Source organism: Eucalyptus grandis, chromosome 9, assembly GCF_016545825.1.
Source record: "Eucalyptus grandis isolate ANBG69807.140 chromosome 9, ASM1654582v1, whole genome shotgun sequence".
NCBI lineage: Eukaryota > Viridiplantae > Streptophyta > Magnoliopsida > Myrtales > Myrtaceae > Eucalyptus > Eucalyptus grandis.
In genome coordinates this window covers 7,544,417-7,616,505 of record NC_052620.1, presented here as the reverse complement: position 1 = coordinate 7,616,505, position 72,089 = coordinate 7,544,417, and the positions used below count along the sequence as shown (strand labels likewise).

General features: G+C 38.4%; 2 protein-coding genes, 2 long non-coding RNA genes, 1 other non-coding gene and 1 pseudogene across 5 annotated transcripts in view; 2 read left to right on the top strand and 4 right to left on the bottom strand.

Annotated features, from left to right (window-relative positions):
- Positions 1–19, top strand: part of LOC120288371 (F-box/kelch-repeat protein At3g23880-like) — a 1,113-nt gene extending 1,094 nt beyond the window's left edge. The window contains exon 1 of the mRNA XM_039302314.1: positions 1–19. This exon is cut by the window's left edge and continues 1,094 nt beyond it. Coding sequence (XP_039158248.1) covers positions 1–19 — 19 coding nt within the window.
- A 10,146-nt stretch (positions 20–10,165) lies between these two features.
- On the bottom strand, positions 10,166–10,272 carry LOC120288636. The gene has a single exon (XR_005546739.1). It is a non-coding gene; the product is annotated as a small nucleolar RNA R71 (small nucleolar RNA).
- A 9,591-nt stretch (positions 10,273–19,863) lies between these two features.
- LOC104428658 lies at positions 19,864–20,760 on the bottom strand. Its single transcript, XR_005546701.1, has 2 exons — positions 20,551–20,760; positions 19,864–20,217 (listed from the first exon to the last, which is right to left on the bottom strand). It is a non-coding gene; the product is annotated as an uncharacterized LOC104428658 (long non-coding RNA).
- Positions 20,761–48,662: 27,902 nt separating this feature from the next.
- On the top strand, positions 48,663–50,297 carry LOC120288196 (annotated as a pseudogene).
- Positions 50,298–52,869: 2,572 nt separating this feature from the next.
- LOC104420116 (F-box protein At3g07870-like) lies at positions 52,870–53,961 on the bottom strand. The gene has a single exon (XM_010032012.2). It carries the CDS (start codon positions 53,959–53,961, stop codon positions 52,870–52,872), a length of 1,092 nt encoding a protein of 363 aa, XP_010030314.2.
- A 3,441-nt stretch (positions 53,962–57,402) lies between these two features.
- Positions 57,403–60,519, bottom strand: LOC120288185. Its single transcript, XR_005546483.1, has 4 exons — positions 60,374–60,519; positions 59,345–60,123; positions 58,881–58,945; positions 57,403–57,725 (listed from the first exon to the last, which is right to left on the bottom strand). It is a non-coding gene; the product is annotated as an uncharacterized LOC120288185 (long non-coding RNA).
- Between the last annotated feature and the right edge of the window lie 11,570 nt (positions 60,520–72,089).

Below are 72,089 nucleotides of genomic sequence, written 5' to 3'. Positions count from 1 at the left end.
AAGCCTTCTTTCATTTTAGAGAGACGCCTTGGCTGCTGCAGGTATGAAATTGATCCTGAAAGCCTTCTTTCATTTCATTTTAGAGAGACGCCTTGGCTGCTGCTGGCATGAAATTGATCCTGACCCATCTGGCTTTGGTGCTGCTGCTGATACGAAATTGATCCTGACCCATCTGGCTTTGGTGCTGCTGCTGGCGTGAAATTGATCCCGACCCATCTGGCTTTGGTGCTGCTGCTGGCATGAAATTGATTTGGTACTTGTTCTGGCTTTGGTACTTGTTGTTGCAAGCTTTTAGAATGCATGTGTGCACTTTTGCAGTTTGAGTCTTTCTTCATAGACTAAGCAAAGTGTGTTCTGTTTATAAAGTATGCACCCGGAAGAACTCAATTTCAGTAGCCCATATCAAAACTGTTTCACCTCACAAAAAACGAAATCTAAACTGATTTTGGCGAGAAATCCCCCGCGAATTGCGTATGCATATGCATAGCCATGAGCTTTATGTTTTCTAATCCCCTGCTGATAGTGTCTTTTTGTCAAAGGACTTCTTGAAAATGGACTATGCTTCCTTCATCTCGTTTGTTTTGGTTGTTATTCCATTGAAATGGGTCGCCCCTATGGTAAATTGTATTAGGTCTGCTTGTGATTTGGTGTAGACTATATTTCAAACTTGGACCAAACATTTTAATATAAAGAAATTTCATTAAACTCCAAACTACTAAAAGAATCATCTACGAACCTCGAACCTGTAACAAGAGGGGTACAATTTTATAGAATTTAACTAGCGAATAACATTTTTTCATCAAAGTTAAATCTGTGAAGCTTGAGAAATGGCCATATGAGTGCTTGATCAAAGCTCGGATTGGGCAGTGTGTGTGCTCGGGTATGCTTGCTGGTGCATGAGTTTTGGTCCAGAGTTCATGACTGATTTAAGCCATGTTTTGGTGCATGTTCAAATGAGTTGAATCCATGGTAAAGTAGAGTAATCCAAGGTAAGGATGTGGGCATGAAATGGTAGGAATTAGTGTCTCAAAACACTGGGCATAAGGCTCAAAACTTGAGCTAAAAAACAGAGCTTATCTGGTGTGGGCTACTTGGAGAGGTTGGTTTGATCTATATAGTTGATCATTCTGTGAGACATTTACTGCATTTGTCTTCATTTAGGTCGAGTAGATTTTGCTTGAAGTCTTTTAAGTTATTGGCTATAAAGGCATGAATTTGGGCAGTTCACAGGGGTCTAGCTGTGCTGGGTTCAAATCCAGTTTTGCAGGAACATCCAGATTTGTGGCTTCGAAGAAATGCATATCCTTTTGGATCAATAAAAATTATGTGTTTATTAAAATCTTAAAGTTAAATCTGTGAAGCTTGAGAAATGGCCATATGGTGCTTGATCAAAGGTCAGATCAGGCAGTATGTGTGCTTGGGTATGCTTGCTGGTGCATGGGTTTTGGTTCAGACTTCATGACTGATTTAAGCCATGCTTTGGTGCATCTTCAAATGAGTTAAATCCATGGATATTTAGAGTAATCCAAGGTAAGGATGTGGTCATGAAATGGTAGGAATTGGTGTGTCTTAAAACACTAGGCGTATGGCTCAAAACTTGAGCCTTAAAACTGAGCTGATTTCATGTGGGCTACTTCGAGAGGTCTGTTTGATCTATTTAGTTGATCATTCTCCAAGACGATTGTTGCATTTGACAGTATATGTTACTTATCTCCATTTAGGTCAAATGGATTTTGCTTAAAGTGTTTAAGTCATTAGATAGAAGGGCGTGAATTTCGGCAGTTCCCAGTTCTAGCTGTTCTGGGTTCAAACCCTGATTTGCAGAACATCCAGACCCGTGGCTTTGAAGGAGATTTAAGCACACGCTTTGAAGGAGATTTAAACACATTGTTATGCGCACTAAATGCTCCTCTTTCATGACTCCATGAATGCAATTAAAATTTATATTACCACTCCTTGGTTTTGATCTCCATTATTCTTAGTTTTAGTTTCCTATGAATCATGAATATTGAAAAGATAGAGAATGCAACAAAATGTCAAGTAACATTCCCAACCGGCTACTCTCCATGTTTCCCAACAAAATAACGACGACTTGAGGAGAAAGAAGAAGCACGAGAAAAAAAAGATTGATTTTAGAATTGTGAAATCTCATTCCTTGGAGATTTTTGCTAGTGTTTCTGCCTTTGAGCGTCTTAAGCACCTACTCAGGTCTGAATTTTCAATGCCTCCTATGTGGTTCGTTTATAGCCATTATTTGGCCGTGCTCGAAAAGCTTCTGGCATCGTTCGAGTACGACTATTTTGCTTCCAGCCATGTGCGGCCATCATTTTTGAATTGGGTGGAAAGTTAGGCAAAGTTCGAAGCGTATGCTGACAGTCCGCCATAAATCATGGCTTTTTTTGACTTTCTTGTCCTCCGTGGTTTCCTATGAATTGTGAATATTGAAAAGATAGAGAATGCAACAAAATGTCAAGTGACATTCCCAACCGGCTACTCACGTTTCTCCATGTTTCCCAACAAAATATCGAACACTAGAGGAGAAAGAAGAAGCAAAGAAAAAAAAAGATTGATTTTAGAATTGTGAAATCTCACCCGCTGCAGATTTTTGCCGGTGTTTCTTACTTTTTAGCATTTTAACGGCTTGCTCAGTCCGAATCTTCAACACCTCCTCTGTGGTTCATTTATTATAGCCATTTTTTGGCCATGCTCGAAAAGCTTCTGGGACCGTTCGAGTACGACTCTTTTGCTTCCAGCCATGTACGGCCATTTTTTTGAATTAGGTGGAAAGTTAGGCAACGTTTGAAGCGTATGCCGACAGTCTGCCATAAATTATGGCTTTTTTTGACTTTCTTGTCCTCCGTGGTTTGTTGATTTGATGGCCGTCACATCATCTTTCAGTGGAGTCGTTGACCCGCCAGCGGTTTCTCTGTCGAATCCGGCTAACCAACCATTCGCGGCGCGCAACCACTCCACCGTGAATCACTTTCTTGTTTTCCTTAAATCGTGTTTACTTCAGGACTTTAAGTTCAATACAAATGTTGAAAATCCAAAACTATTTTGAGAAATATAATTATATTTGGTAAAATATTTTCGTAAATAAACTTTGAGTTGAAGTAAAAAAAACTTTCGAAATAAACTTTGATGAGTATAATATATATAGAGCTAAATCCTTTACCGGAACGGTGAAGGGCTACGGCCGCCAGCCTGAGGTTGGGCGACCTCCGACAACCCTCGGTTGGGTCGCGCCACCTTCGTTGGAGGTTATCCGACCTCGGGCGACCTTAGTCGACCGACGGTCGTAGCCCTTCGCCGGTCGGTCTAGCGAAGGGCTACCTCTTTTTCAATTAAAAAAAAAAAAAATAATCAAGGGCAAAGTCAAAAATATGATGAATTAGTGAGGGTAGTTTTGGAAGGAAAAAATAATTTCAACATTCGGTGGAATGCCGAGCCCAAAGCTAGTAGACTAGCTTTGACTTTTAAAGATTTTGAAGGCAAGTTGAAAGTTGAAAGTCGACTTCAAAGTTGAATCAATGATTCAGCATTTCCCAAGGGCTTTCGGGCCCAAGTTAAATCGAATGCTGAACCAAACGCAACCTTAATCTTCCATCGTGTGCTGATTTTTATGTTTCAATGGAGATCTTCAACAGCCACGAAAATTATGGGTGCGTATGACGTTATATCACGTGAATTGACTTACCTAATTTCTCTTTTATACAAGGAGTTATACGTGCATAAATAAACAATTTCATGTGATTATTATGAGAATAATAATAATATTAGACCCATATTTATTGATAATATTTATGCAATGTTATGATTTTCATTTTGCCTTATGAGTTTTTTTTTTAATGATAATTAGTCCCGTGATTCCCTAATTTTTTCGTTTAGTCAAAAAGTTAATGTATTTATTTATTACAAGTGCTCAATGTCTCAATACAAATTATAAGAATTACGTTATCTTTTCATGTATTAATGTAAAATTTGAAGTTGTATAAAATATCATGAGATTGCAAAATATGTTCCAGTGGAAAATAGGGTTGACCTTGGAACTATATCGAAAAACATGGTGAGTCGGGTACATGGTCCAAAAAAAGTTTTTAACCTGCTATTTATAACAAGGTCATGTACAGAGTTCAAGTCTAAACCCTATCTATCCTGGACCGAATCACCCCTCGTACCAACTGCATTTCTCTTCTTTTTCTATTCTAAAAATATAAAGTTTGTATGGTTATCAAATACCTTTTTTTGCTTAGAAATTATTTTAAGGAATATAAATATAAAAAAACTATTTATGAAAAGAAATTATCCCTCAAAACAAAAATGTTGTCAAACACGTCCTATGTTGAGAGATGTTTCTTTTAATTTATAGTACATTTTGATTTTTATATGTGGCTGCATAATGGTTGTGGATTGACTTAAATACCAAAAATGACATTTTTGTTTGAGTTAAACACGATTTCAAAATGAATAACGTAGGAGATGGCGTGCCGGACTGATCAAGCCTCTCGGGTAGTGGAGAGGAGAGAGTATGGGCGGTTGATAGGATATTTTTGGCGATGGGGTACATTGAAAGCAAAATTACAATTTGATCAACTATATTTGGACGAGAGATGCAAATTGTAGAATGACAATTGTAGGTTTTAAGACGTGAGGAAAATGTTTTATTTGAGAAGTAAAAATAAAGATGATTTTTGTAATTTTCCTTTGAAAATAATTTTTCAAGTTATTACTTTTTTTTTTCTTTTGCCAATAATTCACCATCATCATTTTACGGAACATTGGCATATGAGGCAAGCAAAATTGGGATAATTATTTAAAACATTATGAACTTATTTATAACGATCAATTCAGTTATAAACTTTTGATAATTTGTCAATGTTGTCTTTGTGGCCAATTTTGGTCAGAAGATTATCAAAAGTGGACATCAACCATTTGGCGGGGTATGACTAGTGTTCGTGTGAATGATTTTTGCAATTTTACTTTATAATATTCTATATATATATATATATTTTCCTTCTATTTTTTGTTATGCTTCTTTTTTTCCCCTATTTCCCTCCACCACTTTGGAGCCTCAATACAAAATGAAGAAAATTGTAACCATCATCCAGACCTCGAACTGATTGGGAAAATAAAAAAAGAAAAAAGAAATGGGAAATAAAAAAAATTCAATTTTTTTTAAAGAAATTACAAAAATTACCCTCATCAATGCTAGGCATAGCACATAGGATAATTAGCGTCAGCGTCCGTATTAGTAATTTTAGACAAAAATTAATACATTAGCAAATCATAAAAAAATTTATGACTAAATTGACCAAAATGAAAAATTTAAAACTGAATTGGTCATTTTATAAAAAGTTTAAGATTTTTTGGATAATTTTCTCATTAAAAATACTCATATTAATTGACAAAATAACACAATATAAACTGCTTTCCTTTCCTTTGGTTCACTAAATTCACTGCTAACGTGTGCATGTTTTTGTCTCGTGGGTTCATATGGTAATGAAGAACCAATTACAGCAATCAATTCCCGCAAAAATCAGAAAATAATTTACACTCTGGGACGAATCACCAAACCAGTGACCGCGATTAATTGCAACGTGATGCATTGATTAATCCATACATTTTTATTTGCCACCTTAAATTATAATAAGTCTATTATAAGACATACAGAAATAAATCCTACAGTTTGTCAATATCACTATTGATTCTCTCCACAGGGTTGTGCAAACTGCATTGGCAATATCTTGTTTTTCACTTAATTATTTGTGTGTTAAAATCATTTGTATGCTTAAATTAACACACAAATGCCCCTTTTCATCAAAACTTTTGACTTTGGCCAAAATAAAATAAAATAAACTTTTGACCACCAATTTCTGTTTACCTTTTTTAGAAACGTATCAAGAGCAAATCAGTTAGTCTCAATGCTAGACAATCAAAGAGAAAGAAAGTCCAATTACTCTAAGCATGCCTAAGTACTTCCAAACAAAAATTTGCGGTCTTGCAATTTAACACAATATGCAAATCAGAAAACTAGTGTTAAAATAGTGCTAAATGTACTGAAACCAATGTACAAAATTGTCTACCAACAGATACAGCAAATTGTAAGATAATAAGTATTTGAAAAGGGGTGATACAGCAAATTGTAAGAGACCACATGAATTCTATAGGAGCGACGGAGCTATGATTGAGGTTAAAGGGCATGAAATTTATTGACAAAATGTGTTCAAAAAATTTTTGCACAAGAAATCTGGATGAAATCACACACAACAAAGGGTATTAGTCATTAACAAGTTACGACAAAATCTCAATTTGAAAATTTGCAAATTTTGTGAAGGAACGTTTCTATATGAACCAAAATAAGTATTTGTACAAGAAAAAATTTCTTTTTTCTTGATGACTGTATATCATAATTTTGTATAATTTATTATTTATGTATTATGAGATGTTTTTCATGAAATAAGAAGATTGCCATAGTTACGAAGGCTTATATATAACGTCAATAAATAATCATAAAATTTCTCATAAGAAAGGGAATAAAATTGTCAATACCCATAAAGTAAGATCTACGGGACTATAAGGTTAGGTGGTTACTTTACGAGTGATTGAACAAAGGACTCATCGACCCAAAAAAAAAAAAAAAAAAAAACAAAGGAGGACTCTGGCCATGATTTCACCAGAAGAAAGGGAGGGAGGAGCAACGCAGGATCCAAGAAGGGAAAATATTTTTCGTTTATTTTTTTAATAATAAAAAAATTTCAAATCATTTATATCTCACAAAACAAATATAATCTTATTAGCCATCATAACCAACAATAGGTGTAATGGATGTCCAAGACTGACCCACCATTTTCGCTTGACATTGGATTAATTCTATTCGCGTCATTAACCTTAAAGCCACAACTGTCGATCCGCCCATTAATCAAGTATACTTTATGTGACTTTTATACACCAGATGACGTCAATCTTCCAGTCAAAAGCAAGCAATCCAGTGGCAATTATGGTATTTCGCCTGTGGGGGCAATAAAAAAAGGGTAACGCACTTTTGGCATAACCAAATTATTTCCACGATTGATCAGTTTGATTATTTTATCAATTAAATATTTGATGGCTTATTTATCAATTTATCCTCAATTAATTCCAGTTCATAATTGAATGCCGATACCAATTTTTCCATGTGATAAAGTTAAGTAACAGAGGCTAGCAAAATGACCAACAAACAGTCCACAATTAACCCAAGAAATTCATTGGCATTAAGGTCATACGTATGACATTGGCAAAAGAAAAAAGAAAACGAATTTTGCTGGATGTCTTCAACGTCCGATACAGAGAACTCCTAAAAGCAGCCGTTCCATTCTCTTGAAAAGAGCTATTTTCCCTTGTCATTTCAAAATGTGTATCTGCATCGGACAGGTTGGAGTTCTTTACCTTACTTGACCAAGCCATAATTCAAATGGATAATCACTTGGAGTGCAAGAGTTCATTCAGCATCCAAGCAAAACAAGAGTGGAACGGATTCACTATACTTTGAAAGCTTGTTTTTTGGCATTATAATAGATTTGGTCGTGGCTCCTCAGCTTTCCGTTGGTAGTAGGGATGAGGGTGAAGAGGTCGAGTTCTGGACTAATCGTTGGCGGACAAACGAACATCTTCCCCTCTTGTCATTTAAGGGCGGCTAGTATGCTTTCTTTCCTTCTCATCTTTCCATCATTCAATAACCTTAGTCAGTCAGTCAAAGCGCACGCCCTCCAACTATGGGACTAAAATCCTCATGCTAAGGATAAGATAGGACTTAAAATCCTCCAAATATCCTCCAAATAGTTGAAAATCCCATCACATATTTGGTTTAATTTAGAATATGATTGAAGATCTTTAAAAATGTTGAAAAGAAATTCTTGTAACTTTTCCACCACAGCCATTTCAGCAAACGCTGTTAGAGAAGAGCATGAGAAACGTTTCCTCCATTGATAAGGACGGACAAATCAAGCAAATTGGACTTGACCCAAATTGGCTGCAATTGGTTTTTGCCTGGAGTCCGAGTCGCAGCTATTTGAAAATCCGAAAACCGAGTTGAGGAGGTTCTGCGTTTGTGCGAGGGTGGGTGTCAAAGAGAGATTGCAAAGAGGACGGCACACGTTATGCGTTTGTGTGAGAATGAGCGAAGACGCCACTCCCGATGGTCCCGACTCCCATCTCTTTGTTTGCCATTGCGGCTCTCACATCCTCATCATTACTTGTGCTTGATTTGGTATTCCCCGTACTTTGAATCTCTCAGGGAACTGAATTAAATTCGTTTGAAAGATACCTAGTCGCTAAAAACACCGAAGAGGATGGTACAAATGTTAATGAGTAAATAGACCTGGAGATTAAGCGAGAATAGACCATGAGGTCTAAGCCAAAAGGGATGATAATTCTATAAAAATAGAGTTATTTTACCTATTTTAGGCAGTAATTAATATATTATCTGTGAGAAAATATTTAGATTTTCTTCTGATTATTTGAATTTTTTTGTTTATGCAGAATAATGAGATATGGAGAGGATAAAGAAAAGAATGACAACTATCGGGAATTCAAATAAAAGTAGTAGTGGAAGATGAATATCAAATCATGAAATTCTTGATTTTGTTCTCTAATGTTATCTGCAAGCATTGGGAGATAGGTATCTTGGATATATCCTATAAATAGAGACAGAGAGAGCAGCTAGAGTTTTCTGGTTAGATCGTTTTCCATTGTTCTGAGAGTTTTTCAAGTATTTTGAAGAGAAGATAAAAGTGGTGACAGAATTCTTGTCCTTTAATTCAAGATGCTGTGTTTGATTTATATTTTTATTTTTTCTTCTATTATGTTCTAATTTTCTTTTGTTAGAGCTACGATGTAGCTTAAACATGATGATGTGAATTTCATGATTTTTATGTTTTACAATTGATTTCATTCATGTGAGTTATATATTATTGCGTTTAATGTTTTTGAGTGACTGACCACCACTTGAATGATCTGATGTGCATGTTTGAGACTGAGAGGTGATAATATGCAATTGCTCATTATAATATATAACCATGAATTAAACGTGAATAGAAATATACCGCGTCATTTGTATAGCTTTCGGTGATAAGGTGATCTAAAAGACTTATTGTAAATCGGGAATATTCATAATTTTTAATGCACTCATATTTATTTTAATTCACATAGAGATATAGTGGATTAATAAGTTGAGTAAGTTTGCTATACCTAGAGATATGATAGTAAATAGATTTGGAAATTCCGCTATCACATGTTTGATATCGTTCTTGTATTCACAACAATATGAAATTCATATCTAGTGGTTATGGTGAAATTAGATGCTCTAACATATTTATCTGATTGATTTTACTGCATTTAGTCTTCAAGTTTTGTTTTTAATTTATTCTAAATTATATTTTGATTTGTTAGATAAATTTTAGAATTAATCTATTTTAGTATTTAATTAGTTTATTAATCATCGATCTCCGTGGGACGATACTTTTTCTCATCATTATATTACTTGTTTGATACGTGCACTTGCGTTTAGAATTGTATGAACAATTTTTTGGCACCATTGCTGGGGATCGTTTGTTTAATACTAATTAATATTGATACTAGATAATTCTAAGTTTAATCTAGCTTTCGTTTTGTTTTATTTTTCAGGGTGTACATTGGTTTATGACACGTAGCCAACAAGGGAACTTGTTGAACTTGATCCAGAAATCGAGCGTACATTTAAAAGGCGACTGAGAAAACAGAGAAATCACGCTAAGATGGTAGACGGTGATAATGAAAATCCACGTAGACTTTTAAGAGATTATGCTGCGCCAACAGTTCAAGGCGCCACATCAAGTATCAGAAAACTTGCAATTCAAGCAAACAACTTTGAGATCAAACCGTCACTCATTCAGATGCTTCAACAATCAATGCAATTCAGTGGGCTACCAAGCGATGATCCTACGCTCACGTCGATACTTTTCTTGAAATCTGTGACACCATTAAATATAATGGAGTTATAGATGATGCTATTAGATTGAGATTATTTCCATTCTCTCTTAGAGATAAAGCTAAGAGTTGGCTTTCTTTTCTTCCTGTAGGATCAATTACTACATGGAATGATACGGTTCAAAAATTTCTTGGTAAGTTCTTTCCACCTGCAAAGTCTGCGAAAATGCGTAACGATATTACTATTTTTATGCAAATGGATAATGAATCATTATATGAAGCATAGGAAAGATTCAAAGAATTTCTTAGGAGATGCCCACATCACGGACTACCCGTATGGATGCAGGTACAAACTTTTTATAATGGCTCAAGTGCAAATCTTCGTTCTATGATTGATGCAGCTGTAGGGGGGGCTTTAAATAATAAAACACCAAAAGAAGCCTACAATCTATTAGAGGAGATGGCGTCCAATAGTTATCAGTGGCCTACTGAGAGATTACCAATGTGAAAAGTTAGCGGAATTCATGAAGTAGATGCTTTTGCTGCAATTGCTGCACAATTTGAAACACTCAACAAAAACCTTGATAATATGAGTGTTTCAGCCATGAAAATTCACAATTTGACATGTGATTTTTGTGGTGGAGGACATGTTAGCACAGAGTGTCAGGTATGTAATACTTTTAAACAATCTCATGAAAATTCTATTTTTGTCGGGAATTTTAACATGTCGCAGAATAATCCCTACTCCAACACATACAATGGGATGGTGCAATCATCCAAATTTTTCATGGAACAATCAGAATGTGAAGAGACCACAAGGATTCAAACAATCAGAAGAGACAAAGTCAAATTTGGAAAACATAGTCACCAAACTCATGACTTCATCAAAAGCACGGATGTGAGATTTCAAAACCAAGAGGTTTCAATCATAAATTTGGAGATGAAAGTGGGTCAGTTAGCAAGCATGATGTTAGGAAGGCAACAGGGTTCTTTGCCGAGTAACACAGAGAAAAATCCAATTGAAAACATAAAGGCTATTATCCTGAGAAGTGGTAAACAAGTGGGATAAGAAGAGATTGTCATAGACAAAGAAGATGTGATCAATAAACAATCGAAGGAGACAAGTAAGAGTAAACTTTTTCCAAATAATCCCAAGCCATATGTGCTGCCAATTCCATTCCTCGCGACTCCAGAGCACAAAATGGATAAGCAATTTTCTAAATTTCTTGATGTATTTAAAAAATTGCACATTAACATTCCTTTTGCAGATGCTTTAGCGCAAATGCCTAGTTATGCAAAATTTTTGAAAGAGATTTTGGCAAACAAAAGGAAACTTGAGGATTATGAAACTGTGAAGTTAAACGAGGAGTGTTTAGCCATCCTACAAAACAAATTGCCTCGGAAATTAAAAGTTCCAGGGAGTTTTACTATTCCTTGCACTATTGGGGATTCTTATTTTGAAAAAGTATTATGTGATTTAGGTGCAAGTATTAATCTGATGCCTTATTCAGTTTTCAAGAAATTAGGATTGGGCGAGGTAAAAGCAACCATAGTGTCACTTCAATTGGCTGATCGATCAATTAAATATCCGAGAGGTATTGTGGAAGATGTTTTTGTAAAAGTTGACAAATTTATCTTTCCTATAGATTTCATAGTTCTTGACATGGAGGAAGATTTTGAGGTACCACTTATCTTAGGTCGATCTTTTCTAACAACAGGAAGAGCTCTTATTGATGTACAACATGGGAAGTTGATCCTTAGAGTTCAAGATGATCTTATTTCATTTAATGTTTTTAAAGTAATGAAATATCCATCTGATGATAATTCTTGTTTTAGAGTTGAGACAGTTGACAAGTTGGTGAATAAGGTTTTTCAGGAAAATACTTTTGAAGATCCACTTGAAGCATGTCTGATTCGACTAAGGGACAAAGATATTCAGAATGATGAGATAAAGGAGTACGCAAATTTCATGGAGGCAATTCCACCATATTCAAGGCAAAATGCAATTAAATTTGAGGAGTTGGGACAACACATTACAAAGCCTAAACCATTAATTGAAGAGCCTCTAATTCTTGAACTCAAACCCTTACCTTCTCATTTGAAATATGCTTATTTAGATGGAGTTTCTTCTTTACCGGTAATTATATCTTCTTCTTTGACAGATTTGATGGAGGAGAAATTGCTCGAGTATTAAGAGAGCATAAAGGTGCAATTGGATGGAAAATAGCTGATATCAAGGGAATTAGTCCTTCAATTTGCATGCACAAAATTTTGATGGAGGAGCAATATAAACCCACTATCCAACCTCAGAGGCGTTTGAACTTGAAGATGCAAGAAGTAGTGAAGCTGAGGTAATTAAGCTACTTGATGCATGTATCATCTATCCTATTTCTGATAGTTCTTGGGTAAGTCCTGTACAAGTTGTGCCAAAGAAAGGTGGTATGACTGTTCAGAAAAATGACAACAATGAATTGATTCCAACTAGAACAGTTACTGGATGGCGTGTGTGTATGGATTATAGAAAATTGAATGATGCCACTAGAAAAGATCACTTTCCTTTACCATTTATTGATCAGATGTTAGAAAGACTTGCGAGGCATGAATTTTATTGCTTTATGGATAGATATTCAGGGTATAATCAGATTCCTATTGCACCAGAAGATCAAGGGAAAACTACTTTTACTTGTCCCTATGATACTTTTGCTTTTAGAAGAATGCCCTTTGGTCTTTGTAATGCACCGGCTACTTTTCAAAGATGCATAATGGCTATTTTCTCTGATATGGTTGAAAAATATATTGAGATTTTCATGGATGATTTTTTTGTTTTTGGCCTATCATTTGATTCTTGTTTAAATAATTTGGCCTTGGTCTTACAAATATGTGAGGAGACTAACCTTATTTTGAATTGGGAGAAGTATCACTTTATGGTGCAGGAAGGAATAGTGCTCGAGCATAAAATTTCTCAAAACGGAATAGAAGTCAATCGAGCCAAAGTGGAAGTCATTGCAAAATTACCTCCGCCAACATCTGTGAAACTTGTCAGAGGATTTTTGGGGCATGTAGGATTTTACAGGCGATTTATAAAAGATTTTTCAAAATTGCTAAACCTCTTTCTAATCTTTTGGAAAAAGATGCTCCTTTTAATTTTTCTGTTGAATGCATGCAGGCTTTTAACACTTTAAAGGAGAAGTTAATATCAGCACCAATCATGGCAGCACCAAATTAGGATTTACCTTTTGAACTGATGTGTGATGCTAGCGATTCTGCAGTAGGAGCTGTGTTGGGACAAATGAAGAATAAATTTTTTCAAACCATATACTATGCCAATCGAACATTGTCAGGTGCATAATTGAATTATTCAACAACATAAAAGGAACTTTTGGCAGTAGTATTTGCTTTTGATAAATTTCATTCTTATTTAATTGGCTCAAAAGTTATAGTTTATTCTAACCACTCTGCTCTTAAGTATCTGCTTGAAAAGAAAGAATCAAAACCCAAGTTGATCAGGTGGATTCTATTGCTATAATAATTTGATTTGGAAATCAAAGATAAGAAGGGGACTGAAAATCTTATTGCAGACCACTTATCAAGAATTCCAAATTCAAAGGAAGAGGGAAGACCAATTTTGGAAGAGTTCCCTGATGAGAACTTTTTTTCCATCATGTCCATAAAAATTCCCTGGTACGTTGACTTTGTAAATTATTTGGTTAGTAATGTTCTTCCTCCTAAATTATCACATCAACAGAAGAAAAAATTCTTTTCTGATGTTAAAAATTATTTTTGGGAAGAACCTTTCTTGTTTAAAGTATGTGCAGATCAGGTCATAAGAAGATGTATTCCAGATGAAGAGAAGGCAAACATTCTACATCATTGTCATGATGGAGAGGCGGGTGGCCATTTTGGTGCCACAAAAACTACAGCTAAGATTTTACAATCTAGATTTTATTGGCCTACACTTTTTAAAGATGCATACTCCTATATAGCTTCATATTATAGGTGTCAGAGAATTGGAAATATTTCAAGAAAAAATGAGATGCCTTTAAACAACATTGTTGTGTGTGAATTATTTGATGTTTGGGGTATTGATTTCATGGGACCCTTTACACCTTCTTATGGAAATTTATACATTTTAGTAGCTGTGGAGTATGTGTCTAAGTGGATAGAAGTTGTAGCATTGCCAACAAATAATGCTAAGGTTGTGGTGCAATTTTTGAAATTTTTTTTTTTTACCCGATTCGGCACTCTTAAGGCAATCATAAGTGATAGGGGGACACATTTTTACAACAAGCAATTTGAAGCACTTTTGAGTAAGTATGGAGTCATACATAAGGTTGCAACCCCTTATCATCCTCAGACTAGTGGTCAAGTAGAGATTTCAAATAGTGAATGCCTCTAGGAAAGATTGGTCAATAAAACTTGATGATGCACTTTGAGCCTATAGGACAGCATTCAAAACTCCAATTGGGATGTCTCCTTTTAGGCTAGTGTTTGGAAAGGCTTATCACTTACCAGTGGAATTAGAGCATAAAGCATATTAGGCATTGAAATTTCTGAATTTTGATATGCAGTTTGCAGGTGAAGAAAGATTATTACAACTGAATGAATTGGAGGAATTTCGCAATGAAGCCTATGAAAATTCTAAGTTGTACAAGGAGCGTACGAACAGATGGCATGACAAGCACATATTCAGAAGAGAGTTTAAAATTGGTCAAAAAGTCTTACTTTATAACTCTCGTCTTAAACTTTTTTCGGGAAAGTTGCGGTCTAGATGGTCTAGTCCTTTTACAATTACACAAGTATTCTCATATGAAACAGTTGAAGTTGCGTATGACACTGATGGTACATACAAGTATTCCCATATGGAACAATTGAAGTTGCGTATGACACTGATGGTACATACAAGTATTCCCATATGGAACAGTTGAAGTTGCGTATGACATTGATGGTACATTCAAAGTGAACGATCAACGTTTGAAGCCCTACTCCGAAGGTGGTTACAACAAGCAGAAGACCACTGTTGAACTTCATCCTCAAGAATAGCGACATCTCGAGATAGTTTGGCTAAAACTTGCTTCTTGGGAGGCAACCCAAGCATTTTAATTATGTTTTTATTTATTTTTTAAGTTTATGTTTTGCAAAAAAAAAAAAAAAGATTAACTTTTCTCTGTTTTATCCAAGTTAATTTTTAGGGAACACCTTTCAAGAGTTTAATCATCAAGGTCATCTATGGACTTATCCTACAACTAGGGGAGTTTTCTTCTTCCTATTTCTATTTTTCGCATTGAGGACATTGCTCCATTCAAGTTTGGGGGGCGACAAAATTTTTGGATAATTTTTTATTATTATTGATTTCCTGGTTGTGAATTTTTATAATTCTTAGGAAAATTTAAATTTTATTTAAACTTGCAATTGATGTGTGAGTTAATCTTAATTCTCGATTATGTTGATCCATTTACCGAGCACTAAAAGTCATTAATTTTTTAATTATTTGTAAATCTAGAGAACATTCATGTGAAATATGTGATTTTCTTAGATTTCACCCAAATCTTAAAATTTGTTTGATTTTTTCTTGAGGCGAAATCCTAAGCTAAATCTAACTGAGAAAATGATTTAGGCAGTTTTTGGATCGATTGACCCTTTCAAGCTACCCTGTTTATTTATCCCTAGTCACTTCGTTGAGCCTTAATTACTACCCAATTTTTCATTGGCACACATATATGTTGAGCCTAACCGTTATCAAATTATATCATTATCCCATGCACTATGAACTCGTTGATTTTCTTTTTGGGATAAAAAAATTATTTGAGCTTGATAGAAATTTGGGAGGAATGATGGAGTATAAAAAAAAAAAAAAAAAAAAAGAGAAGTGATTGCTATGGTTGGTTGGGGTGTATTGTCAAAAAAAAAAAAATTGCTTTTATGGTTCCCTATCCAACTTTCAATTGAGTGAGCCTTTTGGATACTCAATGGGTTGGAAATTTTTATGTTATATTAGGAGGGACTTTGGGAGAAACTCCACCATAAAGCAATTCAAAAAAAAAAAAAAAAAAAAAAGAGAGAGAGAGAAAAGGAGAAAAAAAAAGAATGATGATATATGGCGGAGAAAAATTATCTTGAAGGAGTGAAATTGGACAGTGACATTAGCTCTAATTAGATCCTAGAAATCAATGTATTGATGGGTGATTTGAGCTTAAAATTCCCGTTATCTTACCTTTAGCCCAGCCTTATATTACAACCCGAGAAAAGTCTTTTTGATTTTTGGTTGAATAATTAGCTTACATTAGTAGAGAGAGGAATGAAAAGCAAACCTATGAGATTTGGTCATAATTATTAAGAATTTTTGAGAGGTTGCATGTTAATGTGAATTTATTTGGATTGCATATAATTCGAAAAATATGAGGACTCTCACACACACACTTGGATCATATAGTTAGAATTGGTCTTAACTTATAAATTGATTTCAATGTTTGGATGAAATTTGTGTTTTTCTTTGAATTGTAAATTTGAGCAATTATGGAAAGATGTCATGGAGAAGGTTGTTAGATTGAGTATGTGTTATGTCTTACTTTTGCTCGAGAACTAGCAAAATGTTAAGTTTGGAGGTTTGATAACTCTATAAAAATAGAGTTATTTTATCTATTTTAGGCAATAATTAATGCATTATCCGTGAGAAAATATTTGGATTTCCTTCTGATTATTTAAATTTTCCTTGTTTATGCAGAATAATGAGATATGGAGAGGATAAGGAAAAGAATGGCAACTATCAGGAATTCAAATAAAAGCAGTAGTGGAAAATGGATATCAAATCAGGAAATTCTTGATTTTGTTCCCTATTGTTATCTGCAAGCGTTGGGAGATAGGTATCTTAGATATATCCTATAAATAGAGACAGAGAGAGCAATTAGGGTTTTTTGGTTAGATCGTTTTCCATTATTCTGAGAGTTTTTCAAGTATTTTGAAGAGAAGACAAAAGTAGTGATATAATTCTTGTCATTTGATTCAAGATGCTGGGTTTGATTTATATTTATATTTTTTCTTCTACTATGTTCTAATTTTCTTTTATTAGGGCTACGATATAGCCTAACCATGATGATGTGAATTTCATGATTTTTATGTTTTACAATTGATTTCATTCATGTGAGTTATATATTATTGCGTTTAATGCTTTTGAGTGATCGGCCACCACTTGAATGATCCGATGCGCATGTTTGAGAATGAGAAGTGATAATATGCAATTGCTCATTATAATATATAACCATAAATTAAACGTGGATAGAAATATACCGCGTTATTTGTGTAGCTTTCGGTGATAAGGTGATCTAAAAGACTTATTGTAAACCGGGAATATTCATAGTTTTTAATGCACTCATGTTTATTTTAATTCACATAGAGATACAGTGGATTAATAAACTGAGTATGTTTGCTATATCTAGAGATATGATAGTAAATAGATTAGGAAATTCCGCTATCACATGTTTGATATTGTTATTGTATTCATAACAATATGAAATTCATATCTAGTGGTTATGGTGAAATCGATGCTCTAACATATTTATCTCGATTAATTTTACTACCTTTAGTCTTCAAGTTTTATTTTAATTTATTCTAAATTATATTTTGATTTGTTAGATAAATTTTAGAATTAATCTATTTTAGTATTTAATTAGTTTATTGATTATCGATCTCAGTGGGGTGATATTTTTTCTCATAATTATATTACTTGTTCGATATGTGCACTTGTGCTTAGAATTGTATGAACAAGGGACAAGGAGACAATTGACAGTAAAGATGGAGAGGTCGTAAGCTATGTAGCACCGACACGCGACACGACACATCGACACGTCATTTCTAAAAAATAGAGAATTTCGACACGTTACGACACGTTGTATATTAAATGCATATTTTTATTTTTAATTAATTTAATTTAAATTCATAAATAAATAATTAATTTTAAAAAGAGCCTATAATAAATTTATACTAATAATATTAACAAATCAATTCATTTGAAATTCAAAAATATATTCATAATTAATACAAAACATTTTTTTAATTTTAACAAAAGTTATCGATGAAACTAAAAATTAATAAGAAATTAGAATCAATTTATTTATATAAATCCATAATTTTCTACAATAACCAAAATTTATCATTATTCAAAATTTAATATTTTTATTTTTCGAAATCATTTTTAATTTCATTTATTTAATTTTCCGGTTAAAAAACAATCCCAAAAATCCACTCCTTCTTTCGTTCGTCCTTTTCCCTCCACCCTCATGTTTATTTTACTTTTTTTCCTCCCACTTGACAGTGACAGGTGAGCTGTCACTTCCCCCCTCCCTCACTCACGCCATCAGACCTCCTTTCTTATTTTTTTCGGATTTCTTTATGAAAAACCCTAGCGAGCTGCCGAGCCCTCCTTTTCCTATCCTCCTTGCTGTGCCGCACGACCCCCTTCCCCGCTCTCCTCTTCCTCTCGTCGCCAATCCATTGCAATAGTGGTGGCCCTCACCTCTCTTTGGCCGTCTCTCGCCGTCGTGGTGGTCCGTTTGTGGCTTCGTCTCGCCAGCGGGAGTTTGCCTTCTCCCTTCTTTGTGTTCGGCTCTTTCTCTAGCCGTCTCTCGCCGTCACGGTGGTCCGTTCGTGGCTCCGTCTCACCAGCGCTTGCGGCCTTTACTCCGTCTCGCCGGCGCTCGTGACTTCTGTTCCCTCGCCCTCCCTCACCTCCACCCTTCATCCGGACACACGTCGACACGCGTGTCGATAAAAGTTGACCGTGTGTCGGAAAACCCGACTCGCATTGACTGCGTGTCCGAGCGTGTCGACGTGTCCGACATGCTCCGACACGTGTCGGACACGACACGGAAGCACGGACAACGTGTCCTTGCTTCATAGGTCGTAAGGGGACGATCTTGATGGGCTCGAGGAGGGCGTTCTTGAAGAGAGAGCAATGAGCAGAGTGAGTGATAGAGAGGGCGCCGGTGGAGAGGGCACCGGTGGAGGGATGCGCCTCGTGTTGATGGAACCATGGTTATTAAGTTAATTTCAACTTTTTATTATCTACTCGGAGTTTATCTCATCCCTATCCCAGATTTTTTACCTAGCATTTTATCTAGATCTATCCGGATTTATCTGGTCTAGGTCACAAAGTATCAAATAGAATAATTTATTATCTTATCTTAATATAAATCTGAATTACCAAACGTAGTTTTATAGTGTGATTAGGTCAAAACCAATAGATGTCAAAATGATATCAAGGAACACTCAACGAGTCATCGAGCTGAGTTTAAAAGCAACGTAGATGTCCTATTCAGCAGTACAAGATGTTGAAATTGGATCAATGAAAAAGGAGCCCTAACTTTGGAACACATGCGAATAGCCGTCCGACATGACCGTCGACATTTACAAATATTTACCCTTTCTTTTGTCATTTGAAAAATAAGGTTATTTTTGTCTGGATATAAGTTCGTGCACAAATGATCGTTTCCAGCAAAAGTACGTACTTTTTCTTGGATCTTCGAAAAGTATGGTCAGCTTTCTCCATGGATTATAAGTTAGTCTTATTTTGTTTTTTGACATTTGGTCTTTGGAGGACAGACTTACACTAACCGCACATCATGAGAGGCGATAGACATCGACATACGTGTAGAAGAAAGAGAAGGTATGATCATCACATTGACTTTGTAAGTTGTCCAAAACCACATGGTTTACCTTCTAATGTGGTACAATGTTGATTGAAATCGATGCCAGAGGTCATAAGAAACTGTTCAGTACAACAAAATCAGTACTCATGTTCACCCAAATCGATCTCGCAGAAGTTTCATTCACCTATCTCTAAAGCCAACCAGTGAACCGTGTCTCCAAGCACGAGAATTCAGTTAACTAGCATTAAAAACTAAGCATAGAGACAGATTTAGAGACAGATTTATCATAAATATAAATCAACTGGCCGTTGTAATTGTGGAGACAGAAGCGCGCAGCAGGGTGCACCGAAAACTGAGGATGCCTACTAAAGGTACCGTTTGAGAGTCTACAACATATTACAAACAGGAAAGAATGAAAATTGAGGATGCCTACTAAAGTTCTAGACACGTCCGTCCCACAGACACTCAGAACTAGCTCTACCACCTTTCAATAGGATCTCGACTTCGGTCGGACAGTTCAAACCGAGTTTCTGAGCACGCTCCCAGCGAGACGGTCGAGTCATTCCAAGACATGGTCCGTAAGCCATGTTCATGTCAAACTGTCTCAGCACTTCTTCTGCTTGGTCGTGATCATCTGCAAAGTCATGGGCCACCCACTTCAGTGAACAACAAGAGTGCTATACTTTCTGGGGGCAGTAAAAGAAATTGTCAAACATTAAGTTGTTTTCTCATAAGCCACCTTCAAACTGTTTTATGAGACTTCCTACCAAGCGAGTTTCAGTTTGTAAATTATCATACTTCCATCTGGATTTTCCTCAGAAAACCCAGTAGAGTACAATGTAGAGAACCAGGCACTCCACAGGACCACATGACATTATGATAAAACTAGCATTATAGATGAAATATGAGAGAGAGAGAGAGAGAGAGAGAGAGAGAGAGAGAGAGAGAGAGAGAGAAAGAGAGAGACCTTTCAGGTCAATGGAGCCATGGGATACGAGGCAGGCGGTTGAGTCACATTAGAACCAACAGTTGAGGCATTAGTTGGTGATCTTTTGGAAGAGCCCTTCTTACTGGAAGTGGATTTTGTATTCTTCTTCTGCTTGAAGAAACCTTTCATATTTGCCGATCTAGTTGCCATCCTTGAATGCTAAATTGCTGCAGAGAACAGTGAAATGATGATGATGAATTGCAAAATATGTAGTAAAAAATGCGATATTAATGCCATATGCCTGAAATCCAAGAAAGAACTACTATTACATGGCAACTTAAGGGGAAAAGAGTCAAAATTGAAGTACAGCCAGTGAAGGGTCTCTACAAAGTGGGATTTTAAGATAAAATAGTAAAATGCCAATATTAGTCAATTCTGCAGAGAAACTTCCAAATTGCATTGCACAAATTGCATCAGCTAGACAACTTAGATGAGATTGAGTTAGCATCTTTCCAAAATAGGAAATATTTTCCAGAACTAGATAAATGTTTGAAATGTAATTCTTGTAATTCTTATTTTAGCTCTACTACTTGACCTACATTAGTTCACATTTCTTCTTTTGAAAATGAGTACACCACGTTGGTGCATTAGAACCATTAAAAATAGTAGGCTCACTTTGTCAACAAGGAGTAGGCAAGAATTTCAAGGGAAGTAATACTCCTTAGCAAGTGGACTAAAAGGTGGTAGTTTCATAAAGCTCCTAGTCATAGGACTCATTAATTTCATAAGCAAATAAAAACCAACAATAGCAAGCCAAGAAAACATCTATTCTGACAGCAATCTCTAGCAGAAACACAGCATGAAGCTGAAAACCACACCAGCACCAGCATTAAAGTAGATGGTGGACATACAAGGGATAAGTTCGCAGCAATTCCAACTAGATTTACTTCAATACTCTGGAAGATTTCTCCAGAGCAAAACAAGAAAATATGCTGCCAAATTCAAGCCGAGACAGATGATGATCCTACCAAGAAAGTCAAAACTATATTGGTGGATACTCGGCATTCACAATCTGCAGAAGCCATAGGCAGGACAAACGGTCCACCATAGAGATCAACAAAACATAGAATTTGAAATCAGATGATTGGCCAACGACGAGAAAGACATAACATAATAAATTTGAACTATTTGCCAAAAGTAAACCTGCAGTAGTTGTTCATATGTAGGCATAAAGCAGCATCAAACCAAAATACCCAACAAGTGTTTGCTCTCCCACGACAGGAAAAATCATCTGACTACATAGAACTTGGCCATGCCCAATCAACCAATACCTACTTAAGGAAAACTATAGCGGAGTCGCGAAGAGCACTGCCACGCGGACCTCAAGAGGACAACCCCTGGAAAACAGACCCACACCCATGAAAATATATCATGCCAACAATCAAAGCAGACCGAACCCACTTCAGAAAATGCAACAAAAGCCAAGAGAGCCGCGTGCGATGCAGCGAATTCGAAGTATCAGGAATCAAACGACGCGCGAGGATACAAATTCTTCAAGCTGCACAACATTCTTTAACTCCATAGGCACGGAGAGAGAGAGAAAGAGAGAGAGAGGGGTTTGGCGATCGATTACCGTAAGGCTGCGTTTGGTTGTCCAGATTTCTACACGGGATAGGATTGAATTGGATAGAATAAGAAATCCATAGATTTCTTCATATCCCATCAACTGTTTGGTGAACTACGGATTTAAAATTGGATATTCTCATATCCTATATGGATTTAAAGTCGGATATCATCATATCTTATCCAATCTATCGTTTGGTGAACTACGAATTTAAACTAAGATATTTTAAAAACAATAACATTAGGCAAGTACAAATTTGCAGGTTTAATATTCACAAAATCATCAAAAACAATATATTTTTTCAAATTAACAGATTCTCATCGAATTTCTTGATTACGCATCGTAATAATCTTTTTCGTTCCATTGAAATAATCTTTTGGATACCCCCTTCAACATCGAACGTTTTTAGAATAACATCAATTTTAATATATTCACTTTGAAACATGAATTCTTTTTCTCTCTTACAAGTTTTTCAATTGTTTCCATTTTGTCACAAGTCCAATACCAAATCAAACAAATGCCCAATTAGAACAAAGCATAAAGTCCAAAGTTCATTCGCATTTTTTTTTTTTCAGTTGTCATGAGGATGCAATGACAGTTAATCGCGTTAACAAACGGTCTCTAAAAATTTAATGATAGAGACAACATAGTGCTTCAAATTTAAAATGATAAAGTCATAATTCAAACATTATATAGGAAATGTATGTCTCAATAATGACAAACCAGCACCATATTACACAGGTCTAATAGAAATGGAGAAAAAAAAATCTTATAACGCAAGTCTTGCAACAATGGAAAACAAATGATTTTTTTTTAAATAATATAAAATCATACAACTCCTCCATGTCCTCGACTTGCATTCCACTCATTAAACATTTGTACTGCCAAATTTTGCCTCCATGTTGCCCAATGATCCAACGGCTCAACAACATCAATTGTTTCCACATCTTCAATAATGGTAGCAACTTCATCTAACCGTGCCACAATTGGATCAATAGCCATTTCTCTTTTTATCAAGTTGTGCAGAAGGCAACAAACTATGATTATTCGACCTTGTGTTATAATTGGATAAAAAGATGGACTCCTAAGAATAGCCCACTGTAACTTAAGTAGACCGAAGCATCTTTCTATGACATTCTAGCTTGAGAATGCCTCAAGTTGAAGTACTCCTCAAGTGAATTTGGTGTACGACCTTCTATGCACTCGGATAGATGGTATTGAGTACCTCTTTAAGGAGCAAGAAAGCCCTCCCCATTTGTGTATCCAACATTTACAAGATAATAATTACCTAATAACAAATGATGATATTATTAATTGTCTTAGAGCCTTTAAAACCTACAATACATAGAATGCAATATATTGATAAAGGCTTATCTTACCAACGGGGATCTTTAAACCATTGGGTTTAACTATAGCATCTCGAAGCACTCTAGAATCTACTGCTGAGCCTTCCCATCCAGGTAAAACATAAAAGAATCTCATGTCACGTGAGCAAACTCCTAATACATTGGACGCAATCTCACCCTTTCTATTTCGGTACTTCGGTTTATCAACCTCTGGAACACGTACCCTTATAAATGTGCCATCTGATGCTCCTAAGCAACCCTAGAAACATAAAATTAATAAAATAACATTCTCTTTAAAGTATTAAATTAGTCCATGAAATAGCATAACAAGCATACCTTAAACCACTTCCATCTCTCGTTGGCACATTCCTCTGGAATTGGTTCAGATGTGACAAGAAGCACACTATGCATTCTTATCACCGCATTTAAAACTAAGTAAAAAACCTAATTATTGTCTCCCCAGACCTCATAAATTTGAACTTGATGATTCGATTTTTCATGTGATGAGCAAGTATATGTAGAAACATGGCCATTTGTTCTTCTATAGTTACAAGTCCATCTTCTTTTAACCCACCAATTGTACATGCCAACTCGCATAGAGTAAATGTACATCTATCCATCCTAAGTTGTTCCACACAATTGAAGTCATTGCTCTTAATGAGGCGGTCAAGGTGATCTAAACAAGCTTGGATTCTGATAAATGTTCGATCCTTCAATATATGCTTGCGATAGTGCCTTTCAGCAGCAGTGGACACTATTAGCATATACATCATACACAAAAGCAACATTTGAAGGCTCATCTCCTCTAATATAAGAATGGTGAAAATTTCCTCTCTATCATTTTGATCCATTTCTAATGAGAAAAAGAAATAACATTAGACAAGTGCAAATTAATAGATTAGATAATAGAAAAAATATTTAAAATAATATCTTTTTTCAAATCAGCAAATTTCAAGGAAGTTCTCCTTCCTCCTTGCAAAAGAAGGAGAAAATCCTTCATCTCGTGGATTTGCTTCGGCTGTTTTTCTAAGCCAAACTTTCAAGCATACCTAGTGAACATTTGGGTATATAATTCATGCATTCCCACCAGTCCCAAATCACTCCCACAACAATTGTCTCATGGTATACTATGTCATGCCCCGAACCTCGAGCACGCGCATATCCCACTGCGATCGATAGAAATGCGACTTCCCAGGACACGTCGCCAACCCCCCCCTTTTTTTATTGCACATGCGGAAGCGAAATAAATCCACTGACAACATTTAACTTGGGATAGAAAAGCAGACAATTAATCACAACCAAACAAGCCTTCTTATAAACACATAGGTTTATATACAACACTGGATTGTCTACAAAATAGGCAGGCTCAACAACTAGGGAACTATCATATGAACAACTTGTCAGACATGTTCGCCAATTCTTTGGTCTTCACCTTCACAAATGTCCATGGCTTCGAGTCCTCCACGACCGCCATCTAAGGACCTGAAAATATTATCCCACAACTAGGATGAGACAATGTATCAGTGAGTCATACCCTCTAAGACCCGATTAGGAAGAAAATACACCTCAGGGCGCTTTAGCCACACAAATAGGATAGAGGACTTACCTCGCCTTAGTCCATTCCTACACGTTAGTACATTTCAATAATCAATCGATCGATCGATCCAAACGATGATACAACCAAACCATCAATTCATTCACTCAATTAATTCACTCAGATCGAAAGCATTGATCAATCAACTAAGTCGATTACATGTCGATAAAACCACTCTCTGGTCATCCCAAGAATTCCAACTCAAATCTTACTCTCGGCTCAACGAGCCAAATCTATTCAATCCTCAGCTATAATTCTCGGTCCAAAGGACACGACCTATCTTTAGGTGAGAAATTACGGCCCAATGGGCGCGATCTTTAATAGGTGGCGGTTTACGGCCTTATTAGGTGCGACCCTTATCGGATGGAAATTTACGGCCTAACGGGCGCGACCTTTGTCAGGTGGCGAATTACGGCCCTAGTGGGCACGACCGATTCCCAATTCGGTGGTATATCACGATCCAATAGGGTACAACCGAGCTTCGATGATTTTCTAGATCCACTCATAACCTTTCACAATTAAATTCCGATTGAATACCGACACTAATCAATTTTGGGATAAATCCCCACATAAACGTCAATACACTCAATCTAATCAATCAATCGATTCAAACTGGTCCTACAAACCAAATACAGTGCCAAAAGCCGACACCGAGTATTTTCAAGTTAAATACTACAACTTCATCGATATCACTCAATGCCACACTTTTGGAATAATTAACCATAATCATCAATCACTCAATTTCTCAATTTAAATATACAATTAACACAAACCGACCGCATTGCTGCTATCAACGAAATTCTAACAACTAGCCATCCCGTCAAATTTTCGAAATTATTAAATAATTAAATTTAATTCCGAAAATTTAATAATTAAATATTATATTATATTAATATAATTTATTAAAATAATATTTATAAAATTCGAAATAAATAAATAATTAAAAATAATTAATTATGTCTTAAACTAGATTACACTAATTTAATCATACAATTAGCTATAATTAAACATTCATTAAAATAATCATACAACTAATCTAATTTACATTAAAATAATCTAATCTAACAACCTAAACCTAATTAGACTAATCTAAACACCCCTTAAGCATAATTAACTTACTAAGCAGGGATTAGAGGATAAACTCACCGAATTAACGTTCCAGCGAGTCCATGGCAAAGGTGACGCTAAGGTGGGCGATCAACCTCAAGGTGGCAACACCAACTAAGGCCAGGAAGACACCTAAAATGGGCCTCGAAGTCTCCAAAACCTTGCTGGTTGCTTTTGATCGGGCTGAATCATGAGAAGAAACCAAGAACTTCAACGGCGAAAACGGGCCGACGGAGCTTCGGCGAGCGGGTGGTTGGCAACTAGTGGCTCTTGGGGGTCTTGGTGGAGGTTGGACGGGCAAAGGAATGGTCAGAATGGGGCGAAACAGCAAGAAAACCCGAAACAGGTGTAACCGGGCGAGTCCAGACGGTCCGACGAGCGGCAGCTTCTCTCAGGATTTCGGGACGGCCGGAGAATTGTTCCGGCGAGAGGTGGGGTTCTTCGAAACGGGCTGGATGTCCTCGTCATGGAAGTGGGTGGAGCGTTTGTTGATTCATCTGGGAAGTCGACTTTTTACTCGGATCATTGGCGAAAGGTCAGCGGGAGCAGAAATTGGAACGAGGAGAAAACAGAGGAGGAAATGGAGTCCGATGGGCATGCGACAGTGGAGGGCTATTGCTACTCGGTTTCTCTGCTTTTTGCTGAGCTTCTCTCCTTCAACAACAATGGAGAAAGCCACAAATTAAGGGAGAAGAAGGCTGCTGAGCAAGGGGGTCTCCTTGAGCTCTTTAGAGCTCAACACTTGCCATTCTCTCATTGGCTTTGCCCCCACCATGACATCATATGACCTTAGCCACTCTCTCTCCTCAAGCTTCCTCCACAACCTTGCTAATAGGTGCAAAATAGCTCTCCCCCCATGGTATACGAATTTCACACATTTGTACATCAAATTCAATCAATTCTCACTCAATTCCATCCAATTAAAGCTCAATTAAATCAACCCATGTGTCCTCAGCCTTCTCATGACATTTCCCCGTCAAATGATCCAACTTGCATCCCATAGATTCGATCAAAAACGGCCCTCTGACTATCCCGAACAAAAATGGCCTTACTTTGCTTTTCCGCCAAAAATCTCGATTTATAGAAAAATCTTCTGAGGATGAGTCGACGTTCCTAAAATGAATTGTGACTTGATAGAACTTCCAATTTCTATAATTGGGTTCAATTTCACGGTTAATTTCAATCTGGCGTAACTTTAGCGCGTCTTAATCTACCAGGTAGCTTTTAGGAATTTTCAGTGCAATTGACCGTGGTTGATTATTTTCAAGCCACAAAGTGCATTTTTGACACATTGGCAACTCTCGGTTGTCGTAGAAATCTCAAGGTTTCAAATACGAACATAGGGTACCAAAACGACAGAGAAATTGATTTAGTGCCGATCAACAAGAATTGTGCAATTAGGTGGAATCACCCACACCGAATTACATGGTTTCGTTGAATCGACCTATCTCCGATCTCTAATCGGTCTGTGCCGTAATGACACTTGCAGATTAATACGATCGAGCAGTCGTTTCCTGGTCGAATTCTCAAGTCTATTGCGTTTAGATTCATTAATAGCTTCATCTGATAGACAAGTTATCTCTTGAGTGGCCAACTCCGAGAAGAGAGCTATAGACGCAAAGATGAAATGCCCGACTTATTCAATTTAAACAAGAATTGGAAAATCAGGATGTCACATACTAGATAGAGACTTTGAGCATTGAAATATGCTAGACTAGGTTTTTGATCTATTAAGAAATATTCTAAGCTTCTTCGTTTTGGGTATTTGCCCCTTTCCCGACTAGATTTCCAATCGGGATTATATCGAATTAACTAAGTAAAATGAGATGCTCCCATCTGCCTATGAAATTGGCTTAGATCCAGATATCCCTTTGGTAATAAACAAATAATAATCCTATTGCCTACATACAATATGGTCCCAACGGATCACGACCCATTAAAAATAATAACTGACTACATATACATAGGTAACAATTTGTGCTGAAAACCAAACTCACACCACATAGCATCAATCAAACTAGCATTGGTCTCCATATCACACAACAGAGGATGCCTAGCCTTAACTTACACTACTTCGACACCAATTTGCCAAGATTAGATCTAACGAACAAAGAGAAGCTGAGAAAAGATTCAGATTGCACTGATTTAGCACAATCCCGTGACAGCGAAGATGAAGCCTTTCAACCAAAATTGAACCCATAAACCAAAACCCCAGCCACTCTCCATATCGCTTAAAGAATCACGTTACTTCCATACCAAAAGACTCAATAATTCTACCACTTATTGGGACTCACTTGGGCATGGAGGGAAAAACAAGAAACAAAATCAGAACTGGTTCAAGTTGAAAAACGATTAGACTTAAGTAACAAAGACAAGTGGAGAAAAGATTCGGATTGCACTGATTTAGCACGATCCCCTGACAACAAAGATGAAACCTTTCAACTAAAATTAGACCTAGAAACCAAACCCCAACCACTCTCCACATCCCTTAAAGAATCATGCTTCTTCCATACCAAAAGACTCAATAATTCTTCCACTTGTCGGGACTCGCTTGGACATTTAGAAAAAGAGCAACAGAATCACAACAGGTCAAAATCAAGCACCGATATAAGCATAATAACACAAGCACAACTACTTTAGAAATCAACGTTAGAGAGAAAGAGAATGATTATTTACCTTTAAAAAATTCGTCACTTTCGTAAAATTTTGATGAGAATCGGAGAGCTATTGAGGAGAAGGCTTCAATGTTGATACTTTGGAAACAAAAAGTCGTTTGTGGGTGAATGACGGAGAAAGAAAAAAAAGCGTAGGGTTTTATGTTTTGAATAAAAGAACTCCTATTTGACCTTATCCCACCCCTCCTCGGATTTTTTTATCCGATCTATATCTCTTCTATATCCGACCTTATCCTAAGCTACCAAACACGGGATAGGATAAAACATATCTTATCCTGGTTTTTATCCGGTGGACCAAACACAGCCTAAGCGTTGAAGCAGAGATAACCTTTGAGAGGAGAGAGAGAGAGAGAGAGAGAGAGAGAGAGGCTTTGAGCGGAAGAAACCGGAACTCGGGAGAGCCCTAATTCAAAATTTCAAATTGCAAGGAGTGCAAAAGACAGTGTTTATGGGGTTTTCTCAATAAATATACTCTTTGCGATGATATATATATTCATTGGCCCGGTCAATCAATATATTTGGCTTTTGTAATTACTATTTCTGCCCTTCACAATCCCCATCAATTAGGAATTTAGCATTTTTAGTGTTAAGGCTAACTTTTTCTTTTTTTGTTGCTTGTTTAGATAGTTGCAATTGTTTCGAATCTATTTTATCATCATTATCTTCTATTTTTATGGGATTGATAGAATTCCTGTGATGAGTTCGCCAACTTTATATGTTCGAATCATAAGAAACAAGATTATTCTTCATTTCTTATTATTAATAAGATCACACAAATCAATCATAAAACGATATATGATAAATCTCAACACACACGATGATATGCATTTTAAATGTCATATTTACCCTCGTCACAACTATCGAGTTTTCATTTTTTTTTACAAAACACTTAATAATCATAAAAATAAACACGGATCCTTTAAAATTACATAATACTCGAGGCTATAAAACTCAAGCTGGAGTCTCATTTATGAGTTGATTATACTGAGTCAAGTTCAGGTATCTTGATTTCCTAACCGAATCGAGCCGGAGTAGGAAAACCAGCACTCGATTGAGTTCGAGTCACGGTTCGAGCACATGAGCATGCAAGCCGTGGCTCGACTTTGCTCGATTACATCTCTCCGGGCAGATCGCCATTCCATACGATGGACCGGGAGGAAGGAGGCCCGATTCGGCAGGCCGAGTCCAGCTCGACCAGGCCCATCGAGGCATCCAAACCGCGATGCATTTCGGATCCAATGTTCGGAGCTCGAGCGTTTTTGCACCTGCTGACCGATTCCAGTCAACGTTGTTGCTTCTTCTTCCACTGTGCGAGCGGAGGCAGAGTGAAAAGGTGCGCGAAGAAGCCCTCGCGAGTAGCAAGAGTGTTCAGCTAGTGGTAGGGAGATGGGGATGAAAGATGGGGCAGCGGTAGCAAGGAAAATGGAGGGGAAATGAAGAAGGTGAGGCTGGGGGAAGAAGCTGAGAAAAATGGGGCTGTTCAGCTAGTGGTAGGGAGATGCCCACATGAGGAGAAGGAGAAAGGGAAATGGGAGGGAGAAAGAGGGCTATGAAGTCAATGGTCCAACCAATCCCATGCTTAGCCAAAATATCTCTCTCATCATCACCTAGGCCCCCAAAGTCTTCATCCTCCAAAGTCAATTGGTCCTCCAATGAGAAATTAGTCCTTATTTCTCACCATCAAACCATTTTGGGTACCAAATAGACCATTTCTTCAGCCATCCGAATTTCATCTTTCCATTCTCTCCAAAAGTCAGTTTTCCACAAAATTCTGGACTCGTCAAAATTTCTCCAAAAGATGAGACGATGTCCCATAAATGAATCGTAACATACTTGAATGTCCGATTCTCGAAATTGAATTCAATTTCATGGTTAAAATCGACCAAACACAATTTTAGTACTACCTAACATATCGGGTAGTTTTTAAGGATTTAGCGTGTTTGACCCCTGGTCAATAATTTTCATTTCACGTTTGTGCATCTTCGAATTGTAGACGACCCTCGGTTGTCATAAAATCGCGAGGTTTCAATTACGTGTTTCGAGTATAATATCGATAGAATATTGGTTTACAGCCATTTGACACAAATATCGCAATCATGCGGAACCACCCGCAATTTGACTACGTGATTCCATTGAATCGACCTATATCCGTTCGCTAATCGATTTTAATGGTGTCGTATTAACCATTGCCGATTATTATGGTCGAGCGATCAATTTCTAATCAAATTCTCTAGTTTGTCACATTTATATCTCTTAACGGCCTCACCTAATAGATTAGTTAACTCGTGAGTGATCAGTTCCAATTAAAATGGCCATAGGTGCGTCGACGAAACAACCATTTCATATATCCGAATCAGGGGTCAAATTTCGAGATATCACACATGTGGTGAAAGAACCAAGCAATTCCACTCCTCCTGAGATAAGTAACAATCGAAGGTTTTATCCATATTTTAAGGTATGAAATTTGTAAAAACAAGTCTTTATAAATTGCTTGAGAAGTTTCATTAGTATTTGGTTGGTAAATTGCTTGAGAAGTTTCATTACTCTTGAAATTCAAGGAAGATTTCATGGTTGGAAGGATGAAACAACACAAAATGTATTAAATGTTGTTACATTCGATTTGAGGTTTTCTTATGTATTAGCTAGTTGGGAGTGCATAGCCCATGATTCATGTATTTTGTTTGATGCACTTTCAAAGCTGAATGGATTGAACATTTCTAGAGATAAGAAAATGGAATTTACACACATTGTTTGAATTGAGATTAGGAACTTAGTAATAAACTTAATTATAGCATGTAGGAAAATATTATATTGCTAATATTAGTTATGGAATCCAAAATAGCATCATCTCTCCTTATCGTGGTGTTAGATACCATTTAAAGGAGTTCAATGATCGCCCACCTAAAAACGAGAAGGAACTATTCAATTTGCACCGTTCATCTCTAAGAACTACTATTGAAAGAGCATTTAGAGTTCTAAATAAGCGTTTCCTAGTATTGGACTCTGAACCTTTTTGGTCATTTGGAACACAGGTCAATGTTGTCTTAACCTAAGAAGCATCGATACTCTCTGAGGGCTTTCGTGTCGTGTCGGACATTTCGACATGTGTCCGACATTCTCCGACACTCTCGACACATTCCGACATTTGGTTAACATGTGTCGGAAAATTCAACACCTGGTCAATATTTTCAACACTCGAGTCGGAATTTCGACATGCGAGTTTCCAACAGCGATTTCAACATCCGAGTTTTCGACACACAATTCCAACATGTGGGGTCAATGTTTTAAAAAATTTTGATAAATGAATGGTCAAAATATATATGTGAAAAAATAAAAATCAATAATATTTTCTTCTCTTTTCTTTTGACTGTCACTTTTTGTGTTACACAATTTACCTCAAGTTTTTTCTTTCAACACGTTTGACATGCAAGTCTAGAATGTGAATTAACTTTTTTTTTCTTTCCAAGTTTTTATGGATTTATTGAAATTGAGTTGAATTTTTCATATTGAAATAATGATTGTTATGAAATACATAAATGAATGAAATGCATGAATGAATATTCATTATATTCATTTTATCTAATGTACTTATTATGGTACATTTGTATCATATGTTATAAGTACATCTCCCTATACAATGAACGTTCATTTCCTCTATCCAATACATGTATCATTCGATACATTGATATTAATGATAAGTACATTCTTGCTCTCCTATAAATATGAGTTTACTTTTGATGTATAAAAAAACAACATAGAACAATAGTGAGATACTGGAAATAAAACTCTCTCATTTGGCTTTCTCTACTATCTTTGGTGTTCACTTGCTTTCTCTTCTCAATTTCTTCTCTATTATATATTTGTAACACAATATTTCACAACACGTTATCAGCACGAAGATCTACCGACTGAATAAGTATATTTTGCAAGGTGGGTACTCTTTTATTAATCATCTTATACTTCATCATCTTCTATCAATTCTTCATTTTTATTTTTATTGGCCCGAAGCCAATTTCAAATCTAAAAGTATCCTTATGCTTCTGAAGTGGCAGTGGATATTTGAAAATCCTTTTAATTAATAAGGATTTTATTTTACAAGGATTATGGCAAATATTGAAAAGCCCAAATTCCACATCCTGAAAGTAAATGGAAAGAATTATTTATCATGGTGTTTTGACATGGAAATGCACATTCAAGGGTAAGGTCTCGTTAATACAATTACAGAGAATGGAACCTTAAATGAAAAGGATAAAGCAAATGCGCTGATTTTTATTCGCTGTCATTTGCATGAGAGCTTGTAGACTCAATATTTATCCGTTCGAGACCCTCATATCTCGTGGATGAGGTTGAAGGATAGGTATGATTATACCAAGACTGTTATCTTCCCTCAAGCACAATATGACTGGCAAAATCTTAGACTGTAAGATTTTAAATCAGTGTCTAACTATAATTCCGCTTTATCTGATATTATTTCTCGGCTTGAGTTATGTGGTATCAAACTCGCTATTGTGGAATTGTTAGAGAAAACTTTCTCCACCTTCCATGTTTTGAATATTTTATTGCAACAGCAATACCGGCAACGTCAGTTTGCCACATATTCTGAATCAATTTCTGTGCTTCTCATTACTGAGTAAACTAATGAATTGTTATTCAAAAATCATGATCTTAAACCAAAGCATTGCCTGAAGTATATGCTAATTTTGAGAAAAATACTTGCTATTTTAAGGGTTATAAGCACAGGCAAGAACAGAATTCTAGAAGAGATGGTAAGAAATTTAACCGCCCTATGAATTCTAATTTTGACCTGAATCATGGCAAAGAAAAGAAGCCGAAAAAGGTGATTAATGAAAGTATTTGTCATTAATGTGGCATGATTGGGCATTGGTCACGTACCTGTCGTACGCCAAAGCACTTTGTTGACCTATACTAGGCATCTTTAAATAATACGGGCAAGCATGGCGAATCTCATGCCATTGAAATCAATCCTACTGCTATAACCACTGTTGGGACCAACAATATTTCCATTGGCGGGACTCCTCTTGCTCCTAAAGTAGCAAATGCATCCCTAGATGTCTTTGATTTCTTTGAGAACCTCTGATTACTTTGATGAGTATTTCCATTGGTGGGACTCCTCTTACTCCTAAAGTAGCAAATGCATCTCTAGATGTCTCTGATTTCTTTGAGGACCTCTGATTACTTTGATGAGGCATCAGATTGGTGGACGATGATTTGAATTTCGAATTTTATGATTCTAATAATTTATTTTTAGTTGTTTCTCTTTAAATGTATTACTTCTCATTGTTCTTTCATATGGTTATAAAATGCTTATGAAGTTTATATACTATTTATTTGACTCTATAACTAAGACGTAAGATTGATTAGCCCCAGAAGTGGCTATATGACTTAATTGAGGGGGAAATATTATGAATTATGTATTGTAGCATTGATATGTTGCGAGTTCATGCGATGTAAGATTGATTAGCCATAGCAGTGGCTATATATGCATTGCACTCTTTTTTCTTTTTGTCTAGTTTTTTTCCCACAGGGTATTTTTGGCTTAGAGTTTTTAACGAGACAATTAATGCATCTATAAAAGGGAGATATACATTTATGCTATGCACTCTTTTTCCCTTTTGTCTGGTTGTTGTCCCATTGGATTTTTCCGACTTAAGGTTTTTAATGAGACAATATCATTCGATGCACATTCATAATAAATACAATGAATATTCAAGAGGGAGGGTTATAAAATACATAAATGAATGAAATGCATGAATGAATATTCATTATATTCATCTTATTAAATGTACTTATTATGGTACATTTGTATCATATGTTCTAAGTACATCTCCCTATACAATGAACGTTTATCTCTCCTATCCAGTACATGTATAATTCAATATATTGATATTAATGATAAGTACATTCTTGTTCTCCTATAAATAGGATTTTAGTTTTAATGTACAAAAAAACAACACAGAACAATAGTGAGATACTGGAAATAAAACTCTCTCCTTTGGCTTTCTCTACTATCTCTAGTGTTTACTTGCTTTCTCTTCTCAATCTCTTCTCTATTATATATTGCAACGCAATATTTCACAATAGATATTAATAAATGATGGATTAATATTTTTAGTATATATTTATTATAGGATTTATTATTATTTATTTATTTGTGAATTTGAATCAGATTAATTTGATTGAAAAAATTAAAAAAATAATAATTTGTTATTTATATATAAAATATACAACATATCTTAATGTGTCAAAATAATCTATTTTTTTAGAAATAACGTGTTGGCATATCGTGTCGTGTCGTATCGCGTGTCACGTGTCAATGTCGGTGCTACCTAGGTATTAACTTGTTGTATCATTCACAATTTAATAATGGGAGTTGATCCCAATGACTCTATCATGGAAGAGCTGAATAGACAAATGAAATCTCAAAGAGAAAATCCAAAAATCCAACTTTCTGAAAATGAGGAAAATAGGATATGGGCATAAAAAAGGGATAGGATTGCACATGCAATGTGGATTAGTTATCAAAATATTAGAAAAAGCCAAAATTTTCTTTTTATTTCTTTTGAGTGTTTTATTTTGAACATGTGGTTTCCATTTCTTTAATGATAATCATCTTTTAATATTTACTATGTGTCCATTTTCATCATATTTTTTCTTATTATGCTATTTAAAATTGTCACCTAGCTAACATGATGGGTAAAAGTAAGGCAAACGATGAGAAGGTCAAGCAATTTAGATTGTCAAAGCCTATGGAACGTGTTTTATTTGAAATCTCACTAATGAAGCTAGTAAAGGAAACAAGCCTTCGAGCATATTCAAACCCTCTACAATTGCTCGAGTTATCAATACAATAAATGAGAAGTTTGGTGTTTGTTGTGAGTCTGACCATGTTGAGAATCATTGAAAGATAGTTAAAAGCAATTGGAAGACAATTCAAACTGTGCATGGCAAGAGTGGATTTAGTTGGGATGATAAGTTGAAGATGGTCATAACTGGGAAAAAACGAATTTGATCAATATGTGTTGATAATTTTTCTCATCACTTAATATGTGTCGATAATTTTTCTCATCACTTACTCAATACGTTCTTTTAGCCAATGTTTCATATAAGCAGTTCTATGTGTCTTTATATACTTACTCAATATATAAGAGATAATTTCCTAACCATTTTAGCCAAAAATTTTAAATTTTAATGCATCTCCTAACATGCTGGACTAAAGAAAAAAAGTAGAATGTTGAGTTGTCAGTCACCCCTATTTTGTTGAAGCCACAAGTTATCGTGTTGATGTTGTTTCAGTTTTTGTTACAAGTGCAATGCATAATTTAATATTAACTTTTAGACTAGTAACCTAGGGTGCGTTTGGTAACATTTCTGTTAAAAAATTATTCTAGGAAATAGAAATAGAAAAGTTATTTCTGTTCCGAGGAACAATTTTTAAATAGAAGAACGCGTCCGGTAACTCGCACAAAATTTATGTTCTTGGAATAGAAAAAAATAGAAACACGTTTCGTAAACTTGTATAATTTTTTTGTTTCTTTTATTTTTTAAATATTTTTATTTTTCTTTTTTTTTTTTTCTTCTTTTGGCTGGTCACCGATCTTGGCCATGGCCGACAACCAGCCAACAAGGGCCGGTGGCCTTGCCTAGCCATAGTGAGGCTCGTTGGCCCTTAGTGAGGCTCGAGCTCGCCTAACCACCAGCGAGGCAACCTGGCAGTGGCCCGACGAGGCCAACCTCGCGCCGGCTGGCAACGCTCCGGCGAGGTCGCCGGCCCTCGAAGGCCATGGCCAAGGCTGACAACCGACTAAAGAAGAAAGAAAAAGAAAAGAAAAAGAAAGAAAAAATAGGAGAGAAAAAAAATTGTTTCTCGAAATGTTATTGGGAACAAGAAACAAGTTTTTCTTATTTCTTGTTTTTGTTCCAAATTGTTCCCGAAATAGAAACAAGTCTTAGGAACAAAACGTACAAACACATTTCTATTCTTTTTTTGTTCCGAGGAACAAAAGAACAGAAATTGTGTTCATGACAACAAAAAAGAGCACAAACAAACAGGCCCTTATATGTCTAGAAATTTTCTGAATGTCCTTTACTACTGCGATTTTGATTTCGATTGTTGGGTATCTTTGGAATGTGATTGGGGTTGGTAAAGTTTGCTTCTTTTCTCTTTATCTTCTGCAATTTAGGTGGGGAGAGCTTGAGAGTGCACCATGCCAGAATGTCCAGAGCTTACTAAGTTAGTACTAGAGCCTAGTTGGACTCGAGGCATGTCAAATGGGCTAATTGCCCGATATCGTTTTTGGGATTGCTCGAAAATGTGATCTTGAATATGCTTTAATACATTACTTCTTGAGCCTCATTTGAAGAAATAAGTAGTAAAGAACCTAGAAAAGGTCAAGTAGTGATGACTTTCTGCCTCAATGATCAAGAAATGAATTGGAATAGTGTGTTGTCGAAGACTCTTATGCTTTCTAGTCTGTTGTTTTCTCTCAATATGTGTTGGTATCGAAAGAACATTAATGACTCTACTTCAAAACATTGTCGCATATGAATTGCTAATTCTGACATTGATATGCGTTTTCAAAGCCTCGTGCTTTAGATCTTATTAATCTTGCATCTCTTGCAAAGAAGGATTGACAATGCAATTTCTGTTCAGGCATAATTTTGAAGGGAAAATAACTAAAAGAACAAACAAAAGAAGGCCTTCAATTGTGTTTCTGTCATAGCTTGAAGCCTAAGTGTTGTCTACTTAATAGCTACTTTTCACATCTAGCCATGGAACCAAAAACTAAATGAATATTGTGCATTTACAAGTTCATCATTCTTATGAAAAATATCTGAATAAGATGATTGATATGTATGATAAGATGGCTATTATGGTTGGGAGAGACAAGGCCATCAAAAGCTTTGCCAAGCAGTTTGGAGACACCAATGCAATGGAAGTTGACTCCTCACCTATCGACTTAGGTGATGACTTCGATGAGTTGATGAAAGCCTCAAAAACATCTTCCTCTACCGTGCATTCAGAAAAGAGGTCTCACAAAAGGCAAAAATGTTCTGACAATGATGACAAGTATGTTGCACTTTCAACACAACTTGGAGAAATGGCCTCGACAATTAAGTCATTGGGTCAAAGTGACATCAATCACTCCTAAGTCTATTACTCGCAACTCTACAATGAGGTAATGAAAGAGGATGTATATGATGAAATTATCCTTGGATCAATTTTTAACCATCTAATTAAGAATGAAAAAATTGGAAAAGCATTCATGGTGAAGAGTATGAATCTTTGCAAAGTGTAGATTGACTAATTTGTAAGCAAATGAGATTATCATCAATGATATATTGTATTGAGCTTTACTGCCAAAACACTCATGTATTCTTTCTTTCCATGTTTTTATTGTCAGTACTTCAAGAGATGAAATTTGATGTAAAGTTGTTTTGTATTGGCATTTCTATGACTAGTGATCTTACCATGGACTTTGCATTTCAAATTAAAGCCCCTGCACTTTTCCCTATCCTTTTTTTAATTTACTCTACCCAGTAGTTATACATTGCTCAAGCAAAGGGCTCTATATGCTTTGCTTTTTTTCTCTTTTGTTCATTATAACACAAAAGACTGGAGGGAGAATAGGCAACTCAACTGGAAGATTCTCACGTGGGCCGTACATCCTTTGCTTCTTTTTCTCTTTTGTTCAAGATTGTAGATTTTCAAGAGAAGTTGAAAATCCATACTAACATTTTCAAGAATGGATTAGTGTTTGCCAATCGTGAGGAAACAAAGATGTTAAGCAAGTTTGCTCGGCCTTAAAGGCAAGTTTAGATTTGACGGATTTATGAGTCGGTAAGCAGTGCATGCATAGATAGTGAAGTTTAGAAAATATTTTTCTTACCGAACACCAAAAAATATTTTCTGAGAATTTTTCAGATTTCAGCTGAATACCGGAAAATATTGTCATTCTCCCGAAAAATGACTTCTAAGAAAAAATTTCTGAAAATAGCCCATCCTAAATAGAAGATGAAGAAAACTTCATGAACCTTTTTAAAACAAGTTGATGGTTGAGCTACGTGGATCCATGATTTTATGAACTAATGTCTTATATTTAACAGAAAATTTCAGTCCATTGCTTTTCTTTTATTTCAAAAAAAAGAAGAAAAGGAAAACAACTTTAATCACACAGCTATTGCTTCAATTCTTTGGTTATTTCAGTTTACCTATCCCACATAGCAATGATTTCATTAAAATATCTCCAAGTCAAATGAAACGGTTTCATTAAAATATCTACAAGTCAAATGACATTAACTTATCCCTATATCCTTTTGATTTAATTAGAAAATTTATATGCATATTCTAAGTAAAACTAGTTTTCAAAGTCGAAAAGTATCACCGACCGAAAAAAAAAAAAAAAGTCGAAAAGTATCTTTGTTTTATGCGAGAATGAATTTAATAATTGTTAATTTGCACATGATCCAAGCCTTATTAAATTGGAGGCAAAAAGTGAAAACGACAGAACGATTTAACTAAGCCGGGATAAGTCGGACCGTGATAAAGTTCTTCCCCTTTTTGGCAAATCCAAGGACATCCTCTTAAGGAAGGTGACGACGGTGAATTCAACTGATGTTTCAACATTTGTGTCCTCTGACACAAAAAGGAGAAAAAAAATCCGTGTGCTCCCATGGGTCCCTCACGTGCGTGCCATTTATTCTTCTTTTATTACCTCGTGATTATATTGCGCTCCACGTGTCCAGTCTTGTAGAAGCGGGCCCCCGCGGGGTCGAGAACTGGTGGATGCGGATTCAGGCACTGCTGACGGAAAAAGGGCAGTAAAAATCAGATTTTTAATTGTTTTACTTTTTCATGTCAATTGATATGTGTCTAATTGTGATACTTTTTTTTTTCTGTTGGGTGTAAAGCGTAAATTGCGAACAAAAAGGGACGCCACCTCAGCATGACTCAAGGTTTTCTCCTAGGGCAGAACATTCATGAAGCTCATGGATAAGGATGTCCTCGACGATGATATCATTAACCCTGAGGTAAATCCGGATCCCAAGTAGAATATCGGGCCCAAACTGGGGCTTTATAACCAAGATGCGTAGGGGATACCACTCCTTTGAAGTCGCCTCATAGTGTAGAGGTGTTAGGCCAATCCTAAATCCTTTTTGAAAGAGCGAGCATGGCTAAAACTTCTGGGATATAATTAAAGTTAACTTATATTGGATAATGAATGTGTTTATGAAAGTGTTTGTTGAGGTGTTCCTATACTATCCCTATTGTTTGATAATGGTTGGGAGATGTTTATTCTGCTTCTATTTGCATGTAATCGAAAGATAAAATCAATGGGTTGACAACGCGTTTTGCGACATTGTAAACAGATGACTTAAGTGAAAGCGATGGCACGTGTTGTCGTGAGTATAAAGCAAGTCGAGGCATGACACCCCTCCAAAAAGTTTAGGGCTAATCACGAAAATGTGATGGTCTCGAGAATATAATGATTTCTCCGTCTTCGACATTGAGTCTCGAGAATATAATTCTCCATCTTTGACATTGACTTTTTTTTTTTTTAAGGGTGGTGCTATAGAATAGAAAATCTGTCTTTTCATCGCTGGTGGTGTAGGGTTAAGCTCCCTAGAATGAATCAACAATGCAGGAGGGACCATATCAACATAGATATAGTGTACACATGAATGCCCAAATAATGTAAATTCTTATATGGACATTGATTGAAAAGATCTCATGTCAAGTATACAATCATAAAGTTATACTATCACTACAAGATATATCAAATATTGGGACAAAAGTTTTTGCTATGACGCTATTTTTGGTCATGAAAAGTGTATTCTTGTAACAAAATTTATTATGTTAAGCTCAAAAACAAATCCTTCTTTAATTGAAGGTGTCTAGCGAGCTGCCTCGATTCTGACATGGGGATAAATTAACATAAACCGAAGCTTAGTATGTTGGTGTATAGATCAAAATCATGCTCTTGCGTTGTGTCTTGTTATTGTGACATATTTGAATTATCTCATTCGATATATTGTTCGCTTTGATAGTCCCATATCTAGTCTCACAGTTTTGCCATTTGGCTACTCCCACTTGAACATGCTTAACTTTGGAATTTTAATATCAAAAAGCGCATCCATGAATTATTTCTAGTTTTCACATATATATTCCAAAATCACTCTCCTCCTGCTCAATGCATAGTTTGATTTATTCTTGCCCCCTTCACACATCCTAGAAGTATATTAAGAGCCACTCCTTGTGGAGACCCTCTGACCCTAGCGACCATTCCCCGTCCTCATCGAACCGGGTCGTGACCAAACCATTAATTTCCACACGGTTGGCCTCAAACCGCACACCTACTAGAAGGGGTATGGCTCTAACATCATATTGTGAAATCCCTAGATTAATAGTTCGTTTTGGCTAGTTCCATATCGAGCCCTACGATTTTGTCATTTAGCATACAAATGGGCACTTTGCTCTAAGGTCACCATCCTAGTATTGCTCATTGTCGCGACCCAAATTTCAGGTGCACCACCTACGGTTTAGGTTAATGGATTGTTAAGCCTAGACTTAACTCGGGCTCTCCCAAGCCCATACCAATTCGCGACTTAGGTTCAAGTTCTTAACATGCAAATGATTTTCAATTAGGAGTCGCCACTAATCTATTTTGGGTGGGTAGATTAGAAACCCAAGTAAAGTAATGGGAGAATTACTTCACTCCTACGAACCGTAGATTGTGAGTTCGGGGACTTGATTATGCTAGATTTCTCTAACGCCCTTTCGGTACCTTTTCTTTTCTTTTCTTTTTGTTCAAAAATATTTTGCAGGCAGCTTGAATTGATTTTAATTTATCCTCCTAACATGTGAGGTGATCATGCGGATGCGCAAACCACCAATTTAACACCCAAGAAAGCGATGAATAAATGCAGGACTTACCTCATAGCAACGAAAACATCTCGCATTGTTAAATCATAATTCACATCAATGACCAAGAATATGATTTCTAATTAACAGGCAATTTCCTTTTTTGGTTTTTTACTTATTTAATGAGAATCATGCAATATGCAATGCATGCTACTAATCTAACATGGAATGTCATGACAATGTGTTCTAAACTACATGACATGAGTAAAATATTCTTTTTGTGTTTTCTTAATGAACATGCAATAATTAAATATGCAAATCAAAATGACCTAATTATAATGACGGACAATTTTTAATTATATAAGCCTAATTCTACATGACGTGCACATGATATTTCTATTCCTAAAAATGCAATTTGTCCTAAAAATTGAAACTAATTTATTCTAAGACATTTTTTTGGTATTTTTCATGAAATTCGGAATTAGAAAAATGTGAAAATTATCTATCTAAATTAAAATATCATCTAATTTGTATTAGGAATGAGGTTAAGTCAAATCCTAAATTAAACTAGAATGTTATCCTAATTTAGAAATTCCTAACTAAAATGCAATCTATCTAAAAATCCTAAAATGACATGCGAAGAGTGCCAAAATTCTAATATTTTTTTTTTTTTGTTTTTGTATTAATTTCGAAATTAAAAATTGTCAAGTAATTAAACATGAAACCTAGGTTAAACAACTAGCAACCTAAATTGATTGATTTGATTTTTATTTTTTTAAAATTCGAAATGAAATTCCTATTCTAAATATGCAAACCTTAAAACAGGAAATAAACCTAATTCTAGCCTACATTTTTTATTTTTATTTTTATTTTTATTTTTATTTTATGAAAGCGAAATTAACTTAAACGGCACGACAGTAAATCAGAGCAAGATTGACGTCCAAATTGACGAACCATATCTCACGCATGAGATCGGGTTAGCTAATTTTAAATAAATCGTAAATCGAATCTCGTGCGTGAGATCGGATTGGCGATTTTCAAGCAATTGCGAGTCGGATTTCGGGCGCGAAAATCGGACTGTCAATCACAAATTTCACAAGCTATTTCATGTCGAACATTCTTAATCTTATAGTAAGGAATAATTCTACTAAAAAGGTAAAGTAACATAAAACAACAAAATAAAGTAGATAAAAAAACTACCTAATTTGCTTTTCTTTTTTTGTTTTCTTGCTTTGGCCTTCCACGGTGTTTGGCAACTGTGGTGGTTCGCCGGGGGCAGCTAGTCACCGGCGTTCGGAGCTCCGGCGAGGACCGGCGGCAGGTGGACCGGCGGCGGGCGGACCGGCGGCAGCAGCAGGTCGCGGGGGTGCGCTGCAGGCGTCGGGTCGCTGGTCGGAGCGGCACGGGCGGAGCAGCAGGCAACTTCTCGCGGAGGAGGCTCGGAGTGGATTTGCTGGGCGTCGGACGAGCAAGCAGGAACGAACAGCAGGCGAAACTCGGCTGCTGCAGGGCGTCCCTGGTGGAGCTCGGGCACTGGGTCGGCTGAAGCAGATCACCGGCGAAGGTAGGGCATCGGACGTACGTACGATGGCTCGGCGTCCGGATCTGGAGCAGTGGAAGGCGAAGAATGCAGGGGCGTCGTGTTGCAGCTGCTGGGGCGAAGATCGACGGCTGAGCAGCAGCGGTGTGAGCTCCGGTGGCGTGGGGTCGCAAGAGGGACAGAGGCGCGACAGCGAGGGAGGAGCAGCAGCTCGGCGTTCGGGACTTCTGGCGCTGCAGATCGGCGACGGCAGAGGCGGAGCAGGGACGTCGGCGTCGGGAACAGGCAGAGAGGAACGTCGTCGGGTGTTGACTCGAGCGGAGGTGGTGGGCGACGCGGGCGGAGGCGTCGTCGGGTCTACGCTCGTGCAGAGCTGGTGCAGAGGACAGCACGAGCTTGCGGGTGAGGCGGAGCTTCGGCTGCTGGTGGAACGGCAAGGGCAACGGCGACGGAGTTTCGAGCGGTCAGAGGTGCGGGGTCGTCGCGGTCACAGCAGGAGCGACGAGCGGCGGTGCGAGCTTGAGGGTGAGCCGGGTGCTGGTGGAACGACGAGGCAGCGGCGGGCGTGGAGGTGGGGCAGGTCGACTGTGGGTGTGGGCTGGAGGGTGCTCGCGTCGGGGACGGTGGCGCGCAGGAGTAGAGGGGCGGCGACGGGCTCGGAACTCGCCGGAAGGAGGAAGGTTGCTGGCGTGGTGACGGGCTGCTGCGGGCGCCGAGCGGGTTGCGACGGCGAGAGAGTTCGGGGCTCTGGCGTCCTGGGCAGCTGCAGAAGTCCCCCCCTGCGTTGCTCGAAGCCTCCCTTTAAGAAGACAACCCCTGTTCAAAAAAAAAAAAAAAAAAAAAGAAGACAACCCTTCTTTTTTTATTATTTTTCTTTCACGTTCTTTTCTCTTTCTCTGTTGCCCTCTCTGACTTCACCTTCTTTTCTCTGACAAACTCTCCATTCATCTCTTTTTTTAATATCCTCCCCTGACTTCATTTTTCTTGTCCGAAGGAGGAGCCCCTTCACAATGAATATTTTTTAGCTTTCTCTGACACTCTTCTTCCCCCTTGTCTGACCGAAGGGGAAGCCCCCCTCACAATGGAATTTTTTTCTTTCTTCGCTCCCCCTGTTCTTCAGCAAGGAAATCTTCTTGCAGGCGCCTGTAGGATTTTTACGTCCCCCATTTCGTGCGTGTATGTGCATGCATTAATGAGGAGGTTTCTTCTTGGGTGAGTTTTCATTGCGCCACCAAAGCTGACATATTATATAATATTATGAGCATATTATAATAATACAATATGGACATATTATATAATATATTATGGGCTGCTTTTGCTTCTTTGAAGATTTCTCCCAAATCCGCACGTCCACCGAATTTGTGTATGCATGTGCATGTGCATGCATTAATGAGGAATAGACAATGGAAGTGCGAGAGCTTCTTTTCTCATTTTTTTCTTATGCGTGTTCAGACCAGCGAAAGAGGGACCATCCTTTTATGCATGCAATCGACCGCGAGCCCCTGCTTCTTGTTGTCCTCTTAGTACCGATGGAAATGCGACTACATGAAATGCAATTTTATTATTTTTTTAAAGGAGTTAAAGATTAATCCCTAATTTTCTATGCAATTAAATACTACATGATTAGTCAAAATTTAGGTGTCAACACTCATACTGTAGAGTTCTACAATGAAGCTTTATCGTTACGTCAAAAAGCACCTCCGTGAATTAATTTTAATATTCATATATATATATATATATATACTCCCCTCATTTGGTACACAGTTCGATTTACTCTTACCTCTTTTGCTAAGAGCTGCTTCTTATGTAGGTTCTTTAGCCTAGACAATCACTTTCCACCCTTATCAGACTGGGTTATTATAGTTGTTCTATGTCTTGTCATAAATTTCATTTTATAGCCACCTTGGAAAAATTTACCGCATGATGTGTAATATGAAAGGGATTAACAAAAACACTAGATTTTATATTTTCTATGGCGAGATAAAGTTGTGAGGTTATGTATTTTGAATATTTGAGTATATATATTTATTTACTTTAGAATTATGTAAAAGAAAGTGAGAAACACAAAAGACAAGGAAAAATAGAATTTGAGGAAAAATAGAATGTGAAGGAAACAATGTAAGTATCACAATGGAAGCGATTATACGACTTTTCAGAGTTTTGGAAGCTCTCGTCTTCCGATCTAGATTTAGATTTATGTACTTGTTCAATCTCTCTCAATCTAGATCTAGATTTGGGAGCATGTTCAACTTGTTTTTGGTATATTTCATATGCCGATAGAGTTGTATTATTAGAGAATGAGATTATCCAATATTTAATGATTAGCCGACATTCGGTCCATTTTGTTGCTGACATTGAGACAGATATATCCGCATATATTATTGGGTGGACTCCACCTAGTGGACCGATACAGAAGTAGCATAAGGTCTTGGGATTGTAAAAGTAATCTTGGTTCTTAGGATGATTCTCTACCTTTCTATCATTATCTTTTAATCCAATAGAAGACAGCGATACTGCTAGGTTTCGACCAAAAAAACAAAAAAAGTGACACTAGGTTTCGAAGTTAATTCGTGAGGAAGATCCTGTCGCCCTTATTTAATTGGTTTTCCCGAAAGAATGAAAAGGGGTATGAGAAAGTGGGGACAAAGTCATTGGACCGCGACAAAAGTCCTTCCCCTTTTTGGTAAATTCAAGCAAGCAATATGAAGCGATCAATTGGTTGATTTCTTTTTTCTCGCTGAACGTGTGACTGCGGAATATTTTACATTTTCTCTAAAAATCGATATAAAATATAATATGAAATCCAAATCCCTCACGCCCCACGTGTCCCACCTCCTAAATTGTCATTATTATTGTATCGCGGTTGCGTCCCCACTCGCGTCGCCCCGCCCCGCCCGTGCACACGACGCGCCGTGGACCGGGTGGGATAAGCCCCTCTTTTCGGACCAAATATTTCAGTAATTTATTCCCACTTTGTCATCAGCCTACCGTTTTTATTGATATAAAATATAATATAAAATCCAAATCCCTCACCCCCGCGTGTCCCTCCTCCTAAGTTGTTATTATTTTAATTTAGAAAACCGGATGATTGTATCGCGGCTGCATCCCCACTCGCGTCGCCCCGCGTGCACACGACGCGCCGTGGACCGGGTGGGACGAGCCCCCATTTCGGAGCAAATATTCAGTAATTTATTCCCACTTTATCATCATCCTGTCGTTCATGCATTTTATTGCTTCTATCCAATCAGCAGTTGACGCAGACAAATGAAACAAATTAAAAATCCTTTATTTTCTCTCTCTTCCTCTTCTTCCTTCTAGCCCCCGCTCGGCCGCGCATATCAATTGCAGTCCCCGGTCCGCCGCAAAAACCTCCATCCACGAGCTCTTACCCCGCTGTTGTCGTCGCGCCGGCGGCGAGCTGAGTTTCCCCACCTCCACACCGCCGGAGCCCAATCACAGTCGGGATCTCGACCTCGCTTGTCGCCGCCATGGACGGGGCTCTGCTTCAGATCTGGAACTTGGCCGCCGGGAAGACGAAGCGGAAGACGAATAGAGGAAGTCGCGGGCAGATTGTGGATTTCTGGGTCACTTTAGCATTCAGAGTTTGGATTTCTGGGTTCAATTTTTTCTTCCCCTGTTCTGGCGACGAGCCGCGCTGAAAAATGGGAGGGCTCAGCGTTCAAGTTTTTGGGTTTCTTCTTTTTCTCCCCTGTTCTGGCGACGAGCGCGATGAAAAATGGGAGGGCTTCAGCATTTAAGTTTCTGGGTTTCTTCTTTTTTACCCCGGCTTCCAGAGATTTCCCAAAACTCAAGTTGTTTGCGGCCATATCTTCTACCTTTCGGCTAAAAGGACAAGCCGAGAGACCCACTGATGTTTTATCCATGTTACTCTGTAAGCCCCTTCAAATTTCAGATCTTTTGGCTAAAAGTACAGGCTATAGTCGAGTCACAATGACGGATATCAAGTTAGAAATGATCTACTGTTGGACATTATAGTCAAGTCAGAACTGCAGATATCTCGAGTTCAGTAAGTGGGAGTCAAAAAGCTCTTCGAGCATTATTAATGCCGCCACTCTGAAGTGCGCGGAGATCTAGGTTACGGTCTTGTGTTTGGTGCTTCCGATTGTGGAAGTGGTCAGCGAGCATGACGTTGATATATTGTAGATACTGGATCCTAAGGGTGTGCAAAACACCTCGGAATAGCCCGGAATCGGATCGAAACCACCCGGAATCAGCGGTTCTTGAGGAAACCGGTCCGGTTCCAATTTTTGGGAACCGATGAGAACCAGTCCGGTTCTCGGTTCCATAGGCGGATCCGCCCACTGACCGGACCGATTCATTTTTAATATTAAAAAAATTACTAAAATTGAATACAAAGCAATTGTTTTGTGGCAATTGTTTCTGTTGCAGGATGAATACAAAGCTGAATATTGGGGAATTCTCGTGCTTTTTGGTTGTTTAGTTTATTTATTAATATAATGATAAAGGTGATGTATTCAATAAAGTCTTGTTTAGTTGGACTTCCTTTGTTTTCCTGTGTTTGGATGGTGCCTCATTTCACCTCCTTTGATTTGTCTATGCGACTTGTGATATTTTGCCAAACCTGATGAGGGATATGTCTAATTCATAACTTTAAGAGAGACCCATTTTTCCTAAACACTTACTACTCTCTCCGCCTCTATATCAATTTATGTACATCCATTCTTTCATTGGTTGCATTTATAGTTGCAACAAATGAATTTTTGTTCCACGTACTTAAATTTTGTTTTTCTTTTTTTGGCTTGCTTTGATGTCACATAATCATTCTATGTTGAAAACCAAAATTGTTTCGCGTTAAGATCGATTTCATGGATCCATCCAAGAATCGGATCGGACAGGCGGTCCAATTCCTGGGTGGATCCATGCAACAAACGGGTGGATCTCGGTTCCATTTTTGAATCGGCCCAGCGGCGGTTCCCCGTTCTAAGTTGGGAACCGCCGCCCGGACCATGCACACCCCTACTGGATCCACCGACGAAACCATGGCAGGCTTGGCGCCTTCGACGTCACCGCCTTGTGCGCGATGCAAAATGTCTCGCATCGTTCGCTCCCTATCTGACTTCTTCAAGGGTATTATAGCTAGACTAGTTTTGCTTATTTTTGTCAAAAAATTTTCATTACCAATTATATTTTTACCGTTCATGAAAATTAATTATCACTGTTGAGAATAAAAATATTTTTTAATATTAATTAATTATTTCAAACAATACAATCATTATTATTATTATTATTTTATTTTTTAAAAGTGCTACCGTTGAATTGGCCAAATTAATTTTCAAATCTTTGATTTGCCTACCCTTTCTTTGCCCTTCGCTAAGCTTGCCACTCCCAAACCCAGACAAAAACCTTCGCAGCGCCAGGCAAGCGCGGCAGTCCCTCTGTGCATACTTCGAAGCTCCCAAAGTTCCATGCTCGCCCGCGTTCGCCGATGCAATCCCCTCCGCCTCCCCGCTAGTTCTCCAATCCTCTTCTCCATGCCGTCCTTGCTCTCGGCGGCCAAGCCCTCCGCCGCCGCCGCCGCCGTGCTCGACCGCGGCGGCGACCACGACCCTGTCCCCGCCGCCTCGAGCCCCGACGACCCTTTTCGTGAAGTCATTGCTGGGTCGAGGAGTTCGGGAGTGGAGGGCTTCTCGCTTCTCCTCGCTCGCTTCGGGGCCGTGGTATCGGAGTTGAATGGGTTCCAGGTCGACCGGGTGGTGGGTGCTCTGCAGGCCGAGAGCCCGGACTCGGCGGTCGCTTTCTTCGACGTTTTGAGGAACGGGTACGGGTTTCGGCATTCGAGGTTCTCTTGGTTGCTGGTCTCGCATGTCTTGGCTGGGAAGTGGGAGCTGGGGCGGTTGCGTTGGGTTCTTCATCAAATGGTGGAGGAAGAAGGTAAATTTTGAGTAACAAGGGCTTTCTCATGTTGTGGGTTTCTGTTAGGTTCTCTGAGCCGGGCGATGCTCTTGAAAGTTTTGTTTTTGGGCAAGATATATGGGCTACCAAATGCCCTTTTCTGTTTCGTGCCGACTGAGGAACCAATTTGAGATTTTGCAGATTTTGGGTGATGTTCTGTTTGTAGTTTAGCTTCCTAAGGAGCTTGAACTAGTTGTAGGTCTATAGGATTTCTCATGTCGCTGCTTTTGATTCTGTGTAGGCTCTGGCTCCGCACCTGCCCTTTGTGAGGTTTTGTCGAGTAGCTTCCGCGATTGGGAATCGAGTGGCGTTGTGTGGGATGTTCTTGCCTTTGCTTATTCAAGAGCCGGGATGGTGCATGACGCCCTCTTTGTCCTCGCCAAGATGAAGGATTTGAGATTGCGAGCTTCTACAATGGCATAAAATAGTCTATTGCATAACTTGAGGCATACTGATATCATGTGGGATGTATATAATGAGATCAAAGCGAGTGGCATCCCTCATAGTGAATACACTCATTCCATTATTTTGGATGGCCTTTGCGGGCAGTCGAGATTTCAAGATGCGGTTAAATTCTTCTGGGAGACTGATAAGATGAAATTTGGGCCCTCGGTTGTGTCGTTTAATACCCTCATGTCAAGGTTTTGTAAATTGGGTTTTCTGGATTTTGCTCAGTCATTCTTTTGTACGATGCTCAAGTTTGGTTTTCCACCTGATGCATACGCTTACAATATCCTCATCCATGGTTTATGTGTAGCAGGTTCCATGGAAGAGGCAATAGAATTTGCAAATGATATGGAGAAGAATGGATTGGGTCCTGATGTTGTGACATTCAATATTCTTGCTAAAGGATTTCATCTCCTGGGTCTAATGAGTGGGGCTGGGAACGTCCTTAAGAACATGCTGCTCAAAGGGTTGCATCCTGATCAGGTAACGTACACCATTCTTATATTCGGACATTGCCAGGCGGGCAATATAGATGAAGGCTTAAAGCTTAGGGAGGAGATGCTTTCACTGAATTTGCCATTGAATTGCATCTCATACACAGTACTGCTCAGCAACCTGTGCAAAAGTGGTCGAGTTGTGGAAGCACTCTATGAAATGGAAGCTACTGGCGTGCGACCAGACGTAGTGACATATTCTATCCTCATCCATTCGCTTTGCAAGCAAGGAGAAGTTCAAAAAGCTATTATGGTCTATCGGGACATGATATCAAAAAGGATCTTTCCAAATTCCTTTACACAAACTTCCATTCTGCCGGGAATGAGGTTATCTCTGGAAATCTTAGATGGACCCAACCATTTATGGAATCATCAATGAATGTGATCTTGGATGTTTTAAAGAACTGGGTCTTAGCCTATTTCTTAGACAACTCTGTACATCTCAGAACCCATTAAGATGAACTGAAATCTTTCACTCAATGATCAGGTAATAGACAACTGCGGCAGCCACTTGTTACAGCTTTTCCTTTAGAGCATCCAAAATCACATTCATTGATGATTCCATAAATGGTTGGGTCCATCTAAGAATTCCAGAGATAACCTCAGTCTAATTACAAATAGGGTCAGCAGTATACCATGTCAGACTAGAAGCAAATGACAACACCGAACTGCTACTTACAAAGTGGAGGGGAGAGAGGGGGGAAGAACACGAAAATGTGCTGAAGGGGACTGAAAGAACCATGAAAAAATAATACTACTGCATTCTGATGAAGAAAAAGCAGCTACACATTACAAGTCACTCCCAGTCCAAATCTCTGAGAATTCCTGAATAATTCGATGCGAAGAACCACTCAATTCAGCCAACACAAATTCTGTTCCCAATAAAAATCACGATTTATCCAATTTCTCAGGACCAAAGCAGAGCAACACCTCAACATCAGCCAAGAAAGCTATACCTGATATTTCAAAATCCGAAATTGTTACCACGCACGTGCCCAACAGAATTTCCAACGGACAAGGGTCAGTTAAGACGCCCGGCATCAGTACCTGGAGAACCGGAAGCGGCGGAGACGGAGAACCGGCGGCTGCCGCCGAAGAACGTGAAGCTCCGGCCGTGCTTGCGGCGGAACGGGAGGCGAGCGGCGCTCGGACGAGAAAGGAAAGGACGGCCGGAGAAGAGGGGCCTGGGAAGAGAGAAGGAGGAGAGGGTGCAGTGGCAAGCGAGCCGAGCTCGAGAGAGGCCGTGCGGAGACAAAACCACCATCGCCCCAACGCTCTTAAAAGGAGAATTCGATCGGTCTTCGCAGTTGCATTTGCAGCAGAGAGCAATGGGAGCGTCTGAAACCGAGGCCAGAAGAAGGGACGACCGACGAAGGAGAAGGAGAAGGAGAAGGAGAAGCGCCAACCCATGCCTTTAACGACTGCGGCCTTATCTTGCGGTGGCAACCGGAAATTATTCGGACAGCGGACTATGAAAGTTTCGATTTTTATTTGTTCTCCTTGGTACATATCAAAATAGATTCGTTGTGGAAATAAGAAGACCGTATCCATGATGCCTTGATTGAGCTATTTTATCCTCTTCCAACTTTTATCCTAGCTAAGAGTCATCTTCCTTAAATTCTACGTGCCAGATTATTAAGTCCGAATTGCATCGAAAACTCATTAAATCAAACTTCAAAAATACGACATAATAATAAGGAAATATTAAGAGCTGGGTAAATGGAATAATTGAGCTCTCTCATCTTGTTTTGACTTTTACACTACCTAAGAGTTGTTGCCCTTGAATTCTTTACGCGAGACTTTTAAGTCGAAATTGCATCGAAAACCCACAAAAGTACAACATTACTATAAGGAAACTTGATAGAGCTTGACGCATAGAATAATTACATAGAGTTCCTGACTCGGAATTTAAAACATAGCAACCCCTTTTAGAAAAAAGAAATTAGGAAGCATCTCATTTTGTCTAATCAATCAGCCAACATAATTTAAACAAGTTATACGAGCCATTTTTCGGAATTAAAGGCATTTAAAGATGTAGAGAGAGAGAGAGAGAGAGAGAGAGAGAGATCAAGGAGTCCACAAATTGAACTTATTTTGTTTAGTCTTTTGGTGTTAATTTGATGTGTTTCCAAATTGAACCTGCTCTATATCCTTCTAATTTTTTTCTATATCTTTGTCACATCAAGTTATTCGCTAAATTTCCCTTGCATATCAATTAGATTTTTGATTTGGATTGAATCATATGTAACTTTTTTCGTATGAACATTTCAAGAAGCCCTTTGATGAAAAGATGGCATTCGCTAGTTAAATTCTATAAAATAGTACCCCTCTTGTTACGGGGGTTCGTAGATGATTCTTTTAGTAGTTTGGATTTTAATGAAATTTCTTTATATTAAAATGTTTGGTCCGAGTTTGAAATATGGTCTACACCGAATCACAAGCAGACCTAATACAACTGACCATAAGGGCAACCCCTTTTCAATGGAATAACAACCACAACAACCGAGACGAAGGAAGAATAGTCCATTGCGATTTTGATTTTATGGAATAGTCCACAACAACCCCTTTTCACCTCAAGTGAAAATACATACACACTCTAAAGCTTGCAAGAAGTGCAAAAAGTAAACAGCCACCACCTCACTTCACATGTCTCTCAACTCTTCTGCAAGCAGAATCAGTCTGTCATACACATAAATGTGGCAGCAACCAAATCATCTCTAAAGTGAAACAAAGCGCTCTATCAATGTGACTAAATCGGATTCCACCTCAACCTCTAGTGGATGATCTGTGAATTGTCTAGTGGTTGGATTCCATGAAATATGTTCATCATCATCTACTACCATCAGAAGCTCACCATTCTTCATGAAGTCGTCAAATCCTGTTACTTGTCTATCAACTTGAAAAGAATGCCGCTTTTCCCAAGGCATGTGGTACTCATCCTTAACCCAAACCGAACAATCTGAACGCTGTGCCTCCTCATGAACATGCCCAACTGCTGCCTCCTCACAAACACTGCACACAGCCAGCAAGCCATTTGCTACTAACAACTTCACAACTTTAGCGTGCAAAAGCTCTTCTGGAAGAGCCATTTCTTCGAACACCTCAAAGTTGAGCAACACTATTAATCTGTTGGAAAAAAGCCAATGCATATTCCCATTCCAGCATACCGCGGAACTAGAGCTACGGAAAGCAGGAACCCTACACTCCAAACTTCTCCAGGAATCAGTATTGAGTGAATAGATATGTACTCCATGCTTTATATTGTTGCCGCTTGGATAATTATAATATAGTTGATGATGGAGAATCATCACAATCTTATAGTCATTCGACTCAGGGTGGAAGCCAAACCCTAGAACTATAGGAGAAGTTCTTACGGAAGGAATTTCACCCTCCGAACGGTATGGTTGAACCTCCTTGTACTTTGTACTGAATAAATTCCACAGATACATCCGCTGGACATAGCCATTTCGGGAACGGTTTGCGACGCAGATCAAACCATTACATGAACCAATGAGGGCACATTGGCCAATGTGGCCAGCAAATGGGATTTCCATTCTTGTTAGAGAAAGAGACTCACCGGAGAAAATATAGCACAGGCTCCGGGGAGGATCGCAGCTCAGGGGAGGATTGCCCAATTCTACACACACGAGATGCCAATTGGAGGCATGGAGGTAACGCTCCATGAAATGAGGGCTGTTGATTTTGTCTCGCCATGACTTGCAGACGCACTTGCATCGGTGCAGAGATCTCACTGGTAATCGCATTAGGATCAGCTTGACGATGTCGTCAGGGAGGTCAGCCAAGCTCATGGTAGTCATAGGTTGAGGAAGAAGAAGGGCGAAGTAGAAAAGCTGGAAAGAACTTGCTGCTGTCTGCTGGAAGAAGAGAAGGTGGGGTAAGAGTGAGACTACTCAATCACAAGAGTCGAGACTAAATCAATGAAGAAAATTATTGTATGGGTCGCTTTACCACCCAATGTACTTTAAAAAATAACAAGACTACTTAGGTTCTAATTGCTAATAACCTCCACTTAACAAGTTGCCCACCACCACATTACAAGACAGAATGATTTCAAGGTTTCTCTTTCCAAATCTGATATAGAAACACAGTCCATATCAACTTACATTTATAGATGCCGACTGCCATAGGAGAAAGATACATAATGGAACAAAAACAAGATAATTGCTCCAATAATAAGAATTTCTGTTAATTCTCATAGTTCACAGGGAAACCCATTTCGGTGGGAACACAAAAGTTCATCTCATTTGTTTTCCTATTATCTTTGTCACGAACAAGAATTACAAGCTTCACATAATACTCTCTGTGGAATAACCTATTCAACATAAACAAGCCGAAGCAAAATGGGTTCAAGAAAAAACAAGACATGGCAATAATGGCAAGAAAATCAATTTTTTCACCTTGACATTGGATTGTGAACAGGTAACAAACCAGAACGAATCAAAAGAGCAAACAGCCAGAGAGATTCAAAACCGGACTTTCATAAAATAAAAGAGGAATTCACAATGCTCACATACCCGAGCAACCATTCAGTTTAAACAGTCACTCGCGAAAATCAAGATCCTCACAAACCTACTTCATTTGGGCGATTCTGCTAATTAAGATGCTAGACTTCTAGCAGTCCAAAGCAGGGAACAACATATGAAACCTTGGAAGATCAGCCAACCACTAAATTTAGCAGAAAAATCAACTAGAAAAGGGATCAAATTTAGCAATACAGATCATATCATGGGGTAAGTAGAACTAATTAGCTGGCAGCTCATGATGAAAGCATGTAATTCTCTAAAGAGACAGTATCCATTCCTTATATTTGATTCACAAGAAGAGACGTCAGCAAATACCCATTTCTCAAAAAGCATTGCAATTAACGAACACAAAAGATATGTGATCAACAAATTCGAAACGACAAAACTCACAAAGCATAAACCCTAAACCCTCCCAGCTAAACATTCTTCAAGAATAACAGAAAGAAAGACATCATACGTGAACAGCCTCAAAGCAGTCGCCGAACCCACCTGCCCAAATGAGCACGCACACACAGAGAGAGATTCAGACACGGGCGGCGGCACTCCCACTCACGCACCCGAGAGAGAGAGAGAGACAGAGAGAGAGAGAGAGCGCGCCGGCGACGAGGGGGCGAGGACCTTCGCAGCAAGGTGGCGGCGACGAATGACCCACGAGTTCGCCGGACGACCAACGACTACCCAGATGGGCGCGGGGAGCTAAGGTGGGCGGGGGAGCCGAGCTGTGCCGAGAGGGAGAGAGTTCAACAACGAAGAAGAGGAGGAGGCATTTGCCATTGTTGGGTTGGGCGACTGTAGAGGCCCACCAGACCATGATTGAAAAAAAGAAGAAAGTGAATAAAACTTTCGTATCCTAAACACTTGGTTTAAACACTTGGCTTGGTGAACTTAATGAAAAATACTTCGTACCTTTGGGGGTACTGAATTATACGTGTGAAAATATATGGTATATTGAACTCGATAGAAATACTTTGTACTCCAATTATGAATTTATTTCATGTCTTTTTCTTTAATTATAAAATGTTAAAATCATTTACATACCCGAAATATGATTTCCTTTTTTAGGCATTGTTCGTTTCGCGGAAAATAACTTCCAGGAAAATATTTTCCGAAATTTCCGGTGTTCGGGTGGGCGGAAAATCACGGTCAAGGAAAATATTTTCCGGTCAACGAAAAAAATTCATTCTTGACATCTTGGAAAATGATTTCCTCTTTTGAAAAGAGGAAATCATTTTCCATGCCTCTCGCCTCTCGCACGAGCTCTCTTTCTTCGCGTTCTCTCTCTCTCTCTTGCTCTCCCCGCTGCGGCCGCTTCGACGACGTCCTTCTCGGGATCGGCCTCCGCCCTCCTTGGCCGCTCCCGCCCGCCTCGCTCCGACGGGCGCGCGGCGCGCCGCGCGCCGCTTCGCCCCGGGCTCGAAGCCGCACGGAGGATCCCGGCTCAAGAGGAGCACCGCGGCGGCGCCGGAGGCTCGTGGGGAGCTCGCCGTCCGTGCCGCTCGTCGTGCAGTGGCGAGCCGTGAACTCGTCGGATCGGGTGGCGGAGCTCGTGGCTCGCCCGGATCTAGCGGCGAGCTTGGGCTCCCGATCCGGGCGAGCTCGAGCTCGTCACCAGATCCGGCGAGCTCGGGTGAGATCGGCCGAGCCTCAAGCTTGCCAGATCGACGGCGGAACTCGCGGCTCGCCGGATCCAGGCGAGCTCGAGCTCGTCGCCGAGCTCGCGGCTCGTTGGATCCGACGAGCTCGGGTGAGATCAGCCGAGCCTCGAGCTCGCCGAATTTGGCCACCAGTCTTGGTCGGCCGGGCGGCCGGCCATTGTCAGCAGAAGGAGGTGGCGGCGGCGGAAGGAGGAGGAAGAAGGAGGAGGAAAAGAAAATAAATAATAAATAATATTTCGATTTTTAAAAATATAAATAATTAAAAAATCATTTAAAAATATAAATAAATTAAATAAATTTTGTGGTCAATTAAAAATATTAAAATTTAATTTGTGATAATTTTTCTAAACAATTAAATGAGCTAACAAACGGCGGAAAATATTTTCCACTCAAATTTTAGATTTTGGCCGAACACTCTGGAAAATGAGTCATTTTAGGAAAAATGACTTCAGGAAAATGTTTTCCGGAAACATAATATTTTCCGCTTAAACGAACGAAGCCTTAATTTCATATTATTTTCTTAAATAAATGCAATGCACTAATGATTTCTCAATGAAAAGTATAAATTAGTAACGAAATTCACTTATTTGAGAAGACTCTTTTATTAAATTACATAATTCAAATAGCCGTATTTGTAATATGTAGGCTTTACCTTTTTTTTTTTTTTTTTTTTTGGTCTAAATGTAGCCTTTACTTGTTTACTATACAATTGATGTAAAATTATAGTAACATCATTTTACGATTCTAATATAGCTTGCCGAACTCTTTTGACCTACTTTTAACAAAAAATCATGATATATACCAAGGTTCGTATCCCAAATAATAACCTTCTCATATATTACTAACACAGATCTTGATCGACTGATGAATAAGATACTTTGAATCTTCAGAAGATTGATATGAGATTAAGCGGTGGCCTCGAGCTCTTCGGACAAGGCTCTTAAGCTTTTGTCAAAACAGAGAACTCTTGGCGGATAGCGTCACCTCTATATTTCATCTTATACAAACGAAGCAAAAAGAAAATATCGGCTTCCGTTAATTGCACTTGGTGGAAAGTTTGTTTTCCTACGCTGAGCAAGACTAAATAAACTGTCTACCCAGTTACAGAGTAATAAACAGGAAAGAAGGGTGATATTCAAACTGCTATTATGCCTTGTTTGGCTTAGATAAGTCGTAGGCTATCTTCGCCTTGCAGGCATTTATTGGTAATGCCCATGTACTCATAAGTGCATCCTCACGTAACATATCGAAAGAAGGGCCCCAACAGATTCAAAGGAGGAGACCACGTTGCTCTCGCCGCCAGCAACAGAGACAACAGCAGAAGGGTCATTCCCCTCCCAACAATGCACCAAACTGCAACACGGGCGACGGATGCTGCAGATATATAACCCACAAATTAGCGTTGTTTAGTGATTCAAGGAATGGTGACGTCGATATCATGAGTGCCTGATGCTACATAGAATGAGCCATCTGGCAATGACAATATCTCAAGGGCGAAGATTCTGCAGCAGACAAGAGAGTGGCAATTCAGGTGAAATCATTTTCATCTCCTTTTATGTGTATCCGTCAGATAGTTTCAAAAACAAAGCAGCCAAACATCTGAAAAGTACATTAATGATTACACATGAACTTCACAGAAACTACAATGAAAACTGTACCATGGGTGCATTTGGTAATGTAGTTAAGCAGCAGAGAATTGTAATATTTAGTCATGCACAATGCCAATCTAGGGCATAAACATCTCATGTACAAAGACAAGGTTAAGGGAAAAGAGAAGTCGTCGACAACGACGAAGACCACGACGGCGACGACGAAGAGTTTGAGCATTCACCTAAGATTAGAATAAAAATAATAAAGGTGGCTAATGTAGTTTGCGAGGATAGTTGATGCACTTTTACAAAGAATTTGAGCATTCACCTAAGATTTGAATAAAAATAATAAAGGTGGCTAATGTAGTTTGCAAGGATAGTTGATGCACTTTTACAAAGAATTTGAGCATTCACCTAAGATTAGGGTCTCATTAGTCAGAATAAAAAACAATGGTTCAACAACTTTGCAATAATTGCACCTCATTATTTATCAACAACTTGGCCATAATTGCACCTCATCCAAACTGGATGAGATGAGAGAGCTGAACTAAAAATCCAAAACTGAGTTTATATTCTTAATAGCACTCCAAACAGACAACTAAACCAATTCGACTGATTTTCCAGCTAAAACTTCCTCACACTTGCATTTACATGAAGTTGAACTCGTCGTGAGTAATTACTTAAGAGTCATTTAGAAAAAGTGAGTTCCACACCAATTGACCAATAAGGAACACCAAGTCTGATCATCACAAAAATGCAGTTCAAGGAATGACCCAAGGCAGCAGAATCAACAGAACTGTATCAATGAGTTCTTCACGAACATGAAACCATGACCTAAGAATGCATGACAAGAATTAGACTGCAGAAGTTAGATTCATTCCAAGTACTAGTGCTCTAAGAAAAGACAGAGATATGATGCATGAACAGACTGAATTTGTACCTCTTACGCAAGCTTATACAAGCAAAGAGCTTCAGGGCATCAAAGATGGAGTCCCCACAATTAATCTGCAAGTAGGCCAAATTTAATCATCTTGCCCACAAGCTGCAAAACTGATTTTCAGTGGCAGTGTTCACGGTAAACATCAAGCATTGGGTCACATATTGGTTAACATGGAGGTAAGACATCATAACACTTGATAGGAAAGAAAATTTAGATTTCAGCAAGAAAGGAAGGACCTTTTTGCACAATCTATTAATTAACAGCACTATCTCATTGATATTCAGAATCCCTTCTCCACCATTTCACAGAAGAAGAAATGGCTCTTTGAAACATTGCCCTTTGCACAATGTACTTTCAATATGGTGGTGGTACCAGCAACTTTTGTCAAGTTCACATTTCCATCTTGATGAGACACTAGAAAACTACCAAAATCCCTTCAGTCACCAGACACTAAGTCCACTTACCCAAGCTCAATTATCAACCATCTATATGATTTAAATGACAGTTAGGAGCATCCTCGAATGGCGGAACTCATTGGATAACGAGCCATGGCTTTCCCAAAGGATGTCAGTTTCCCATTACTGTCAAGTGCTTCAAGAGCCTTCAGGCTGCACTCTGCTTCAAGCAAGGCTGTTGTTTCAGGCTGTGCTGCAAATGGAAAATTTGCAACCTAAATAAGCAAAGAATACAAGCAATCAATCTGAAGCCCAACTCTAAATAATGAAAGACCCAATGGTGAGGTTAAAAAAAATGACCATCATAGATGTAGCAGCTTAAGGAGCGTAGTCATGAATGAACGGTGTACTTAATAAACACAAGCATAAATAAAAAGGGGCATGCAGCAACACCTTGCGGAGGCAGTTTTATTTAGCAATGCTGCATGAGATAAAGGTCCTGCATGGACATTCACGATGCAGAGGTACAAATCATTGTACTTCATCATGAAAATCATATTATTATCTAGCAGAGCATGATTGCATAGGACCTACCTTATTGATACCCATAGATTTCATAAGAACAACAACCCCGTCAACAGGTATTTAGATATTTTAGCCAAGGAGAAGTCACAAAATATGTTTTAATAAGGACTGGAGAGGAGTGAGACAGTAGCAATGACCAGGACCAGTTCTTCCAGCTCTTCCAGCACACTGGGCAGCTGATGCTTTACTTATCCATTGTATCTTATGCATCTTTATCCCATTGGAAAAGTTGTAGCTCTTCACCTTTTCTCTTCCAATGTCAACTACATACATTATGCCAGCAATAGTTAAAGAGTACGTTCCCATAAAAGTAATAAATTGCACAGTAAGCTCAAGAATGATTTAATCATGCCTACAAATCCGAATGTGATAAAACCCACAATAGAAACCGGTTCTCAACTATTCAATCTCAACAATACACCAAACAAACAAACAACAATTTAACCTATGTTCAGGTAAAACACAATTGCATCTTAAATGTACTATACAACTAGGCATGACGTCAACTCATACCTGATGTGGACATTCAACGGAAACATTGGAATGGAGCATATTCCACACAGATTAACCAATAAGACGAACCATGTCTGATCACCAGGGAGTGCAGTTGAAGAGTTCAATGAGGGCAACCAGCTCCATTTATAAATCAGTGTTCAGAAGGAATAAAATCTGAGTTGCTGTTGGATTATAATGTCTCTGTTTTCTGCTGTTTTCCGTTTTCTTTTTACTCTGTTTTACTCTGTTTTTTTTTATTAAAAAACAGCCAAGTTCATTTGTTTACATATTTAGTGTTTTTGCTATTTTCTAGGAAGTTAATAGCACGTTTGTGTGCAGTTATGTGTTGCACGTACGTGAGCAGTTTTTCTTTGTTTAAGTTGTCCTGTACTTGACAGTTTCCTTTAGAACAAACGTATGCAAGTTTGTGTTCTGTTTCTCTGCGCTTCTCTTCCTCATATGAAAATATAGCGTTTTGATCAGTAACAACAGTGGTATCAGAGCATGATTGATCTTGAGGGACTGTGAAGTGAAGCAAGTATCGAAGTGTAAAGAAGTTAAAGGGTGATGGAAACGGGGTTGAGTGGTTTCTCTGCGATGGCTTCTCCAAGTATTTGCGGAGAGAATTATCAAACATGGGCTGTTAAGATGACAGCATTTTGGAGGGTCATGATCGGGGGAAGTGGAGGATGATTATGAAGTTGCTCCACTTCCGATAATCCGACCATGAATCAAATCAAACTTCATAAAGAGAGAACCACAAGAAAAGCCAAGGCCAAATCTTGCTCGTATCCGCTATCTCGCCTACCATCTTTACCAGAATTATGAAGTATGACTATATAAAGGCCATATGGGATTTCTTAAAGGATGAATACGAGGGAGATGAGAAGATAAGAGGCATGAAGGTGCTGAATCTCTTGAGGGAGTTTGAGAGACAGCAGATGAAGGATTCGAGTCGGTGAAGGAGTACTCGATAGGTTGGTTGGGATAGCTGATAAAATCGAGTTTTGGGACTGACTTGAAGGATGAAAGGCTTGTTCGGTAAGATCCTGGTGTCTCTTCCGGAGAAGTTCGAAGCCACCATAGCGTCTCTGGAAAACACAAGAGATTTACCGATATAAAGCTTGCAGAATTGTTAAATGCTCTGCAGCACGGGAGCCTGAAGACCGATGAGAAGAGAAGAGTTTGTAGAGGGCGTTTGCAAGCTAGAGTAAAGTCAAATGATGGAGGCAAAGGGAAGAAATGGATTCAGTCTAGAGAAAATGCCGGTGACTCCAAATTTGTAGCGAAAGAAGGAAATTCTGGTGGGTCTAGCAAATGGAAGATGAACAAAAAGCCTTGTCAATGTGTGGTGGAACTAATCATCAGTTTTTAGATGTTGGAGAAAGCGATGCTAGATGCGAAGATGTAACAAGTTGGGTCACATGGAAGCCATCTCGCAAAGAAAAAATTACCAACAAGGGGAAAAGCACAAGTAGCAGTGAATGAAACCGAGGAAGAGCACTTGTTTGTAGCTTCTTTTTCTGAATCTTCTGTTGGGAATGATGCATGGCTGGTGGATAGTGGCTGTACCAATCATATGACTAGCAATTCAAAACTGTTTAGGAGTTTAGACAAGTCAGTCAGGTCCAGAGTTAGAATTGGCAACGGACAGTATATCGAAGTGTAAGGGAAGGGTACAGTGGCTATTGAAGGAAATCAGGAGGTGAAGTCGATCGGTGATGTTCTCTTTGTGCTAAATATTGACCATAATCTGTTAAGTGTTGGTCAATTAGTTGAGAAGGGCTATAAAGTGAAGTTCGAAGGGAAGGAATGTTTTATTAATAATGCAGATAGCAAAGAAGTGCTAAGAATTCCAATGGAAGACAAGAGTTTCATGTTTAAGCCACAAGAGATGCAACAAATGGCTTTAAAGTGCAAAGAAGAAAATGTAGAGATATGGCATAAAAGACTTGGGCATGTTCACGGGAAGAGCATGTCATTTATGCGAGAAATAGCTTGCGGATGACTTGCCAAGTTTGGAAGAGGAATTTCCACAATGCAAAACTTGTCTTCTTGGCAAGCAAGCCGATTTCCTTTCAAAGGAGGAGGTTTGGAGAGCATGTGAGAAGCTGCAATTAGTCCACACAGATTTATGTGGACCTATGTCTCGAGTCTTCTCTCAATGGTAGGTGTATTTCATTACCTTCACCGATGATATGACTAAGATGAGTTGGATTTATTTTCTGCGAGCCAAGTCAAGTTGCTTTGATGTGTTTGTGAAGTTTAAAGTCTTAGTTGAGGATCGAGTGGGAAGAAAATTAAAATGCTCGTGTCGATAATGGTTAAGTATCTGCTCACAAGTTTAAGTTGAATTATGAGCAAGCGAATTGTGCAGCAGTTCATTGCTCTATTCACCTCAACGAGAATGGGGTCGGTGAGAGGAAAAATAGAAGTATTATGGAGATGGCGGATGTATGATGCGGGAGAAGATGTTGCCTAAGAAGTTCGGGTTGAAGCGGCTAATACTGCGGTGTTCTGTTGAACAGATTGCCCACAAAGGCCTTAAAGAGGTCAACACATTTTGAAGTCTGGTATGGTGTTAAACCTTCTGTGAAAAATTGAAGGTTTTTAAGTGTTTGTGTTACACTCATGTTCCTGAGATCAAGAGGGACAAGCTGAATAAGAAAGCAGAATTTGGAATCTTCATCGGGTACAGTCTCTAATCTAAGGCTTACAGAATTTTTCACCCTATGACAGGAAAGGTGACTGTAAGTAGAGATGTTTTTCTAGAGGAAGATGAGTGGAATTGGACGGAAGGAAAGAGTGCAGAACATCAACAGTTCAAAAAACAACCTGCAACAGATGTAGAGGTTGATGAAGTTATAGATGGATTGGAAGACAGTGTGGATGATTTACCAGTGAGAGGCACAAGGTCACTTGCTGAAATCTATGAAAGAAGCAATGTGACAATGCTCGAACCATCTAATTTTGTGGAAGCTAAAGAGGATCAGAGGTAGATTGCAGAAATGCAGGAGGAGATTGCAATGATCCAGAAAAACCACACATAGGAGCTTGTTGACAGACCATCTGATAAGAATGTAATTGGGGTTAAGTGGGTGTTTAAAACAAAACTTAATCCTGATGGTTTTGTTAATAAACATAAAGCTAGATTGGTGATGAAAGGCTATGCACAAATATGGGGAGTAGACTATTCTGAAACATTTGCTCCTGTTGCACGACTTGATACAATAAGGTTCTTGTTAGCTATTGCGAGAGAAGGGGTGGCCTATATTTGGTTAGATGTCAAGTCTGCATTTCGAATGAAGAGCTTGAGGAGGAGATTTTTGTTGAACAACCTGAAGGTTTCAGTATTAAAGGGCAAGAAGAGAGTGTATACGGAGTTGAAGAAAGCTCTATATGGATCAAGTAGGCTCAAGAGCTTGGTATGAGAAGATAGATCGATATTTGCGGGATTTTGGCTTCGTAAAAAGCTTAAGTGAGTTTACTCTTTATGTCAAGAAGGTGAATCACGGTGTTGTAATTCTGTCACTTTATGTAGATGATCTTTTAGTGACGGGGAATGATATGGAATTGATAGAGAAGGTGAAGCAAGATTTATTTGCAGTTTTTTTAGATGTTAGACTTGGGAAAGATGTCTTATTTTTTGGGTCTGGAAGTCAAATGAGATCTTCATCTGTCAGAAAAAATACATGAAGGAAATTCTAAAGAAGTTTCAGATGGAAGATTGTTGAAGTGTAAGCACTCCTATGGCTGCTAAAGAGAAGTCAGAAGAATGATGGAACAGATGCGTAGATGCTTCTATGTATAGAAGTCTAATTGGGTGTCTTATGTATCTTACAACAACAGACCGGATATTCTATTTCTTGTGAGTGTTTTATCCGGGTTTATGACTAGTCTTGGTGGATTACATTTGATTGCAGCAAAAGGATATTGAGATATCTCAAAGTAACATTGTTCTTTGTGTGAAGTTTAAAAATGTCGAAGTTTAATTTGCAAGGATTTTACGATAGTGACGGGCTGGTTCGAGTGGATGACATGAAAAGTACGTCCTGGGTATTGTTTCAATCTTGGTTCGCTTGTTTCTCTTGGTGTTCCAAAAGCAAGAGATTGTAGCTCGATCCACGTAGAGGCTGAGTTTATAGCTCTTTGCGTTTGCAAATCAAGCTTTGTGGTGAAGAAGATAATGAAGGATTTGTGGTTGAATTCCAGTAATTGCATTGAAGTTAATGTAGATAATCGAGGCTGCCTTAGCAATATCACGAATCCAATTTTTCATGGCAAAACCAAGCATTTCAAAGTCAAATTTTTCTTTTGCGTGAGGTGCAACAAAGTGGCGAAGTTAAGTTGGTCTATTGCAGATCTGAAGATCAGCTTGCAGATATGTTCACAAAACCACTTCAAGCTGGAAGAATTGAAGTATTAAGAAAGAAAATTGGAGTATGCAGCAACAACTGATCCAAGGAAGAGTTTGTTGGATTATAATGTCTCTGTTTTCTGCTGTTTTCCGTTTTCTTTTTACTCTGTTTTACTCTGTTTTTTTATTATTAAAAAACAGCCAAGTTCATTTGTTTACGTATTTAGTGTTTTTGCTATTTTCTAGGAAGTTAATAACACGTTTGTGTGCAGTTATGTGTTGCACGTACGTGAGCAGTTTTTCTTTGTTTAAGTTGTCCTGTACTTGACAGTTTCCTTTAGAACAGACGTATGCAAGTTTGTGTCCTGTTTCTCTGCGCTTCTCTTCCTCATATGAAAATATAGCTTCTGGTTTTCTATTTTCTTGTTTACTGTTTTGATCAGTAACAACAGTTGCAGTATAACTTATCTTTATCTATTAATATGCAATTTCTAAGATGCACTCAACTCAGGTTAAGGAACATCCTAAAGATGCTGAATAGTAATTAATAAGAGACTAAGATCAGTCTTTTATATATGTATTCTACGTTGTATCTCAGGATAAGGAACATCCCAAAGCTGCTGAATAGTAACTGAAAAGAGACTTAAATCAGTCTTTTGTTATCATGGTGCCACACTGAAGCTGTATGCCACAACAAGAACTGTGCATTACTTGCAAAAGTATACCTTATTTGATATCTAAATCCAACATAGGACAATGAATGAAATACCTCTTCATCTCCATGCTGGGGTTCCAGTCCAGAAAAATCTACAGTACGAGAGTCCACATGTGCTGGAGTTCCAGTTTTTAATCTATCAGTTTCAAATCCGAGATGCTGCAAATTCTCTGTGAGCCCATGTGAAGCTGACTCACCAGCTCTTCCGGCACGTACAGGTTCTACCAACCCAAATTTTACCACTCATGAAAGTGCCAGTTGTGAGGACTACAGAGGGTGCATTAAAATTCATCCCAAAAAATGTACGAACACCTTCCACATTGTCATTCTTCCCAAGCAAGACATCTGTCACCATTGCCTCTCTAATAGAAAGATTCAGAGTGCTGAAAATTCATAACATTAGTCAATGACAAGAGAAGAAAAGTCCCTCAATATTGATAAGCAGGTAAGTAATCACCTGTGCGGCAGCTTCTTCATAGCCTGTCGTTCCATTTATTTGACCAGAGAAGAAAAGTCCCTCAATATTTTTGGTCATCAGAGACCTACAACATTGATAAGCAGGTAAGTAATCGTATTCTACAGCATAAGCTGGCCTTAGCATTGAACGATTCTCGAGTCCAGGTAAAGTTCTCAGGAGAGGCAACTGCAGCTGCTCTGGTAAACCAGTTGAGAATCCCTGTCAGAGAAAGTCCGTCTTCATTATTGTCATTATGTTTAAATAAAAGATACAAGTTAGATAATCACAGGAGCAGAGAGGGACAATAGATTTGAGAATACTAGATACTTGAATCTACTTCCTGTCCAGTTACTATTTCATTTAAGACCATAAGATCTGTCCCATGTATAATCAGCTTTGATTATCTAAAAGGGTAAAGGTACAGCCTTGTTTGTTTTTTGGCTGAAAATCATAGAAGCTTTCTCAGTACAAGTCAAGTCAGCCCATCATATCTTCTCAAACTAAAGCATAGCACAAGTTCCTGATGAATGAAAATGGGATGGCAATATACTGTCATATAGTACTGCATCATAGGTAAACCATATAAGACAGTTCTGAGGGAGATATTGAGCTTAACATTGAGGATTTCCACCCATGGAAGCCACATAATAAGCATATCCATTGTGCATCTCTATCTGGTGATACTATCTAGATTGTTAAGATGATGCCCCCTTAGGTGTCCACAACCTGGAAAATCCTATCACCACGTGGAAATCGACCTTGACGCGAAACAATTTTGGTTTTCAACATAGAATGATTATGTGACATCAAAGCAAGCCAAAAAAAGAAAAACCAAATTTAAGTACGTGGAACAAAAATTCATTTGTTGCAACTATAAATGCAACCAATAAAAGAATGGATGTACATAAGTTGATATAGAGGTGGAGAGAGTAGTAAGTGTTTAGGAAAAATGGATCTCTCTTAAAGTTATGAACTAGACATATATCCCTTATCAGGTTTGGCAAAATATCACAAGTCGCATAGACAAATCAAAGGAGGTGAAATGAGGCACCATCCAAACACAGGAAAACAAAGGAAGTCCAACTAAACAAGACTTTATTGAATACATCACCTTTATCATTATATTAATAAATAAACTAAACAACCAAAAAGCATGAGAATCCCCAATATTCAGCTTTGTATTCATCCTGCAGCAGAAACAATTGCCACAAAACAATTGCTTTGTATTCAATTTTAGTAATTTTTTTTAATATTAAAAAGGAATCGGTCCGGTCCGAGTGGACGGATCCGCCTATGGAACCGGAAACTGGACTGGTTCTCACCGGTTCCCAAAAAGTGGAACCGGACCGGTTTCCTCAAGAACCGCCGGTTCCGGGTGGTTTCGATCCGATTCCGAGCTATTCCCAAGTGTTTTGCACACCCTTAAGATGCAGTATCTACAATATATCAACGTCATGCTCGCTGACCACTTCCACAATCGGAAGCACCAAACACAAGACCGTAACCTAGATCTCCGCGCACTTCAGAGTGGCGGCATTAATAATGCTCGAAGAGCTTTTTGACTCCACTTACTGAACTCGAGATATCTGCAGTTCTGACTTGACTATAATGTCCAACAGTAGATCATTTCTAACTTGATATCCGTCATTGTGACTCGACTATAGCCTGTACTTTTAGCCAAAAGATCTGAAATTTGAAGGGGCTTACAGAGTAACATGGATAAAACATCAGTGGGTCTCTCGGCTTGTCCTTTTAGCCGAAAGGTAGAAGATATGGCCGCAAACAACTTGAGTTTTGGGAAATCTCTGGAAGCCGGGGTAAAAAGAAGAAACCCAGAAACTTAAATGCTGAAGCCCTCCCATTTTCATCGCGCTCGTCGCCAGAACAGGGAGAAAAAGAAGAAACCCAAAAACTTGAACGCTGAAGCCCTCCCATTTTCAGCGCGGCTCGTCGCCAGAACAGGGGAAGAAAAATTGAACCCAGAAATCCAAACTCTGAATGCTAAAGTGACCCAGAAATCCACAATCTGCCCGCGACTTCCTCTATTCGTCTTCCGCTTCGTCTTCCCGGCGGCCAAGTTCCAGATCTGAAGCAGAGCCCCGTCCATGGCGGCGACAAGCGAGTCGAGATCCCGACCGTGATTGGGCTCCGGCGGTGTGACGTGGGGGGGAACTCAGCTCGCCGCCGGCGGGGTAAGCTCGTGGATGGAGGTTTTGCGGCGGACCGGGGACTGCAATTGATATGCGCGGCCGAGCGGGGGCTAGAAGGAAGAGGAAGAGAGAGAAAGTAAAGGATTTTTAATTTGTTTCATTTGTCTGCGTCAACTGCTGATTGGATAGAAGCAATAAAATGCATGAACGGTAGGATGATGATAAAGTGGGAATAAATTACTGAATATTTGCTCCGAAAAGGTAGGCTCGTCCCACCCGGTCCACGGCGCGTCGTGTGCACGCGGGGCGACGCGAGTGGGGATGCAACCGCGATACAATCATCCGGTTTTCTAAATTAAAATAATAACAACTTAGGAGGAGGAACACGCGGGGGTGAGGGACTTGGATTTTATATTATATTTTATATCAATTCTTTTAGAGAAAATGTAAAATATTCGCAGTCACACGTTCAGCGAGAAAAAAAGAAATCAATAAATTGATCGCTTCATCTTGCTTGCTTGAATTTACCAATAAACGGGAAGGACTTTCGTCGCGGTCCACCGACTTTGTCCCCACTTCCCTTTTCATTCTTTCGGGAAAACCAATTAAATAAGGGCGACAGGATCTTCCTCACGAATTGACAATCATTAAATTCCCTCTCGCAAAAAGAAAGGACACCTTTTGACTTGGAAACCTAGCGTCACTCAGATCATGCAGTATCGCTGTCTTCTGTTGGATTAAAAAATAATGATAGAAAGGTGGCGAATCATCCTTTAGAACCAAATTTTTGTAGTCCCGAGATCCTTCTGGATGCTACCTCTGTATCCGTCCATTAGGTGTAGTCCACTCGAGCATAGGTCATCTCTACAGTGTGCTGCTGCCCAATAATATAAGCAGATGTATCTGTCTCAATGTCAGCATCAAAATGGACTGAATGTCGGCTAATCATTAAATCTTGGATAATCTCATTCTCTAATAACTATGGCTTGCCTAGTGGCCAATACACAGATTCAGCTTTCTCAACTCTTATCACCATATGAAAAGTACCAACAATAAGTTGAATATGCTCTCAAATTAGATCTAAATTGAGAGGGATTGAACAAGCACATAAATATAAATCTAGATCGGAAGAGGAGAGCTTCCAAAACTTTGAAAAGTCGTATAATCGCTTCCATTGTGATTCTTATATCGTTTTCTTCACATTTTATTTTTCCTCAAATTCTATTTTCCTCATCTTTTGTATTTCTCACTTTCTTTTACATAATTATAAAGTAAATAAATATATATACTCCAATATTCAAAAATACATAACCTAACAACTTTATCACACCATAGAAAATATAAATCTAGTGTTTTTGTTAATCCCTTTCATATTACACATCATGAGGTAAATTTTTCCAAGGTGGCTATAAAATGAAATTTATATGACAAGACATAGAACAATTGTAATAACCCGGTCTAATAAGGGTGCGGAGTGATTGTCTAGGCTAAAGAACCTACATAAGGAGCGGCTCCTGGCGAAAGGGGTAAGAGTAAATCGAGTTGTGTACCAAAATGAGGGGAGAGTAATATATATCTATATATGTGTGTGTGTGTGTGTGTGTGTGTGTGTGTGTGTGTGAATATTAGAATTAATTCATGGATGTGCTTTTTGACGTAACGACAAAGCTTAATTGTAGAACTCTAAAATTAAGCATGCTACGTCTGAGCACTACTAGGATGGTGACCTTAGAGGAAAGTGTCCATTTGTACGCTAAATGAGAAAATCGTAGGGCTCGATATGGAACAAGCTAGAACGAACTATTAATTTAGGGATTTCACAATATGATATTAGAGCCGGACCCTTTCTAGTAGGTGGGCGGTTTGAGGACAACCATGCGGAAATTAATGGGTTTGTCACGATCCGGTTCGATGAGGATGGGGAATGGTCGCTAGGGTCAGAGGGTTTTGACAAGGTGTGGCTCTTAACATACTTTTAGGATGTGTAATGGGGGCAAGAATAAATTAAACTATGTATTGAGCAGGAGGAGAGTGATTTTGGAATATATATGTGAAAGCTAGAAATAATTTATGGATGTGCTTTTTGATATTAGAATTCCAAAGCTAAGCATGTTCAAGTGGGAGAAGCCAAATGACAACTGTTAGACTAGATATGGGACTGGTCAAAGCGAACAATATATTGATTGAGATAATTCAAATATGTCACAATAACAAGACACAATGCAAGAGCATGATTTTGATCTATACACCAACATATTAAGCATCGGTTTATGTTAATTTATCCCCATGTCAAAATTGAGGCAGCTCGCTAGACACCCTCAATTAAAGAAGGATTTGTTTTTGAGCTTAACATAATAAATTTCGTTACAAGAATACACTTTTCGTGACCAAAAATAGCGTCATAGCAAAAACTTTTGTCCCAATATGTGATATTTCTTGTAGTGATAGAGTAACTTTATGATTATATACTTGACATAAGATCTTTTCAATCAATGTCCATACAAGAAGTTACATGATCTGGGCATTCATGTGTACACTATATCTATGTTGATATGTTCCCACCTGTATTGTTGATTCATTCTAGGGAGCTTAACCCTACACCGCTAGCGATGAAAAGACAGATTTTCTATTCTATAGCACCATCCTTAAAAAAGAGAAGGTCATGCCTAAACTTTTCGTGATTATCCCTAAACTTTTTGGAGGGGTGTTATGCCTCGACTTGCTCTAGATTCATGACAACCCGTGTTATTACTTTCACTTAAGTTATTTGCTTGCAACGTCCCAAGAAGCATTGCTAATCCATTGATTTTATCTTTCGATTATATGCAAATAGAAGCTGAATAAACATCTCCCAACTATTATCAAACAATAGGGATAGTATAGGAACACCTAAACAAACACTTTCATAAATACATTCATTATCCAATACAAGTTAACTTTAATTACACCCCAGAAGTTTTAGCAAGATATGCGCTTTCAAAAAGGATTTAGGATTGGCCTAGCACATCTATACTACGAGGTGACTTCAAATGAGTGGCATCCCCTATGCATCTAGGTTATAAAGCCCCAGCTTTGGCTTGGTATCCTACTTGGGATTCGGATTCACCTTAGGGTTAATGACATCACCGTCGAGGGCATCCCCATCCACGGGGCCTCAACTAGCACCCTCGAATTCCCCACCTAATGCTCCATCAAATCCTTAGAGAGGGCCTCAATGCTCCCCTCTAAACCAAACGTATTAGGTCTCAAACCTATGGGCCACTAGGTTAAGCAGCTCTTCATTTACCCAAATGGTGGTCACATGCTTCTCGTATCTAGTGTTCGTACTCTTATTCGAATAAGAGGTCACCTTGGTGTCCTAATCTATAGGCACACCAAAATGAATGTTGCGGCACGGCTCGAACATATTTAGGGTCTGTAAAACATTTAACAAATGACAATGAGATTAACTCAACTTCCTAGACCTTGTGTAGGGAAGCCATTCACCTTGGAAACGCTCTAAACACGTAATTTATCTATTGATGGCAGATTAATAACAAAGCAACTCATGTTTTTCCTTAACTATAATAGGAATGATCATCTTAGCTTTTCAAGCCATCATAACAAAGCATGTAAACAATTCTTCTAACACTTTCCATATTCATGAGTCAAACACAAGAACGTGCACCATATTATAATCCTGCACCCATGCCATGCAATAATCTAGAATTGTTCATAGATCTCAAGTCACACTTGTCCCAATTATATCATCACTTCTCTAAGTATGCATTCATGCACTCATGCACTTTACACACGTGGCGTCTCAAGAATCGCATGGTATCCGATATTACTATGCAACCTTCGAGATCATGCTTTCAGATTATTACGATTACGTAGGGCTCAAGGCCAACTCGAAGGTTCGCAGTCATCTGGTGTAACTGGGCATCGTTTTGCCCGATTGAACATGGTGTCATCTCATGTGAAACGCATCAAAACGGCATTCCCATAAGGAGCTTCATTCCGAAATCTATTCTATAATGCCATCTCGTTGACTTGGGGGCATCTAAAAGTAGTCA

Bases quoted from the DNA above. Each gene is read 5' to 3' on its own strand.
- LOC104420116 (XM_010032012.2), bottom strand. From the start codon at position 53,961: ATGAGCTTGGCTGACCTCCCTGACGACATCGTCAAGCTGATCCTAATG.